Here is a 72,089-nt window from a genome sequence, read left to right on the forward strand (position 1 = left end):
TTCTTTGCTAGTGCTTTTTATCCCCGACCCAATTAGAGTTTAGATATGACATCAAACTGAGTTCATCAGATCCCTTTCTCTCTTAGTCACACATTTGAGTGTTCCAGATGGTGGTTTGACTGAAGTAGGCAGCGATTTGACTGTTATCCAATCAATTCAATCAAAACAATGTCTGAATAGTGCTAATTAAACTCTGGGATATCAAGAATGAGAAGAGCAATGTGAAAACAACTTGACAATTTTGTATTGTTTAATTTTTTTTAATTCCCTGTAATTAGACTACCCATGCTAATTAGACTACCCATCCTAACGGTCTTGTTTTCCTGTGAAAGATCATCTTGACCTAACCTAATGATTTTGCATGTGAATACTCCAGAAGGTAAATGTCAATCCAAAAAATATATATTGTATATACATATATACATATGTATACACACACACAAATAATATTAAACTTCAAACAAACACTAATTGTACTAATTAAATGCACTGGAGAAACTAAGACTACTAAAATAATGAGGTGTTCACCAGAATACTTAATAAAAAATAATTAAAATGGTGAATATATGAAGCTATTACACTAAAGGCTTATATCCAATACGCAGAGTCAAGACATCTGTTCAAGCAAAGCAAAGAAATAAAGGTATTATTCAAGACTACAATAAAGTCAATTAGTTCAAAAAATTATTTTGTTCACTTCAACAAAATTACAGAAAATTTAAGCTGGTTTCTTCAAACGCTTGATCCTTCCAATACTAAGATTAATTTCCATCTTAGCATTAAACTAGACTTAGAACAGGTAAAAAAAAAATTACACAAAGTTACAGGAAAGTTGAGAAATATTAACATTTAAAAATTAAAGTCTAGTCATTTAAAAATTTTAGAATATGCCAGTAAAGTTCTTGAGTAATTATTTATTATTGTTAACATTTATAGGCAAAGTTTTTTTATATTTTAGGTATTTGTAATTGTGTTTATACATTTAGAGTATTTTCCCTTCTGGGTATAAAGGAATAGCAGGAAAGTCAAGTACCATACTAGAGTTCAGGCTGTAAGAAAGCATTAATGAAGTACCTGTTTTCAGGACTGGACAACAGATAAGTTTGAGATCCCTCTGGGTAAGGACAAAGGTGAGCTCCAAGGTTACCTTGATTCTCTATTTGTATAAAATGTCCTGACCTTGCTATATCAAGCTGAAATCCAAAAGTGGAGCACAGTGATCCCACTGAGATGAGGAGGCAGAGATTAGAACTTAGGGCAGCTTAAACAGTGGAATTTGCAGAGTAGGGTACCAGAGGGGAAGAATCTGTGTGCAGGCAGGAAATATACTCAGGGGGCATAGCTTCCCCATAGGTCCCACACAGAAGTCTCAGCTGTGTGTGCACAGGACAAAGACATATGAGGCTTGCTAATGGGTAAGGTGTTTTTTTTAATAATATCTGCTTTATTGAAATAATTCACATATTATGTAATTCATCCATTTAAAGTGTTAGTATATTCACAGATACATAAAACCATCACCACTGTCAGTTTTAAAAAATTTTCATCGCCTCCAAAAGAAATGCTATAGCCTTTAGCTATCACCACATGGATCCCCCATTCCCCCAAAACTAGGCAACCACTAATCTACTTTGTCTCCATAGATTTGCCTATTCTGAATATGTCATATGAACAGAATCATGTGATGTGTGGTCTTTCATGACTTGCTTCTTTCACTTAGCATAATGGTCTCTAGGTTAATCCATGTTAAGCATGTATCCATATTTCAGTCCCAGTATTCTGTAAGGATATACCACATTTTGTTTACCCATTCATGGATTGATAGACAGTTGAGGTTTTTCCACCATTTGGCTAATGTGAATAGTGCTGCTATAAACATTTAAATTTTCATGTGGACATATGGCTTCATTTCTCTTGGGTAGAAATCTAGGAGTAGAATTGCTGGGCCATATGGTAAGTTTAACCATTTGAGGAACTTACAGATGATTTTTCAAAGTGGCTACACCATTTCACATCTCACAAGCAGTTTATGAGGGTCCAAATTTCTCTACATCCCCAAGAACACATTATTATCTGACTGAGAATATAGTCATTCTAGTGGGTATGAAGTGGTGCCTCATTGCCATTTTGGTTTGCATTTTCCTGATGACTAATGAGGTCAAGCATCTTTCATGTGCTTATTAGCCATTTGTATACCTCCCTTTGAGAAATGTCTATTCAGATCCTTTACCAGTTTTAATTGGATTGCTGTTGTTGAATTGTAAGAGTTCTTTATGTATTTTGGATACAAAGACTTTTTTCTTCCTTTTGGCTGCGCTGCACAGCTTGTGGGATCTTAGTTCCCCAACGAGGGATTGAACCCAGGCCCTCAGCAGTGAAAGTGCCAAGTCCTAACCACTGGACCACCAGGGAATTCCCTGGATACAAGACCCTTATCAGAAATGATTTGCGAATATTTTTTTTTCCTACTCTGTGGGTTGTCTTTTCACTTTCTTGATAAAAAAAAAATTTGCACTTCAAAAGGATACTAATTTTATCTATGTTTTCTTTTGTTGTTCATCCTTCTAGTATCATATATAAGAATCCATTGCCAAATTTAAGATCCTGAAAATTATCCCCATACCTTTTTCTAAGACATTAATAGTAAAGTAGAAAGTATAGAGTGTCAGCTGAGCTGAGCATTCAGCGGAGGGAACAGGCATCAACCCCAAATCTCCTTGGCTTGTCTCTCTTGTCCTGGGGCTGAAGCAAGGGCAATTAGTCATGCCAGGCCCAAGGTGGAGTCTACCTCCCACAAATGGGGCCTGGGAGGAAAAAGGGCACCACTTTTTAGGCCACACTCACCTGGAACTTAGCCCCAGCAACAGGTAGGTGAATGTATGAGGAGAAATGCTGGCATCCTGCCCCTCTATGGAAAATAGCCTTCTAACTGGGAGATGGGGTGAAAGGGAGCCCTGAGTACTTAGTTATACTTGTCTTGCTGAGCTGGAGCTAGGAGTGAGTGAGTAGGTCCTGGCTCAGATTCCACAGACTGTCGCTTTTCTTACCAAGTTTAGTCAATTTTCTTAATTAAGCTTTTCATTTGCTACATGCCCTTAGAATCATTTCCATAGATTTTCACCAGTTTCTTTGGGGAGCAAGTCTATGGAGCTCCTCATACTATCATGTCAAAAGGAGAACTATAGGGCTTCTCCTTGGGGTAATGATAATGTTCTAAAATTAGATAGGGTGCTGGTTGTCCTACTCTGAATATACCAAAGCCCACTCAATTTTATACCATAAATAGGTAAACATTATGGAATTTAAATTATAGCTCAGTAATTTTGCTTTAAGAAAATTATATATATAGTTTTATATAAAAAATTATGTAATTATATATAAAATTATATATATAATTACATATATGGTTTACCAAAAAGTGGCTAGTAAGGTGTTGAGAAAGGAAAAGAGACTAGAGGTCAAGCAGTGCTAGAAGACTTTGGAGGCCCCACCTTGATAGTGGGAAAACCCCTTTATCACCTTTTTAAACACCAAAGCACCCAGCTAAGACATTAGAAAGACTACACCTTGGAAATACAGACCTCACTGTAGAGTAAGGCCTACTCCAGACTCACCTGTACAGAGTCTAAAATCTACATCCTTACAAGAGTAATAGTGTTTAGAAGGGTTAAGCCCGTCCAAGTTACAGGGGCTTGGGAAACGCTTTGTGCTCTCCACACATCCACCCTAAGAAAAGACAATATTAAGCTCACACGAGTTTAAGATGATTGGTCAGTAACTGAAGTGCCAACTGAAACAAAATTCAAATCTTTACAGGAATAGAATGGAATACAGAGTTATTATAACATATCTTCAATAAAGTACAGCGTATAGTGAAAATATTTCTACACTTGAAGCAAATATCACTGATAATCCAGATTTTAAAAAAAAATCAGTAGAAACCAACTCTGAGATGGCCCAAACATAGTATTTAGTAGACAAAGACTACAAACAAAGCAGCTTTTATTAATATGGAGAAAGATTTAAAAGATAATATGTTTAAAGCATTTAAAGCAAATACGGTCTTGAGTAAACAGAAACTCAGCAGCAAAACAGAAACTAAGAAAATCAAATAGAAATTCAAAAACTGAAGAATGCTAAATTTATTGAATGAGATTGGAGATACAAGAGTAATGAACTTGAGACTAATGAACAGTAATTATCCAAACTGACGAGCAGAGAGAACAAAGGTTAAAGAAGCTGAGTAGAACCTCAGGGATGTGAGATAATATCAAATAGTCTAATACACCACTGGGACCATGTGTAATTATTATCCTGAAGAGGATGAGAATGAAGCAGAAAAATCCTTCAAAAATAATGTCTGAATCTTTCACAGATTTGATGAAAAACACTGACTTACAGAAACAAGAAGCTCTATGAACCCTTATCAAGATAGATAGGAAAAAAAACCACACCATGTACATCAGATAATAACTACTGAAAACCGAAGGTAAAGTGCTAATCTTGAAAGCAAATGGAGAAAAAAAAAGACATACCACATACAGAACAGCAATAATAACAATGACCACTAACTACTTGTCAGAAGTTAATAGGAAAACATGTTTAAAGGGCTAAATAAAATATAAGGCAAAAAGAATAGCTCTGAAAGAAAGGTTTATAAAACAAAAATACAAAGTATGACAAAGTACAAAGGATGGGATGGATAAATGGTATGCTGTTGTAAGCTTTTAAAATGCGTGAAATGGTAATGAAAATATGGAGTGGAAAGTAGGAAATAAAAACTATCAGATGTGAAATGAGAAGTGTGAAATAGAAAGTGCCAGATATAAAACCAATAAACTTTGATTAAAGATGAGTATTGTTAGTCCTAGAGCAACCACTGAAAAATAAAAACAAAGAAGCTGCAAAAAATTAATGAAACATTCAACAAGAAGAGGCAAGAAAAGAACAAAGGAACAAAATACAGAAGAGAAAAATGGAAAACATTCAAGTACATAAAACAACAAGATGATAGATTCAATTATATCAATAATAACATTAAACATAAATGAACTAATAAACACTCCAATCAAAAAGTGGAGATAAGTCTTAATAAAAATGATGCAATCATATTCCTTTTTCAGGAGAGTCACTTTACAGAGACACAAATAGCTTCAAAGTAAAAACATGGAAAAAGATATGCCATGTAAAAGTATAACAAAGCTGTCATGGCTATATTAATATTAGACAAAAGAGACCAAGACAAAGTATTACATAAAGGACATACCAATAAAAGGGTACATGTATCAGAAAGATAAGTTATAAGTCTGTATGTATATAATAACAGAGCTTCAAAATTCAAGACTCTACAACAGTAGAGGAATATAAGAAAAAATGGAAAAATCCTCAAGAGCTGGAAATTTTAACATCCCTGTTTTCCTGCCCTTTCCAACTTCTAGAGGCTGCCCACATTTCTTGCCTCATGGCCCCTTTCCATCTTCAAAGCCAGCAATCACATTACTCCAATCTCTGCTTTTCTCCTCACAGCTTTCTCTGACTCTTACTTTCTGCCTTATTCTTCCACATTTAAGGGACCCTTGTGATTATATTGGGACAAGGATAATCCAGGAAAAGTTCCATATTTTACAGCAATCCAATCAGCAACTTAATTCCCCCTTGCTATGTAGCATAACATTCACAAGTTCCAGGCATTAGGACGTGGGCATTTGAGGGGGGCGGGGGGGGATGGGCGCCAGAGAGGTCTGTGGGGAATTATTCTGCCTATCGCAATCAGTTTCATAAAATTTCCTATTTCTTAACTTTCCAGACCCACCTAAATAGAAATTCATGAAAACCAAGGTAATACATTTTCAACCAAGTAGAATTTATTAGATTATCTAATATTAACTAGTGTCACAATATGCTCCTGAAAACTTCAAACCCATATAATCCAATTTAAGTATCACTTTTTTTTTTTTTTTTTTTTTGCGATACGCAGGCCTCTCACTGTTGTGGCCTCTCCCGTTGCGGAGCACAGGCTCCAGACGCGCAGGCTCAGCGGCCATGGCTCACAGGCCCAGCCGCTCTGCGGCATGTGGGATCCTCCCGGACCGGGGCACGAACCCGCGTCCCCTGCATCGGCAGGTGGACTCTCAACCACTGCGCCACCAGGGAAGCCCCTAAGTATCACTTTTTATTCAAATTGCCAGACTTTCTTCTATAGAATCCGGCTTATTACAGAATATATAGGAAACAGCATTATTAGAAACTCTTAATGAAGTTTAACACAGGCTATGAATATTAACAGTCTATCTTTATAGACCCTATTCTGAGAAAGTATTTTAAAATTTGGAAGAGAAATATGTACATTTTGGGCACAACAATCTGTACTATTCACAGCAGATATTTTACCGTAAGTAGATGCATTTTCTCATTCTCATTTTCTTTCATCTTTTATTTTTCCCCATTCTCTCATTTTCTCTTTTATCAACCTCTGCCTCTTTCTCTATAAATGATACAAAAAATATACCACCATTGGCAATGCTCTAGAAAATAATTGCAGTTTTAATAGGCAGACCTGTTTTCACCAATTAGTTGGCTTCAGTGTTGGAAAATAGCTGAGCAAGAAATTGCTATAAAGTGATTTCTTTTCAACTGAACCTAGACATCTTTTTTCCCAATAGTACTAAGAATACTTAACTGACAGTTTACTAGTTATGACTATGCTTATAACAGTGGCGACTATGGAGTTCTTCATTCCATCAAACAGAGGCAGAAATATGTAGCTGTTTGTCCAAGGTTATTGAGGAAAGCTCAGATGAACCTTGTTCCTGGATTCCTTCCTTTTCTTTCTCTTTCTTTCTTTGTCTTTCCAGGCAGAATATAAAATTGTTTTCTAGTCTGAATAAGCATTTCTCTTAAATATCTATGATTCTCTTTAGCGATGTGTGTTTCTTTATGAAAGTGTTCTTGGGAAATTGATGATTTGCCAGTTTATCATATAAAACTTCTTAAACTACTGCAGTCTTGGTAGATGGAGCCATGGTAGAAGACAATTTTCTCTAATTTTAGTTCAAATTTTCCTTTTAAAATAAATGAAGCCATCTTGCTTAATAAATCATTTATGTTTGTGAGATTTTTCTAACTTCTGTCCTCTGTTGAAAATATTTATCTAATAGCCTTTTTTGTTTTAAATACAGAGGAATCATTCACAGATTTGCATAAAAATCCAAGTAAAATTATAAATGAATTAGCTTGTTCATCAAAACAGTGATTTGTTCTAATTTTACCTGGATTTCAATGAGCAAAATCAAATTATAGACTTCTATCATAGCCCTTCATTTTAAACAGAGGATTGACAAACTCACTAGATATTTAAATTCCTCCATTAAACTGATTGTTTCTCAGGATTTATCATGTTGAGTTTCTGTGCTAGCTTTTGGGAATACCTAGATGAATAAATTTTAGCTAGACTAAGAGCACTGTGGGAGAGCACAGCTCAGAGAAGGAAGACTCAGTGCAGCCTGGAAATTCAGATCTCTTCGGCACTCCAGGGTGGTAGTCAACCCTTGATCTCCTGGGGGGATTGCTTCCACAATCCCCACAGATATCGAAATCCAAGTATACTCAAGCCCCTTATATAAAATGGTGCAGTATTTGCATATAAGTTACACACATTCTCTGGTATACTTCAAATCATCTCTAGGTTACTTCTGTCTAACGCAATGTAAATGTTATGTAAATAGTTGTAAACACAATATAATCCTATGTAAATAGCTGTAAATACAACATAAATGCTATGTAAATAGTTGCCATGGTCAGCAAATTCAAGTTTTGCTTTCTGGAATTTTCTGGAATTTTTAAAGTATTTTCAATTCGAGATTGGTTGAATCCAAGGATATGGAACCTGCAGCTATAGAAAGCCAACTGTATATCCATGTACCTAATCAAAATTCTCCCTAACACATCCTCCCCCAAACTATGTGTCTCCTCCAGTTTGTTCTATCCCAGAAAATGGCACAGATGTCACTCACGTGCTTAGGCCAGAAACCTAGGGAATCACCTCTGACTCCTACTGCCTCCCAACATCTAGTCAATTATCACCCCCCTAATTCTGTCTTCTAAGTAGAGTCTCTTCATCCCATTGCCAGTACCTCAGGCTGAGCCACTGTCATCCCTTGCTTGGACTTCAAAGCAGCCTTCAGACTGGTCTCTCTGCATCTACTTTTACCGCCTCCACTTCCGTCCTCCACACACTCACCACTCAACACATTTGTTGTTTTCATTATCTGCTTTCCTAGCCGGATTAGAAGATCCACGAGGTAGTTATGTACACCGTTATAATACCAACTATTTGCGTGACAGCTGGCGTAAAGTGGTGTCAATTAAATATATGTCAAATGAATAAGTGAAAGCCTTCTTCTAGTAAAAGATAAGAGCAATCACGCAAAACAACAAAGGGGGTCTTTCAAAGAAAAGAGTGTGAACAAAGACCTTTGGAGGCCCAGCAGCACAATGTGCTCAGTGAACCACAAGCAGTTCAGCTGTACTAAATTTTAATATGCAAAGAGTACCCTACAGAGGTAGGTAGCATGAAGTCACAAACTTTGAGCGCAGGCATTTAACTGAAGGGTTATAAGTAGGGAAGCAATAACATGGTCCTGTTCACATTTCAGATAAATAATGACAGCAACAGAGGGAAGACTGGTCTAAAATACGTTAGTTAGGATGCTTTTAATTGCAAATAAATGCAGCTTGAATAGGCTTAAGTAAAAAGGGAGACTTATTAGGATATTGGAACTTCTCATGGGAGTCGAGAAAAGCAAAGTGATTGGGTTACGAGAGTTCCCTGCAGCCTAGACTGTCCTCCATTCCTGCTCTGCACATCAACTTTAAGGATATCACTTTATGCTATTGATATCCATTTCACCAGGTCATTTATCAGGGAAAGATGCTGAAAATGCACTTTAACAATATAATACAGAGAATCTGAATAAAAACTCTCTGGCAAATGAAATCGATTTGAAGGTCATTTCTACTGGACTACTATAATAGGAGAGTTTTAAGCAGCCTGTTGCAGCATAAAAATGTTAAAGATACTCCTCTAGTAAAGGGTGTAAGATCTAAGAGTTACTACAAGAAGAGAATGTGATAGCAAAAGAACAAAAGATGGGCTTTATCTCACAATTTTGCCTAGAACTAGCGCTGTTTAGGGAGAAACCTACATTTCTTCTGAAGCCAATGGCAAGATAAAGAGGTGGGAGATTACTTCAAATCAGCTTTTTAACTGGTTTATAATATTATATCAATTTCATGTGTACAACAACTTATTTCGACTTCTGTATATGCTATTTGATTCTTTATGGGCAAAAAATTCCTGTGAAATTCTACTGCTTATTTAATAAATAATTCTTCTAAAATAACTATTTCCATTATAAATTTCTGAGTTGCTGTAACTGTGGCAGAAGATTTCACTCGGTCTTTTTTATCTTCCCCCCGCCCCATTGGACTTACTAGAGTAGTCATGGCAAGATGAGATATCTCAATTAAGCCAATTATTTCTTTCCAACAGAATGACGGTGAGCTATCAACATGTAAAAGAATTAAAGGAGAGTTATATAAATAAGACTGAGAGATGGTTCATGTATTTAGCTATTAGCACATGAGTGCCGATTTTCAGTTGGAAAAAGGTAAACTCAGCCAAGAGAATGCATTTGGCAGCTTGTGTAGAGATTTCTCAGGAGGACCTAAATGAGATGTTGCAACTCTTGCTACATGTAGTTTATCATTAAACGAAAGTGGGAGATATTATTGCAAAATCAGAGATAAAGTTATAATTGTTTTTTAAACGAAAGAACGGGCTGATCTTAAACCGTAGCAAAATTAATGGGAAACAAAGCAGTATATCTTTGAATGAACTAATCATCAGAAGATGAAATACTGTTAAATACAAAACTCTATAAAAATGGATATGTGTATTATCTTAAAAATGGAAACTATAATGTGTTAATAATGTTTCTGAGTTCTGGGCTTCTTAGTTATTTTTAAGTGTTTTGGCACTTAAGATAACAGTTGATTATTAGTGCCACTTGATTATTTGGCACTTCCAAATAATCTATACTAAGATTAAAACACACTTTTAAATTAACTTGCAAAGTAAACTGAGAGTTTAGCCAAAGGAAAAGTTTAGAAGACTTGTAGTAGGAAGGAAGTTCATCTTTGAACAGCATATAGTTGGTCCTTGAACAGTAAGGCTATCTTCCCATACTGCCCCTAGCAATATTTAGAGTATCTTTTAGTCTCCTCTAGCACGTGAATTTCCGTTGGCTTTATAGAGATATCTCTGCTTTAATCTTGCTTAGTTATCCTTTTCCAACTACCTGGACTGTATTTTCTGAACTTAACACTCAACAATTTTCAATATAGATGGAGAATCTTACTAAATATGTAAGCTGCTTATGCAATTTGAGATTTTGATGGAATCTGACCATGCAGTTAACCCTTAGCTACTAAATTGATATCAGAATTCTTTACCACTTATCTGTGATGGTCCTAAACTCATAATACAGGCTGGCTTCAAGATCTTCCACTGAGTTCTAGGCCTCATTAGATTCAATAACCTTCTCAGATATTATAAATTTGGAGAGCCAGTGAAAAGAGCGGGCAATAACTAGAATGAGAGCAATAGTTAACATTAATGCATGCTACCATGTGTTTGTTATTATGGTAAACCTTGCACAGTATCTTAATTAAGCTCACAACACTTGTAACAAAAGTACTAGAAGTTATCATCATTTTGCATAGGAGAGAGATGAGGCTTAGAGAGATGATTTTCCAAGGTTATATAGCCGATAAGAGCTGAGTAGGGATTTGATTCCAGAGCTGGTGTACCCAACCCTTATCTGACCCTGTTTCCTGAAAAGATGACTACTGCAAGAACAAGATGCTGACCTGTTTCCAGTGATGGAATGAACGACAACTACCTGTGCCTTTCTGGGCAAGCCACAGGATCTCTGGGGTTTAGTTCCTTCTTCTGTAAAATGAAGATGGTGGATTCTGCATTCTACAAGGCCAACTGTGTACTCTCAAGTTATATTATCCTAAAATATACTAGTTGTGTAGTACTAGTAAAAAGAACTTTAAATGAGCTATGGGGAGTCCGAGATTTGCCACTAATTTTTGTGATTTCAAGGGTTATTGCTAATATGTATGTCAGTGCTTTAGAAATATATTTGTGTAATATAGCACATAAATATAAAGTACTATCCCAATCATCTTCAATAAAATATATAGCATTAAAATTATGGATTTGAGCAATTGCGATAAATTGGGTTCTCACTTTTTTTGCCCTTATTAAACATCTAGTCTGCGATATTTTAAGATAATCTTTATTTCTAGTAGGTTTAAACAAAGAGACACCTCCAAGTTTCCATTTATACACATGAGAAGGGTAGGGAATGTCCAAAGACAACACAGAAAGAGGGAGGGAAAATGTGCCCATAAATACATTAGATAAGCTTTAGCAAAAAGCAGAAGTGGGGGGAAAAAATCTATATATACCCTGACTCTTTTGCAGTTCGACAAAGTTAATGATTAAAATCTCCTAGATTTTCCACTACTTTTTCCCCAGGTTGTCTATTTGCCTTGATTGATGATATTTTATCTCTTGTGGCCCAAGGATGACTGCCCTTCCTTCCATGTAGAGATTAATAATTGATTAGCTCACAGTCAGGAATCTTATTAGTAAAAGGGAATTGGTTACTTTTGGATGCCATTTTTTTTTTTTTAACTGGGTAACATACAGGAGACAGGGGTGCTACAGGACTTGCCGGCAGGAAAATGAAGAGGATCCTGGTTTTCCTGCTTGCTGTAGCATTTGTGCATGCTCTAGAGAGAGGTAAGACTTCCAGTGCTGTGACCATTTACAAGAACTCTCAACTAGTCTAATTTTGTTACCATTTTAAAAATTATACACAAGGTGAAAAACAGAAGAATCAGTGAATATGTTGGGGAGAGAGGGAGGAATCAAAGGGGGGTTAATCTGAGCTCAAATGTCACATAGAGTGTTCAAATAGAATAGCCAAGAAGTCATGATAAGAATCTCATGAAAGAAAGAAAAACTATATAATTTGTCACTTATCTTTCCCTGTTTTCTTGATAACCAAGATCTTAAAAAAATGGCTCAAAATTAGAATTTTTTAATTTGTTAAAGGAGAACGCAAATGGAGGCTGTGATCCATCACTGAGCTTTGTTTTTCAGACTTCAAATATTCATTGCCAGTGAGAGTACAATATACCATATCAATGACGAAGTCAACAGATTTCTTTGATCTTCTTCAAGGAATCCTCTATGTGTAATATTTGAAAACGCATTATAGTTTCTAAAATATCTCACATAAAAGAATTCATTAGCTAAGAAATATGACTATCAAGGTCTCTGAGCTATATTTTTCATTAAGTTCATTCATCACATGGTGTCTTCGTCTTTGAGCAATATACAACTTTATAAGTTCCCAAGCTGCGAAATTCATAATCAGTTCCAAGTTACTTTCTGGCTGATTCTTTAATGCTTATAAAAGGAATCTGCATTCATCCGGCTTCAAAAAATCAAAATTTTCATGTAGTGCTTCCAGTTAACCGCTTTACCCAAGTCATATTAATAACATTTAACCAGTGGAATAAAATGCATGTATCCCAGGAATCAACAGTTATTAATTATGACAAGAATAACCTTATTCCTGACCTTATTTTTACATTTTTTTTAAAAAACCTCATTTTTGTCATTAAATTATTTTAAATTTTGTCTTATTCATGTCCCTTACAAGACCTCTGAATAGCCCAGGTCCCAAGGAACCCTAAAAGCTTACTCCTTCACCCATGGTTTCCCTGAGGCAGATCTGACCCTGAAAAATCCTCCTGAAGTAGGTTCAGATCTGGATTTTCAAAACACAGAAAGTCCAGTAATGGTTATGTCCTGGGATTATATGTGGATGCCATAATGTGCCATTTTGAACTACTGACTCAATAAATGTACATTGGCTTCACTTCAAAGAGTTACAGTGCTTTGGAGAATAACAGTATTCTGCAACCTCTATTTCAACATCCTTTAGTATTCACTCAGCCTCTGACGAAACAGATGCTGAAAACTTCAAGTAAGCTCCCTTGAAGGTCTGAACTTCACAATGAACTCGATTACCTATGTGCCATAGGTCAGATCATGACTCCTGAGACATAAAGTACAATTACCTACATAACAAATGTCCAATATTTGGGGACAGTAGTCCTGACCCATCAGTCCTCTGTTCTGTAATACCTGAGCATAACCCAAATACCAAGTCAGTGTTTTACCTGGAAGCTAGGTGTGCTCACTCCTGGCAAGAAGTGTACAGATTGAAGGAGTTGAGAGGAACTTTGGATGCTGGAGGATTGGTTTGGGTAGCAGTTCTCTGCCTAGTTCTACAGAGCTGACCAATCACCCACAGCATTTGTCTAGAACCTCTTTTCCAAGATGTATTTCCTTCAAGACTCATTTTGGAAATATGTTTCTATGGCCAAACATATTTAAGAAATAAGCCAGACATTAGTCTTTCTTGGTTGGTTCATAATCAATGTTTTTGTTGTCCTAAGAGCTCTGAGAAATCAAAACAAGATAATTTAACTTTATTCAAAACAATAAAGTTTCCCAAACGCATGGGCTCTTTCCTAAAATGCCTATATCCCATGGAAGCAGTCTTTGGAAAACCTCAGTTCTAAAGAGGATACAATATGAACATTAGCTCCAGTCAGGCTCATCCTCTTCTATCAAATGGCATTGGGGATTCAGTTCACAAGCCCTTGGGTACATCTTGAGAGAGAAGGGCTTACCAAATATACCAAATCTAAATGATATTATAATATCCACTTTAGCTACCCTGTGAGAGGCAAGAAATTTATGTTTGCCAATTGCCTCCACTTGGCCTCTTTACTCAAAACTGAAATGGATAAAGCACTAATCTAAATCATATCTTTCCTTCTTCCCAAGAAACAAGAAGGCTACACAATTACTACACAATTGCTACACAATTACCAAAGAAATAATGCTACAGGAAGCAAAGCACTGCTGTTCATAAGAGCTACTGGCAAGAACATTTTCCTTTTGCTTTAAGCATTTCATTCTCAGCATAATTTTAGTAAACATGGTATCAAATAGCAAGAAGAAAGTCAATTCCCCTTGAGGTGAGGGGGAAGCTGTATTTCTCCTTCTCCCACTTACCTGTCGAAACAGCCCTGAGACAATGTGTTTCATCCCAATCTTCCAAACCACCACTGAATCACTGTTTCTTTTTTCTACAAGTTGCCACCCCTTCATCAGGAGCCATGTGAAAAACAAAATTGCCCTCAGTTTGATTCAAGAACATAGCTGTACAGAATGCTAAAGAGAAGTAATTTAGAATAAGAAAATATTCTATTGATACTTTCCCAGATATGTCTGTATATGCTCTCTGCAAAATAAGCACAATTTTACGCTTATTTTGGTGCTTAGTCACCTCCTCAGGTGACTGAGGAGGCAACATAGGATTTGAGATCTACATGATGAAAAGACGACAGCCATGCAAATATCTAGAAGTATGTTTCAAGCTGACGAACTCAGGGGCAAATGTCCTGAGCTAGGAACAAATACGGCCTGATCCAAGTTCACAAAGCACCCAGAGTAAAAGCATTAAAGAGGCTTAGCTGAGAAGGGAAAGGAGGAAAGGAGGAAGAGCTGAAGTCAAAGAGGTAGCTAACCTCATCATCAAAAGCAATGTTAGGAATCATTAGAGAAATGCAAGTCAAAACTACAATGAGATATCATCTCACACCAGTCAGAATGGCCATCATGAAAAAATCTAGAAACAATAAATGCTGGAGAGGGTGTGGAGAAAAGGGAACACTCTTGCACTGCTGGTGGGAATGTGAATTGGTACAGCCACTACAGAGAACAGTATGGAGGTTCCTTAAAAAACTACAAATAGAACTACCATATGACCCAGCAATCCCACTACTGGGCATATACCCTGAGAAAACCATAATTCAAAAAGAGTCATGTACCAAGATGTTCATTGCAGCTCTATTTACAATAGCCCAGAGATGGAAACAACCTAAGTGCCCATCATCGGATGAATGGATAAAGAAGATGTGGCACATATATACAATGGAATATTACTCAGCCATAAAAAGAAACGAAATTGAGCTATTTGTAATGAGGTGGATAGACCTAGAGTCTGTCATACAGAGTGAAGTAAGTCAGAAAGAAAAAGACAAATACCGTATGCTAACACATATATATGGAATTTAAGAAGAAAAAAAAAATGTCATGAAGAACCTAGGGGTAAGACAGGAATAAAGACACAGACCTACTAGAGAACGGACTTGAGGATATGGGGAGGGGGAAGGGTGAGCTGTGACAGGGCGAGAGAGAGTCATGGACATATACACACTAACAAACGTAAGGTAGATAGCTAGTGGGAAGCAGCCGCATGGCACAGGGATATCGGCTCGGTGCTCTGTGACCGCCTGGAGGGGTGGGATAGGGAGGGTGGGTGGGAGGGAGGGAGACGCAAGAGGGAAGAGATATGGGAACATATGTATATGTATAACTGATTCACTTTGTTATAAAGCAGAAACTAACACACCATTGTAAAGCAATTATACCCCAATAACGATGTTAAAAAAAAAACAAAAACCAATGTTAGGGCTTCCCTGGTGGCGCAGTGGTTGAGAGTCCGCCCGCCGATGCAGGGGACACAGGTTCGTGCCCCGGTCCGGGAAGATCCTACATGCCATGGAGCGGCTAGGCCCGTGAGCCATGGCCGCCGAGCCTGCGTGTCCGGAGCCTGTGCTCCGCAGCGGGAGAGGCCACAACAGTGAGAGGCCCGTGTACCGCAAAAAAAAAAAAAAAAAAAGCAATGTTAACCTAATAGCAAAATTATGCTTCATTGCTATGAGGTGCAATGCCAGTATGAATTCACCATCATATATGGGGTATGGGGATGAGTAAGCATACTTTAACAGGCCACAAGGTTGATCTATACAGAAAGAAGATGAAGAAATCCTTAAAATGAACTGATTACCCTCCCCCTAGTGTCTATGGTCACTTAACTTCTTTATTCTGCCCACTGCTACCCCCTCTCTATTTCCCCCCAGTTCACTCTGTTTCAGCCACACTGGCCTCCACTAGCTCCCACTCTCTGTATTCTGCACCCCAGGGATCTGCCTTAGCACCTCACTCATCTTAGAACATGGATCCCCTCTGTCTGCTCCAAGTTCACATATAGAGAAGACTTCCCTGACCAATCTACCTCAAATAGCACCTACTACTCCATTTTTCTCTATTCTCTTACCCTGTTTTTGTTGTTTTATTTTGCTTTTATTTTTAGCACTCATCACCTTATTACCAGCTGTTCATTTGTTTATTGTAATGAAAGTAAGATGTAGAATGTAAGCTCCATAAAATCAAGGACTTTTTGTTCCTTGCTGGAATTCTCAGTTTTAGAACACTACTTGCCATATATTATGTGTAGCAGTTTTTTGTGTGTAAAATCACAAAACTAAGGTTATTAGAGTACCTACCTCATAAGGTAGTTTTGAGTATTTAAGGAAAATTAAATATCAACTAGGACACATAATATATATCCTAGAAGGAGTAAACTTTAAGTCTTTTGTTATTTTCATTATAAATTTTATATATAGTATCCACTGTGAAGCATTGGCACTAGATTTTATCCATTGAATAAAATAGCTAATAGTTTATTTACAATATGTTAACATGTTTAAAATCTTTCAGATAGATTTATTTCATCCTTTCAACACCATGATGAGCTCAGTACTATTATCCCCATTTTATAAATGGGGAAAACTGAGGAAGAGAGGGGTTAAGTAACTTATCCAAAGTAACTGAGCTAGTTAAGTGTCAGGATCATAATCTTACATCAATTCACTGGGTTTACAGTCACTCAAAATCACTGCTTTGCTGCCTCTCATGAGACACATACCTGAAATACTTTCACTAATCTTAGAATAAGTGTAAGAGAGAGCCAATCATTGACACCAATTTAGGGGGAAGTAAGTGAAATTCATTCTGTCCACCATGGTCATCCACAGCTGATCCAAATCCCAGTTCATCCCTATTCCATGAAACTAGCTCTGTCTTCTAACTTCCTGTTTTCCTGGCACTATCACCTCTAAATCATTTATGTTCAATCCTGTAGAGCACTGTTGGATTTTATTTTATACACTTGTTATCAGTATCCAATCATTTCTATATTCTATAAATTTCAGCCCTAAAATATGTCAGCCTTGTACCGAAACTCCTCAGTGGTCCTTTTGTCTGTCTCCTTTACCCCCTGCATAGACCTAGTTCTCAAAGCCTGGGAACACTGGCTCTTTTCTACTACATTTCCACTTTCTTATACTGTCCTTGTGCAGGCCCTTATTAACCTTCACCCAGCTATTGTAGTGGCTTCCCTAACAAAATCCCTACATCCCATCCCTTCCCCAATCAATTCATACTAAAACACAATGCAAAACCTGACATAACCTGGTAAGTAGAGGCCAAAAATGAAATACGTAAAAATTAGGATCACTGTTGGGAAGGTAAATGAAATGCTAGGGGTGAACATGTATAGCTGACTGGTGGGATTCTAGCTATCAGACTGTCTGATACAAACCCACCCCAATTCTGGTCTCTATTTGGAGTCATGTGACGGTGGGTACAACCTCAGGCTTAAATAGTAATGTGTATGTTAGGCAGAATGAGCATCCTCCAAAAATGTTGACATTCTAATGCCTGGAACGGGCTAAGAGGTTAGCTCACATCACAAAGGGGAATTAAGGTTTCAGACAGAATAAAGGTTGCTAGTCAACAGAACTTAAAGTAGAAAAACAATGCTGGATTATCTGAGTGAGGCCAAAGTAATCAAAAAAAGGGAGCAAAACAGAATCAGTCAGAGGATGATGTCACTAAAGAGAAAAGGCACAAAGAGACACAAAGTTGCCACCTTTGAAGATGGAGGAAGGAGTAGAATCCTAGGCCACCTCTAGAAGTTGGAGTAGGCAAGGAAGTGGATTCTCCCCTAGAGCATCCAGAGAGAACACAATCCTGCTGACACCTTGATTTTAGCCCAGTGAGACCTGTGTCAGTCTACCCAGTAGAAATGTAAAGCAGTAAGTTTAAGCCACTGAATTTGTGGTAATGCGTTACAGTAGCAATAGAAACCTAATACTGTAGGTTTCTGGGTTCTGTGACAGGCTGGGACTTCCCCAAGGAAAGGATCATTGAGTGAAAGCATCTCACTGTTGATAGACTATAATCTCATTGGTCAGATCCAGGGAGAATTGGCCAGGAGATAACTGGGGTACATGTTAACTCATTTCCATGCTTCCCGGGAGTTTTCTATTCTCTTCCATTTCCTTCTGACCAGAAAGTAATTTAGCCTACCATCTGAGAGAAGGACCGGAGCAAGCCACATGGGATCCTTATCACAAGGGCATGTAGGTATCATCACTGGATTTTACTATAAGAAGAGGTGCTAACATTCACTGTGTTTTTACCACGTTAGGCAGGAGATGTGCTAGGCATTTTTACATAGACTAACATATTTCACAGAACAGCCTTAATAACAAGGTACTATTTCGCTTAGATCCCAAGGTTACTCTTCCTTGAGTACAGCTCTGAGTTGGTCATTTCTCTCCATGAATGTATTTCAATAGATACCCCATTACCTTAAAAAGTAAGTAAAACTTTGGTGATCCAGTTTTCTAGTATTTAATTCCACTGCTTCAGTTTTATTGGATTACTCATTCTCCAGATATGACTGGAGATTTTCTAACTTCAGATATTTCTTCATGTTCTCTCCACTTAAAATTCCTCTCCCAATTCACTTATTCCTGTTAAAATCCTGCCCATCATTCATGGTCCACTTCAAGTAATAGTTCCTTTCATGAGGTTTTCTAAAAACTCTCTTCCATTCCATGGGTTCATATGCTTTGTTTCAATCTCTTCCATGGCAATGATCACTACTGCTGCTATTGGTGTTGTATTCTTATTCTTATCTCTAATATCAGATCTCAGTTCCTTAAGTATTGGTGGCTTTCAAGTTTCTTGTATGTGCTTTATCATGTTATTTGTTCTTATATTGTTTTAAAAACTAAGCCCTGTAATGCATTCTAAGTTTCCAATTCAGGATACCAAAGACACCACCCTCACTCATGCAAAAGGTTGGAGAGGGAAACTTGCTCCCTTATCTTCACCTCTGAAAAAGCACTTGTTGATGACAGGTGCTCAACTTGTGAAGGAAAAGCGAGGTGGAATGAGATGTGTGGAGGAAGAATGCCTCCTCTGGGACTTTGGTGAGTGTAGCACCTATATGGGCTACCACCCATGTTGAAACCAAAGGCATCAAATTTGAGTGAGTCTATGAGGCCATCCTCTATGGCAGTTTTAGTATTGGGGCAACTGACCCATTGCCCCTATATCTTCTACTGATTTTGAATTTTCAACATCTGAAATGTTCCACTGATGGCATCCTAAGAGGTACAGTTAATTTCCTCTAGATAGTTAATCTATAGATGTCATGCAGAACTCTAAGTTTACTTTCTATTGACTTAAGCTCAAAACTGCACCCCTGCTTGCAAACATCAATATGAAACCAGATCAATGCTTTATTTAATAGTGATTTAAAATGTCAACGGAAATGAGACCCAAAAAGCCTGAAAAATGAAATAAAAGTACTAATTTGAATACCACTTCTTCGTTGACAATGTTTTTAATGACATATCGGCAGTTTTCTTTAGTTCCAATTATCAGGGCAACTTCCTAAACCAGCCCAACAATATTTAATTTCTCAACTAAAACCACTACTCTGAATATGTAGCCCACCTAGTTTGAACGAATACTACAAACCATATTCTTTAAGTTAAAAAAAAAAACGCACTTATACACTGACCTTTTCTGACATAGATGAGTCTGTCAGTGCAGAATGGAAATAAAAATGTCAAAGGAATAAAATTTCAAAAATATAAATGCCCAACAGTTCTGAAAGCCCATGATTCTCCAGAACAGGAAAATAGCAACGTAAGACAGTTCCTAGCATCCTATATAAGCGTTTTTATTCAACACAACATATATAGGCTCCAACCATTGCTCCCGGTATACAAACAGCTTTTCTAGAGGACCAAACTCGTTTTAGAGAATGATTATAACAATAGTTAAAGCATTCAAAATACCATTTTTAGTAAAGTTTGTACTATAACAATGAGTATCATATTGTCTATCCCCACTAGATTAAAAGTTCCATAAGGGCAAGGATATGTCGATTTTGCTCTTTATTGTATATTCAATACTGAACCCAACGCCTGGCACAGAGTAAGTCTTCAAGACATGTCCGTTGCATGTATGAATGAGTATCGTCAGCTGTGTTGGGAGAGGAGAGATGCATGAAGCAGTGAAGATTTCCCGAAAGTAAACCAAATGTTTTCAAAAGTCCAGAGTTAGGCACAACTTACCAGAATGTTTCACAATACAGACAGAAAAGGGACATGCTATTGCAAAAAGCAACAATTCTGTTAACGACATTTGTAAACATTGAGTGTTTAGGGGTCACAATGTGAAAATGATTTCGCCAGTGTCACTAGGATTATGCCAATATTTACTAGTGCCGTATCAAAGTCCAGACTGCCCTCTTCATAACCACATGGCACATTAAAGAACAGAGTAAGTCATTTACAATTCATTTGATATAGGATTTAATTATATAAATGAAAGTGAGCTCAACTGGTGTGAAAACATTAAGCAATACTCCATGGAATAGGGATTTGATTTAGAACAATCTCATGGCAAATTAAGTTCAGTATTTGTTACGTTTGGAAGATGAGAAAGTGATTAACATACTCGCTTAACCAGTTCAGCTCCAGGTCTTCTCTTTGAATAAATGAATAGATGAATTTTTTTTAATCAGAAATATTTCAAGTAATCCACCTGAAAAATACATGGTGCAACGGCTTCCTCCACAGGTTACTTTTGTAAGAGCAGTTTTACCCTCATATTTTAATTCTGAATTTCTTCAATGCCTATTTGGGCTTTTCCCCTTGCTTCTGTTTTGCCCAAGACTGAATATTCCAGCAAAAATGGTTCCAAAACCATTTTAAGTCTTGTGTAGTTGATCTAGTTTCCCAGTTTTCTGTCACTGCATTCTAACTAAAGCAGTACATAACACCCATGGATTCCAATGTGTTTCTGTGCAATCTCAGTTGTTTAAATAGCTTTAATTAAATCAGGAGATAAACTGTAGTCTCCACTTATACTATATTCACATGCACTCACGTTCTCAGCACACTGAATGAAACTCTACTTTCTTAATGAAGTGAGAAATCTGGAAAGTTAGAAACAAAATATTTTTTTAAATGTTCAGAGGTGCCCCCATTGAATGCAGGCTCTCATTTTGCATGGTGACAATAAAACAAAAGTGACCTCTGCAGTTTTATAGGGAGAGTTTATTAAGCAAAGTTATTTCCTTTGCATTAAGAACAAAGGAGTTCTTATTTGAGTATTTTTTGTGGCTTGAAACCATAAGCTTTGGGAGAAAAAAGATTCTGTATAATTTCTTACTGTTTCTAAAAGGGGTGATTTTGTAAGCTTTTAGAAGTGATCTCAAAGATCATGACTGTGTACTAAATTCAGGAATCTAATACATACCGTTATTTAAACTCCATTTGAATATTTTAAGGACAAAACAAACTCACTTCAAAAAGCTGTTCAGGGCTTCCCTGGTGGCGCAGTGGTTGAGAGTCCGCCTGCCGATGCAGGGGACACGGGTTCGTTCCCCGGTCCGGGAAGATCCCACATGCCGCAGAGCGGCTGGGTCCGTGAGCCATGGCCGCTGAGCCTGCGCTCCGCAACGGGAGAGGCCACAGCAGTGAGAGGCCCGCGTACCGCAAAAAAAAAAAAAAAAGCTGTTCATCATTTCAGTTATTAATTAGCCACAGTTATAAAGTTCTTTCACACTGAACTAAAATCTACTGCCAGCCATTTTCCCCAGTTCTACCCAGGAGCAACATAAAACTCCACTGACATCCTAATACTACCTCTTCTCACTACAGGAAGACAGCTCTACCCTAAATTTTTTCCCTGTGCCCTAATCTTCAGTCCCACTGAATACCATTAATGATTAACAGAAACTTTCTGCCTTATTTTGACCTTCTGAAACTGTGACAATATCCAACCTTGTAAACAAGTCAATAAATTACAGAAAATGTACTAGATATGAAGGTTCTCAGTCAATAGAGTATAAAAAGCCACTATCAATCCTACTGTCTTGTCCTAGTTTCCAAGATAATGTGCGATTTGATCATGCAGGTTTATCCACCTTCTTTGTGATTTTGATGGTATTTGAGTTGGTCCCTTATTAGAAAATGCCACTTAAAAGGTCTTTGTCCCTCAATTCTGACTTCTCACCTTAGTTATATGCATTGAACAGTCCACCTGAAAGACGTAGGGTACAACAGCTTCCTCTACAGGCAATTTTCACTGAAATCAGGCATTTTTAACATGAATTCTAACAAATCCCAAAGAGAATCTTTTTATATTTTTAATTTTTTTTTGGCTGTGTTGGGTCTTCTTTGCTGCACACAGACTTTCTCTAGTTGCAGGAGGCTACGCTTCATTGCGGTGTGCGGGTTTCTCACTGTGGTGGCTTCTCTTGCTGCGGAGCACGGGCTCTAGGCCTGTGGGCTTCAGTAGTTGTGGCTCACGGGCACTCTAGAGCGCAGGCTCAGTAGTTGTGGCGCACAGGCTTTGTTGCTCCATGGCATGTGGGATCTTCCCGGACCAGGGATCGAACCCATGTCCCCTGCACTGGCAGGTGGATTCTTAACCACTGCGCCACAAGGGAAGTCCCGAGAATCTTTTTAAAAGGAAAAAAAAACCAAAACAAAATCTTCCCCAGCCAGTATCCAGCCACTACCACGTCCACTCCAAACCATAAAACAAGAATTTCTACATATAAGCAATATCATATGATATAAAATAGACGACTAATAAAGACCTACTGTATAGCACAGGAAACTCTACTCAGTACTCTGTAATGGCCTATATGGGAAAAGAATTTTAAAAAGAGTGGATATATGTATAACAGAATCACTTTGCTGTACACCTGAAACACAATATTTTAAGTCAATTATACTCCATTTAAAAAAAAAAAGAATTCCTACTCTGCCTTATGTATATTCATTCATCCATGGAGCTGAGGTGAACACATTTAGGGGGTAAAATGCATACCAGTAATTGCCATCATATCATCCAAGATGGATTTCCCAATATTTAAATCCAGGAGGATAAGTTACTAAATGTTAAAACCATTTAGAACAGGAACTGGGCCATTTCTATACTTCTTACATTTTTTTGGAAAGATACAGCATCAAAATGTTGGCAAATTTCCTAGACTTTCTTGCATAAATGATGAATCGGGGAAGAAAAACACTGGCTGCCTTCCATGCGTCCACCTATTGTATATGTAACAGGTGTGTTGAACAAGTGGGTCTCACCATCAATAAAGAACTCATCCCCTGTGCAAACTAGCTCTTCCCAACCACCCGAATGGACTTACGAGTAGGTTCTATGATTTTTCTGATCACTCATATAAGGTCCTCTGGTCCTTTTGAACATCAAAATAACCACCTGTTAACAGTCATGGGACTGTCTGGTTAAAGTCAAAAATTTGTAAATTCATTTAAAATTGAAGCTACTCCCCCAGATCAGGCATGTTTCAGTCCTATTGCATTTAGTGGCAAAGGGAGGCATACACTTTCCTCTGCCTGTTCTCTTCTCCTTCCTGCTACTCTCTAGGCTGCTTTTAGTTCCTCCAGGGTTAACAGAGGGAAAAGAAAAGCTAGTAGGAAAGGTAAGCAGCAGCAAACACTCATTCAAATGGGCAGCTTGGTGAGATAGTGGTGTTTTCTCTGGTTACAGGAGATGTTCAGAGTTGATATTTTCTCTTCATGGGTTCTTTAGAGATCTCTTTCCCCATCATCCCTGGGGATCTCTCCATCCAGCTGGCACCTTAAGACCTCCCTTTGATTTTCAAGTTATCTGCATCTGCACAGAGGCGTCCTACTTTTGGTAGCCTGCTGCCTTCTAGATAAATGTCTCCCTACCTTAAAAAAAAAAAAAAAAAAAGATAGGATGATTCCAGGACAGTTTGTTCTCCTGCTCGATCTATATCAGGTACACAGGCCACAGCAGAACTTCCCACTCACAACCCTCTCCTTTGTTGCCTCCGGCCACTTAACCAGCCTTTCTAACCTCGTAGATTTCTCCAGTCTGAATGAAGGACACCTGTCCATTGTACCCCACCTTCCAAGGGTCACCTATCAAGGTCTGAGTGTTTTCTTTGAAGCCCTTCTTACTATGCTTGAAGTAAGGAGATGCACTCTCACACCACTCTCCCAAACCCACCACATTGACAACTTTCTCCAAAACTTATTTTGCCTAATTTCCATCTTTTTCCTCAGCTGAATTCCTAAGCTTCCCTTAGAGAGTCTGGAGGTGGGTAATGAAGCAAGGGAGGCAACACCAGTGCTCACACCCCCCTTTTAAAGGCCCGCATTACTGGGCCTAGCTCTTCACTTCGGAAGGTAGATATATTCTCCATTTATTTTTTTATTTTTTTGTTCTTGGTTCTTTTGAGGCCTTGGGTGAAACTGAGGCAAAGAAAGGAAGGAGGAATAAAAAGCTTTATTTATTTGAGCATTATTATAAAGATGGGACCTAAGAATGATAGCTATATCAGTAGGTTCTGACTCACTAGTTGGCATACATATTTTGACTTAGTGCTTTCAGTATTAGTTCATTCTTTTTTTAAATTTATTGAAATATAGTTGACATACAATATTATGTTAGTTTCAGGTGTAGTACATAGTGATTTGACATTTGCATACATTATGAAATGATCACCACAGTAAGTTTAATAATCGTCTGTCCCCAAAGTTATGAAGTATTATTGACCATATTCCTTATGCTGTATATTACATCCTCATGGCTTATTTTATAACCGAAGGGCTCTATCTCTTAATCTCTTTCACCAATTTTACCCACACCCCCAGTACCAGCAAGGAACAACCCATTTGTATCTGAGTTTGTTTTCATTTTGTTGATTTTTAATTTTTTTTGATATAGACAATATTTTTTTAATTTTTAAATTGTATTTATTTTTTATACAGCAGGTTCTTCTTAGTTGTCTATTTCATAAATATTAGGGTACACATGTCAATCCCAATCTCCCAATTCATCACACCACCATCCCCCTACACTTTCCCCCCTTGGTGTCCATACGTTTGTTCTCTACATCTGTGTCTCTATTTCTGCCCTGCAAACCGGTTCATCTGTACCATTTTTCTAGGTTCCACATATATGTGTTAACACACAATATTTGTTTTTCTCTTTCTGACTTACTTCACTCTGTATGACAGACTCTAGGTCCATCCACCTCTCTACAAATAACTCAATTTCTTTTCTTTTTATGGCTGAGTAATATTCCATTGTATATATGTACCACAACTTCTTTATCCATTCATCTCTTGATGGGCACTTAGGTTGTTTCCATGACCTGGCTATTGTAAATACTGCTGCAATGAACATTGGGGTGCATGTGTCTTTTTGAATTATGGTTTTCTCAGCATATATGCCCATTAGTGGGATTGCTGGGTCATACGGTAATTCTATTTTTAGTTTTTTAAGGAACCTCCATACTGTTCTCCATAGTGGCTGTATCAATTTACATTCCCACCAACAGTGCAAGAGTGTTCTCTTTTCTCCACACCCTCTCCAGCATTTGTTTGTACATTTTCTGATGATGCCCATTCTAACTGGTGTGAGGTGATACCTCATTGTAGTTTTGATTCCCATTTCTCTAATAATTAGTGATGTTGAGCAGCTTTCCATGTGCTTCTTGGCCATCTGTATGTCTTCTTTGGAGAAATGTCTATTTAGGTCTTCTGCCCATTTTTGGATCAGGTTGTTTGTTTTTTAATATTGAGCTGCGTAAGCTGTTTATATATTTTGGAGATTAAACCTTTGTTCGTTGATTCATTTGCAAATATTTTCTCCCATTCAGAGGATTGTCTTCTCACCTTGTTTATGGTTTCCTCCGCTGTGCAAAAGCTTTTAAGTTTCATTAGGTCCCATTTGTTTATTTTTGTTTTTATTTCCATTACTCTAGGAGGTGGGTCAAAAAAGATATTGCTGTGATTTATGTCAAAGAGTGTTCTTCCTATGTTTCCAAGAGTTTTACAGTGTCCGATCTTACATTTAGGTCTCTAATCCATTTTGAGCTTATTTTTGGGTATCGTGTTAGGGAGTGTTCTAATTTCATTCTTTTATATGTAGCTGTCCAGTTTTGCCAGCACCACTTATTGAAGAGGCAGTCTTTTCTCCATTGTATATCCTTGCCTCCTTTGTCATAGATTAGTTGACCATAGGTGTGTGGGTTTATCTCTGGGCTTTCTATCCTGTTCCACTGATCTATATTTCTGTTTTTGTGCCAGTACCATACTTTCCTGATTACTGTAGATTTGTAGCATAGTCTGAAGTTAGGGAGTCTGATTCCTCCAGCTCCATTTTTTTCCTGCAAGACTGCTTTGGCTATTCGGGGTCTTTTGTGTCTCCACACAAATGTTAAGATTTTTTTTGTTCTAGTTCTGTAAAAATTGCCATTGGTAATTTGATAGGGATTGCATTAAATTTGTAGATTGCTTTGGTTAGTACAGTCATTTTCATAATGTTGATTCTTCCAATCCAAGAACATGGTATATCTCTCCATCTGTTGGTATCATCTTTAATTTCTTTCATTAGTGTCTTATAGTTTTCTGCATGCAGGTCTTTAGTCTCCTTAGGTAGGTTTATTCCTAGGTATTTTATTCTTTTTGTTGCAATGGTGAATGGGATTGTTTCCTTAATTTCTTTTTCTGATCTTTCATTATTAGTGTATAAGAAGGCAAGAGATTTCTGTGCATTACTTTTGTATCCTGCAACTTTACCAAATTCATTGATTAGCTGTAGTAGTTTTCTGGTGGCATCTTTAGGATGCTCTATGTATAGTATCATGTCATCTGTAAACAGTGACAATTTTACTTCTTCTTTTCCAATTTGTATTCCTTTTATTTCTTTTCCTTTTCTGATTGCTGTGGCTAGGACTTCCAAAACTTTGTTGAATAATAGTGGTGAGAGTGAACATCCTTGTCTTGTTCCTGATCTTAGAGGAAATGTTTTCAGTTTTTCACCATTGAGAATGTTTGCTGTGGGTTTTTCATATATGGCCTTTATTATGTTGAGGTAGGTTCCTTCTATGCCCACTTTCTGGAGAGTTATCATAAATGGGTGTTGAATTTTGTCAAAAGCTTTTTCTGCATCTATTGAGATGATCATATGGTTTTCCTTCAATTTGTTAATGAGGTGTATCACATTGATTGATTTGTGTATATTGAAGAATGCTTGGATCCCTGGGATAAATCCCACTTGATCATGGTGTATGATCCTTTTAATGTGTTGGTGGATTCTGTTTGCTAGTATTTTGTTGAGGATTTTTGCATTTATATTCATCAGTGATACTGGTCTATAATTTTCTTTTTTTGTAGTATCTTTGTCTGGTTTTGGTATCAGGGTGATGGTGGCCTCATAGATTGAGGGAGTGTTCCTCCCTCTGCTATATTTTGGAAGAGTTTGAGAAGGATAGGTGTTAGCTCTTCTCCACATGTTTGATAGAATTCACCTGTGAAGCCATCTGGTCCTGGACTTTTGTTTGTTGGAAGATTTTTTTTTTTTTTTTTTTTTCGGTATATGGGCATCTCTCTGTTGTGGCCTCTCCCGTTGCAGAGCACAGGCTCTGGACGTGCAGGCTCAGCGGCCATGGCTCACGGGCCCAGCCACTCTGTGGCATGTGGGATCTTCCCGGACCGGGGCACGAACCTGTGTCCCCTGCATCAGCAGGTGGACTCTCAACCACTGCACCACTAGGGAAGCCCGGAGGATTTTTAGTCACAGTTTCAATTTCATTACTTGTGATTGGTCTGTTCATATTTTCTATTTCTTCCTGGTTCAGTCTTGGAAGTTTATACCTTTTTAAGAATTTGTCCATTTCTTCCAGGTTGTCCATTTTATTGGCATAGAGTTGCATTTAGCAGTCTCTTACGATGCTTTGTATTTCTGCGGTATCCATTGTTACTTCTCCTTTTCATTTCTAACTTTTTTGATTTGAGTCTTCTCCCTCTTTTCCTTGATGAGTCTGGCTAAAGGTTTATCAATTTTGTTTACCTTCAAAGGATCAGCTTTTAGTTTTATTGATCTTTGCTACTGTTTTCTTTGTTTCTATTTCATTTATTTCTGCTCTGATCTTTTATTTCTTTCCTTCTGCTAATTTTGGGTTTTGTTTATTCTTCTCTAGTTCCTTGAGGTGTAACGTTAGATAGTTTGAGATTTTTCTTGTTTCTTGAGGTAGGCTTGTATTGCTATAAACTTCCCTCTTAGAACTGCTTTTGCTGCATCCCAAGGGTTTTGGATTGTTGTGTTTTCATTGTAATTTGTCTCTAGGTATTTTTTGATTTCCTCTTTGATTTCTTCAGGACCTCTTGGTTATTTAGTAACGTATTGTTTAGCCTCCGTGTATTTGTGTTTTTTATGGTTTTTTTCCCTGTAGTTGATTTCTAATCTCATAGCATTGTGGTCAGAAAAGATGCTTGATATGATATCAATTTTCTTAAACTTACTAAGGCTTGATTTGTGACCCAAGAAGTGATCCTGGAGAATGTTCCATGTGCACTTGAAAACTGTAATCTGTTTTTGGATGGAATGTCCTATAAATATTAACTCTATCCAGTCTATTGTGTCATTTAAAGCTTGTGTTTCCTTATTAATTTTCTGTCTGGATGATCTGTCCATTGTGGTAAGTGAGGTGTTAAAAGTCCCCCACTAATACTGTGTTACTGTCAGTTTCCTTTTATAGCTGTTAGCAGTTGCCTTATGTATTGAGGTGCTCCTATGTTGGGTGCATATATATTTATAATTCTTATAACTTCTTGGATTGATCCATTGATCATTATGTAGTGTCCTTCCTTGTCTCTTGTAATAGTCTTTATTTTAAAGCCTATTTTATCTGATATGAGTATTGCTACTCCAGCTTTCTTTTGATTTCCACTTGCATGGAATATCTTTTTCCAACCCCTCACTTTTAGTCTGTATGTGTCCCTAGGTATGAAGTGGGTCTCTTGTAGACAGCACCTGTATGGGTCTTGTTTTTGTATCCATTCAGCAAGCCTGTGTCTTTTGGTTGGAGCATCTAATCCATTCACATTTAAGGTAATTATCAATATGTATGTTCCTATTACCCTTTTCTTAATTGTTATGGGTTTGTTTTTGTAGGTCCTTTTCTTCTCTTGTGCTTCCCACTTAGAGAAGTTCCTTTAGCATTCGTTGTAGTGTTGGTTTGGTGGTGTTGAATTCTCTTAACTTTTGCTTGTGTGTAAAACTTTTGATTTCTCTGTCAAATTTGAATGAGATCCTTGCTGGATATTACATCCAGCAAGGTTGTAGGTTCTTCCCTTTCATCACTTTAAACATACCATGCCACTCCCTTCTGGCTTGTAGATTTTCTGCTGAGAAATCAGCTGTTAACCTTATGGGAGTTCCCTTGTATGTTGTCATATTTCCCTTGTTGCTTTCAATAATTTTTATTAATTTGATTACTATGTGTCTCGGCATGTTTCTCCTTGGGTTTATCCTGCCTGGGACTCTCTGCGCTTCCTGGACTTGGGTGGCTATTTCCTTTCCCATGTTAGGGAAGTTTGCAACTATAATCTCTTCATATATTTTCTTGGGTCCTTTCTCTCTCTCATCTCCTTCTGGGACCCCTATAATGTGAATGTTGGTGCATTTAATGTTGTCCCAGAGGTCTGTGAGACTGTCCTCAATTTTTTTCATTCTTTTTTCTTTATTCTGCTCTGCAGTAGTTATTTCCACTATTTTATCTTCCAGGTCACTTATCCATTCTTCTGCCTCAGTTATTCTACTATTGATTCCTTCTAGTGTATTTTTCATTTCAGTTATTGTTCATCTCTGTTTGTTCTCTAATTCTGCTAGGTGTTTGTTCCTTAATTCTTCTAGGTCTTTGTTAAACATTTCTCGCATCTTCTCGATCTTTGCCTCCATTCTTTTTCTGAGGTCCTGGATCATCTTCACTGTCATTATTCTGAATTCTTTTTCTGGAAGGTTGCCTATCTCCACTTCATTTAGTTGTTTTTTCTGGGGTTTTATCTTGTTCCTTCATCTGGTACAAAGTCTTCTGCCTTTCATTTTGTCTATCTTTCTGTGAATGTGGTTTTCCTTCCACAGGCTGCAGAATTGTAGTTCTTCTTGCTTCTGTTGTCTGCCCCCTACAGTTAATTCTTTTTCTTATTTTGTTTCTTTAATTTTCATTAAAGTTTATAGTATGCCATCAAATTTTGATCCATTGTCAAAAAGTGTAATTGCATATAGGTATTGAGAAAAATGCTACTTTCACCATTGATGAGTCATGTGGAAGATCCCTTTGTATATATACATTTAATGCAACATTCATTTAAAAGGAAAAAGATACTTTTTTAATATATACTTCTGGTTCCTAGGTCGAGATTATGAGAAAGATAAAGTCTGCAAGGAACTCGCCAGCCTGGGAAAAGATGACTTCACATCTTTGTAAGTATGAGGTACTTGCTCACTCTCCTAGTTACCTGACCTTGAATGAAGCTAAGTGTGAGGTATCTTCAGTTCTGTGTCAGGGACTGAACTGATCTCCATTAAGATTAAGAGGATAGAGCCCCAGGGTCAAAGTGGGCAGAGATGTCAGGCAAATGGAGGACATCCAAAGATTCCAGCTGAACTATTGTTAATATGGTCTAAGAATTTGTTACAAGTATACTAATGAGTTGAGAAAACAAGTAAGCATAGTTTTCTAAGGTGAATTAAAAGGCAAATAGTACATGCTATGACGCTGGCAAACAAAGGCAGCAAGGTAAAGGAAAGGTTCATTTGGGGAGGCTTGAGAGAGGAAAGAACATGAGGCTGGTTTGATGGAACTCCCAAACCCAAGTTCTACTGTTACAAGATGCATCTTTGTTCCAGATAAACTTATTTTTAAAGCCAATGTCATATTTTCATTAGTCAAGAACATGGGTGCAATATTCCACTAAAAAATTGAATAGATTTCATATTAAAATATGTGCAAATGTGAAAACTTTAAAAAATTCTGCATACATTGACTTCCATTTCTCCTCAGGTCAATGGTCCTATACAGCAGAAAATTTCCCAGTGCTACCTTTGAACAGATCAGTCATCTTGTGAATGAAGTTGTCTCCTTGACAGAAGCCTGCTGTGCTGAGGGGGCCGACCCTGACTGTTATGACAACAGGGTAGGATTGTGTGGTTGGCCGTGTCTATGCTGGCCCATAGAAGGGGGTCAAGACAGGCCTTTACATCATATCTTGGGGAAATTTTAGACAGCAACCCACCTACTCCAAGTTTGAGGGAGATACAAAGTCTATTATCCTAGAGCCCAAATTTATTCTGGTATAGTGAACCAATTCTGCCCATTAGTCCTACAAGGTTCAAATGAGAAAACTGGGGTGTGTATTATTAATTCATGGACCTCTTGAAATAATTCTAATATATTCTGTGTATCTTAGAAGCCTACCAATACCCATACCTGTATCATGCCAAGACTGGTACCAAGTGCCCTGGAAAAACTTAGTGTTGGTTTCAAGTTATTTGGGGGTTCAAAAATTGCCCTGTATATACACACACAGTTCTGCGTTTTCTACCTTAGAGTATACATGCAGAAATAAAAAATGCTGAAATGACAGTTTTCAAAATATAGACAACAGCTGAAAAATGTGAAACTACAGGCGTTTCTAGCAATTTACTGATACTGTCATCAGGAAGAATAAAAATGACATTTAGCTGCATCTTGATAAAGGCCTCTACAGACAAATGTCTCATTGCTCAAGACTTCAACAGTTAGCCAACAGACACAATGCTCCAAAGATCTAATTAGAATATATTCTATGACTCTTACCTATTAATTTCTTTACCTGGACCTTGTCTACATTCTAAGAACTTTATCGTTTTCTCCCACCAACAACTCCACAAATAATATGTCATTTCAACACAACCTTCTGCACTATCTTAAAATAAACAAGCAAACTACCAACTACAATCAAAAAAACAGAACACATTTTTATTTCCATTTTGTTTTACGTATTTGCTAACCCATCCCTTGACCAGAAATGTTTGGTCATAACCCATCCAAGATTGTTAGAGACAGATCATAAGAACAGAGATAGCATTGACATTTTTTGGATAACACCATTTTCCTGCTTTACAAAGCAATTTTTTTCTACAAACATTTTACTTTCTTTGTAAATTTTTTTATTTGAAAGGAGGTAATAAAAAAGGAAAAATAGGAAAGTTGCCAGGGAAAGAAATGGGAAAAGATTCACTGTTTACTTTTGGTTTACATAAATGATTCATCATGTTGCTTTGCTTTCCTTCATCGATAGGAAAGATCTTTAGAAGTTTTATCTTCAAAAGATATCTTATAAAATAACTGTAAAGATGTCAAAATCATTTTCCCATGTAAATCCCCAATTTTTTCCATGGACTTATTTCTATTTCCATGGGACTATTTCTATTCCACATTTTTATTCCAGGTATCAAATTCTTTCCAAAAAGAACATTTTGTTGCTACAACTGCTTTGGTGGTACTCTTACCATGGGCTTAGTCCGCCCACACGTATCTATGTACCACTGTTGAGGCAGTAAATTAAGTTGTACCAGTGCTTCAACCCATGATGCATAGGAGAATAAACTTTGGGACTTTGGGGAAAAAACAGGCCCTCAGGCCTCATCTTTGACCTACTGATCAGAATTTCTGTGTTATGTAGCCCAGGCATTTCTTTTTTTCTGTTCTTTTTTTTTTTTTTGGCATTTCTTATTTTTATACACTGATGCAAAAGCAGGCTAAAGAACCATTGAGTAGGAGAATGCAAATCAATGTTGAAGACAAAAGCAGTCAAGGATTAAGAGCCTGTTCATTTAACAAAGGGAGGAGAGGAGGGAAGAGGGAGGTCCCCACTCTTAGTGGTATTTAGAACAGAATACAGATGGGAGGTCACATCAGAATCAATGGAGCTTTTTCAAATGACCTCCCTCATCCTTAGAGATGTTAATATCCCTGTGGATAAACACTGTACTAGAGGATCAAACCTCTAACAGCTGCAATCCTGTACAGTTAACTTGTTAATGAAGGTTCTCTTTTGGTCCTACTCTGAATCTTAACGTAAGACCCTGTACTAGCCTATAACTAGAATAATGCAGCTTGTCATGGCCAGTTTGTTACTAATGAGAATTTTAAAATTTAAGACTAAGATGTTATACTAAATGGAGAACTATAAGCCTGGAAACTTGCACATATGTGAGTTTACTTTTCTTTTCTCATTCTAGACTTCAGCATTGTCTGCTAAGTCCTGTGAAAGTGACTCTCCATTCCCAGTGCACCCAGGAACTCCCGAGTGCTGCACCAAAGAGGGCCTTGAAAAGAAACTCTGTATGGCTGCCTTGAAGCACCAGCCACAAGAATTTCCTACCTATGTAGAGCCAACAAATGATGAGATCTGTGAGGCATTCAGGAAAGATCCCAAGGGGTTTGCTGATCAGTAAGCTGCTTTCATCATATGTAAAACTTCAGGGCATAAAATAACATACATGTCTAATCTAACCCCCTATTCTATATAAACACCTCTTGTACCGCAACCGGGACAATTACCAATAACGAAAACTTGACTATCACCCACAACATCCCATCTCTGTAAGTGCCTATTACAAATAGCTTTCGCAGATGGAGATGAAGTCAACTTTCCCAAACGTCTACCCTCTCTCATCCTAGTTCTAGTATCTGAAGCAGACTCACTTGGATCCCCTGTCCACATGACACGTTCAAATATTTGACAGCAGCTGTTGTGATTCCTCTTATGTTAAGGATCCTTGCATACTCCATCTGATAGAATTTTATTGCTGTGCACAAGTATTTAATTTCCAGTAGAGCACAAGAAATAAACAGTTTTTCACTCTTACAGTACATTCCCAGAAACACTTGTGAACATGACACTTGTTGTACCACATTAGTGGACATATTACTTTTACCTTCTTGTTTAACATTCACGAAGAGCCGATTATATATTGATTCTTTACTCTCAGAAGATCATAAAATTGGAAAAAAATTATGATAATAGAAAAAATATATATACACACACAGAAGTCAAAAGCAACATCATTCAAACTGGCTTAGGAGTATGAAATCTAGGTCGTGATTTCATAAAAGTTGGTTGGCTTGCCCATCCCTGTAAATTCAGGGAGGATTTTGCCTAAGATCTCAGTCTCTTTAGACACTTAGTGGCTTATGCTCACAAAAATTAAAATAATTTCAACAAACAAGCCTATACACAGCAATTGTCTAGAATAAACAGATAATGAAAGATAATTCCATTACCTTCATTTCAATTTTTTTCACCAACGTTAATAAGCAGCTACCGTAGGCCATGCATATGGCAGACGCTAAAGGAATAAAGGGATAAATGACCCCTTCCAAGTAATCTACGTGGAAATTTAGAAACGATTTTTTAAATGAAGATATTGATTAAAAGTGACTAGTATTATAACCCTTTCTCTAAATCCCTAGTGCTTTTTAGATATTATAACTATCAACTAACATGCACCCTTTTTCCATCAAAATACTTCTGAAAAAGACTGTTTCCCACAAATGTTTTGACCAATCCTATTTTTCCCCCCACAGATTTATGTATGAATATTCCATTAATTATGGACAAGCTCCTCTGACACTATTAGTCAGTTACACCAAGAGTTCTCTCTCCATGGTAGGGTTGTGCTGTACCTCACCAAACCCAACAGTATGCTTTTTGAAAGAGGTAAGTGTCATTTTGTTACATAGTTCTTTTTTCTTCTTCTTCTATTAATGCCGTTCCTTTCAAATAATGTTAGAAAGATTCCGATTCTGGAATCCATAAACGTTTTTAAAATGCCTCTTTCGTATTTTGTTAATTGGAAAAAACACACGATCACCTCTGGGGAAAAAGTTCCGTTGGTCAGGATTCAGTTTTCTAGTCATCAAAAGGAGTCCAAATGGTCTCTTTTTGGCCATTCTTGCACACTGCTTTCAATGGATCCTGACCATCTAATGACATTCTCTCATTTATTTTCTAGAGACTTCAGCTTAAACATTTATCACTTCTCACCACAATGTCAAATAGAATCTGTTCACAATACTCTGCTTATGGGAAGGAGAAATCAAGGCTCAGGTAAAGATTTAGCACCATCAGCATGTATAGCTGTTTGTTTCTGCACTATTGATCCATAATATTAGGATTCTCTAAGAAAATGTTTGTAATAGAAGATACAGACCATAGTGTTATGCTCCGATAATCCTCAAGTAGGGCCCAGTTATTTTTTCTTTTCTCTACACAAAATATGAATAAGGAACAAAATTTTCTAAACCATAATTTGATTTTAATCAACCTTTTCCATATGCTCATATGGGAAGACTGGTAGACCACTAGAAATTATCTCCTCAGTATTCATATTAGCATGTATTACAAACACATGAGCAAAAACAATCGTTTTTATTCATCACGTGTTACTTGCTTTGCCTATGTTTTCCTTGGGAAAAAACTTCCTGAATTCTTGTTATATGAAGCTTTGTGCTCTATAGTGTACATCTCTTAAGCTTCATGAATTTATTCTAATTACTTACTTTGTTTATAAGCTTCATTTTATTTTTGTATGGCTATTGTTAATTTCACAATTTTGACAGTTTCTATGTTTACACTTCCCTCAACTTCTCAGACATCTAGATTTGCCAGCTTTATATCTTCAGTATTTAGAGTCTCTTTAATTCCTTTTACTCTGATCCACAAGTGTTTTCCTCTAATGGTAATGAAAGAATTCATGCTGGGACCAGATCTTAAGGTTCCCCCAAAGGGCATAGAAACTACTTTCACAAGTCCTTTAAAAATAATCTTCCACTAGAACTACTGAAATACTAAATGGCATCTTCTCTAAAACTTCCCTTTAGTTTTCCTTGCATTTAGAGTATTTGGCATGCAGAGCATAGGAATTCATAGTATAAAACCCCCTATAACAATATACATATATGTCTTAATCATAAATTTATACTTGCATTAGTGTCTAGGAATTTACTCCAAGGAACTATCACTGAGTGTGGACAAAGATTTAGCTAAAAACATTGCTGCCACATTTTTTTTTTAATATGAAAAACTTAGATATTTCCTAATACAGCATATTTAAATCAATCATGATATATCCATTTATGAGAGAATGCCATACAGTTTGTTATAATTATATTTTAAAAGAATATTTATTGAAAACAAAGTATTGCTAAAAGAAATCAAAACTACAAATAGATATTTCATGCTTATGGATTGGAAGAATGTTGTAAAAATATCCATACTATCCAAAGCAATCTACAGATTCAATGTAATCTCTATCAATATCCCAATGGCATTTTTTTTTTTTTTTTTTTGCCGAAACAGAAAAAAAAAATCACCCTAAAATTCATATGGAATATCAAGGGACTCCTTATAGCCAAAACAATCTGGAAAAAGAACAACAAAGTTGGAGGTCTCACACTTTGATTTCAAAACATATTACAAAGCAACAGTAATAAAGACACTGTGGTATGGGCATAACAAGATACAGAGAGACCAGTGGAAAAGAATAGAGTGCTCATATAGAAACCCTAATATATATATGGCCAAATGATTTTCCACAAGGGTGCCAAAACTACATGATTGAGAAAAAAGTCTCTTCAACAAATTGTGCGGAAAAATTGGATTTGCACTTGCAAAAGAATGAAGTTGAACCCTTACCTTACACCATGCATTAAAATTAATTCAAAATGGATTAAAGATCTAAATCTATAAAACTCCTAGAAGAAAACACAGGGAATAAACTTCAGGCCATTGGATTTGGCAATTTCTTGGAAATGACAACAAAGCATAGGTCACAGCAAAACTAGATATACAGGACTACATCAAGCTTAAACTACTGCACTTTAAAGGAAAAAACCAAGTGAAAAGGCAATCTATGGGATGGAAGAAAATATTTGCAAGTCATCTATCTAATAAGGGTTTAATATCTAGAATGTGTAAGGAACTTCTACAGCTCAACAAAAAATAACTTGATTAAAAATAATTGAATAGATGATTCAACAAGAGATATGTAAGTGGAAAGATATTCAACATCACTAATCATAAGAGAAATACAAATCAAAGCCACAATGAGATATCATCTCACACCTATTAGGATGGCCACTACCAAAAGAACAGAAAATGAGTGTTGGCAAGGATATGGAGAAATTGGAATCCTTGTGCACTGCTGATGGGAATGCAAAATGGTACAGCCATTGTGAAAGATAGTATGAAGGTTTTTCAAAAATTTTAAAATAGAGTCACCATATGATCCAGCAATCTCACTTCTGCATATATATCCAGGGAAATTCAAAGCAGAACCTCAAGGAGATATTTGCACACCCATGTTAACTGTAGCGTTATTCACAATAGTCAAGAGGTAGAAGCAACCCAAATGTCCACTGACAGATGAATGGATAATGTGTGATACATACATACAATACATACCTATATTACATATTATATAGTCTTAAACTCCTGTTACATGCTACAACATGGATGAACATTGAGGACGTTAGGCTAAGCAAAATAAGCAGTCACAAAAGGACAAATACTGTATGATTTCACTCATATAGAATATCTAAAGTAATAAAAGTCATAGAAAAAGAAAGCAAAAAGGTAGAAGCTCACCAAAGGCTGAGGGTGGATCAGTGGGGAGGGGGCAGTATTTAAGGGTTTCGAGTTTTAATTTTGCAAGATAAATTTCTAGAGATCTGTTATATAAAAGTAAATATACTTAACATTGCTGAACTTAAAAATGGTTAAGATGGCCAATTTTATGTTTTTTGCTGCAATTTAAAAAGAATGATATAGAACCTATTCCTGATATATTAAGTGAAAAAGGAAAATAGGTGAATGGTATAGCAGAGCATAATCGCTTATAAGATACCTTGTAAGCCTTATAAAATACTTCAGGGTAATACATCAAAACATCAACATTTATTAACTCTGTGGTCTAGGGCTATAGGTCTTCATTATTTCTTTTATCTGTAGTTTCTAAATGAACTCATGAAAACTTTTAAACACGATGAGGGGTCACAAAAACACAGCGCTGGCCTTATGAATAGACATTAGTGCTTTATTTATTGCCATTTTAGATCTAACATTTTTTTATCACAACTATTTTTTAACATCTTTATTGGAGTATAATTGCTTTACAATGTTGTGTTAGTTTCTGCTGTATAACAAAGTGAATCAGCTATACGTTAGATCTAACATTTTAAAGGCGTTCTTCAACTACGTAGATCTGGCCACATAGAAGCTCTATATCAGTACTGAAAATATGAAAAGATTCATTGGGGATGACTGAATTCTGAATAGTGACTTCTGCACAAAGGATCCATCACATAGCAGTTGTGCTCTATGCAGCCGCTGAGGAATTAAAATTATGCTATTACTCCTCCCGACTCTGTGTTCATAATGAAACCAAAAAAACTGAGAATATGGGTAAGCTACTAATTCACTTTTAACTGTTTAGCCATCTCATAAAATTTGCCCAAAAAGTGCCTACTGCAAATCTGGAGGATGTTTTGCCACTGGCTGAAGGTATTACCACAATCCTCTCCAAGTGCTGTGAGTCTGCCTCCGAGGACTGCATGGCTAAGGAGGTAAGAAAATCATCATTAACATGAGCCACATACTGAGTGGCAGGCATTCTCCTAAGCTGCTTTTTATCTGCATCATCTCAATGAATCCTCATATGTATCCTATGAAATTTAAATATATTGTTAACTCAGTTTTACAGATGAGGAAACAGAAGATTAGCAAGGTTTAATAATTTGAAGTCATACAACTAGCAAGTGGCAAAGTCCACACACAAGGACAACATTCTGATTCCCAAGACCTTACTCTACCTACAGAGCCCAATGCAGATCTACTAGTCATGTATAGTTAAGTTTAAATTAAACAAGTTTAAACTTCAACTTTGGTAACACTAGCCACTTTTCAAATGCTCAGTATTGCACAGTACAGATAGAAATTATTTATTTCATCATTCATTATCTGTTCTATGAGACAACACTACAACCATTATTTAAAGTGTCTAATGTTTTTGTTATGTCTATTAAAATTTGATAGTCATCCAAATTTCTCACCTTCCATTTATATAATCCTTTCAAGTAGATACAAATTGGAACTGTTACTTAAATAAAAGTCACTACGTGTCTGTGGACCTCTTTAGAGATAGATACTTTGTTACCTGGCCTTTTTTCATTAAGGATACCTGTCTATGTCCATAGATGTTTTTCTATAACCTGACTTATAATGGCTAAGTGGGACTCTATGTATGTATTGCATATGCTGCATTAATCTACCTAGATATGCCATCTTTTTATTTAACCAGTCCCCTTTTATTGGATTTAGGTTGTTTCAGTTTAATATGTTAAGCAATGCTGCCCTTAATAGCCTTATAGCTAAATCTTCCCTTCACCCATAATTATTTTCTGAGAGTAAATTCGTGGAAATCAGATTGTATACTTTAAGGCTCTTAGTACACATTGACAAACTGCCCTCCGCAAATGTCCTACCAATGTACCTTGAAAGAGCATTCACACTGACTTTTGTAAGCCTTCCTTATTTTTAATTAGACTAACTAGGAAACTAACAATGCACAAACTCACAATTGCTTTTGTAGCTGCCTGAGTACACAGTAAAAATCTGTGACAACTTATCCACAAAGAATTCTAAGTTTAAGGACTGTTGTCAAGAAAGAACACCCATGGACATTTTTGTGTGCACTTACTTCATGCCAGCTGCCCAAAACCCTGACCTACCAGATGTCAAGTTGCCCACAAACAAAGATGTGTGTGATAAAGGAAACACCAAAGTCCTGGATCAGTAAGTAGGGTTGATCTAATTTGACAGTATTGATATTCACTAGCATTAAGTGACAAAGAAATTAAAATGGGAAGAAATAGTAAGCCTTTATCTGTTTTCCTCCAGCTAAGAACTAAAATAAACCATTGGTTGCGTATACTGAGTTGCATGAACTACGAGTACGTGCATACTTGAGGTGTAAAAATATTTCTTAATTAAGTCAACAGGCCCTAAAATCAATTACCAGTATTAGAGAGCAGGATTTAGACTGAATTTAGATTGAAACTAATTTACATTTGTCTAAGTACTCATTTTTTTTTTTTTTTTTTTTTTGCGGTACGCGGGCCTCTCACTGCTGTGGCCTCTCCCGTTGCGGAGCACAGGCTCCGGACGCGCAGGCTCAGCGGCCATGGCTCACGGGCCCAGCCGCTCCGCGGCATGTGGGATCTTCCCGGACCGGGGCACGAACCCGCGTCCCCTGCATAGGCAGGCGGACTCTCAACCACTGCGCCACCAGGGAAGCCCCTCTTTGTTTTTATAAATGCATAAACAATGGGAAGAGACAATGGAAGAATTTACACAAACTACTTTCACAGAAAAGCTACCCAAGTTACTCACTTGATGCTTTATATAGGGTTCATTGTATTATAGTTGCATAAAGGACAGTTCCATAGGCATGTGAAGTAGATCTGCTTATATATAAATATATAAACAAATTTATATGTAGTACATACAGCATTTTACTTAAGTTAAATTAACTAGTTACAATAGCTTCAAAGCAACTGTTAATAATTTGCATTCAAATGAGAATATTGATTTTAACTTCAAACCTGTTGATTTGGAGTCAATTTTAATTAAATCTTATTTTTAATTAAGAAGGCAGGTATTCTGCCTTAATAGATGTCAAATTTCAAAACATGACATGCCTACACAAATCTACCCATTGTTAAAGAGTGTTATCTCCTTTCTCTTTCATGCCAGGTATACGTTTGATCTAAGTAGGAAGACTCATGTTCCAGAAGTATTCCTCAGTAAAATACTTAAGCCAACCCTGAAAAGCCTTGATGAATGCTGCCACTCTGAAGACTCTACTGCCTGTTTCAATGCTAAGGTACAATGTGCTACATTTTCTTTATCAACTTTGCTATAGATCAAGGGTTGGTAAACTGCAGCTCATAGGGCAAATCTGGCCTGGTGTCTGTGATCTAAGAATGGTCTTACATTTTTAAATGCCCTAAAAATAGTAATATTATACATGAAAATTATATAAGACTCCCACATCAGTGTTCATAACGTTTCATTGGCATATAGCTCTACTTATTGTTTATGGCTGTTTTGCCATGGTGGTAGTTGAGTAGGTACAGCAGAGACTGTATAGGACTTACAAAGCTTAAAATATTTACAATCTGGTCTTACGTAGAAAATGTTAGCCAATATCTGATAATAGATAATAAACACTCATCTTGATACATTGCATGGAGTTCTGATTTAACATCTCCCTGGACAGTGTTTCAAGACAAATAACTGTTTTCTTACAGGGTCCTCAATTGACGAGAGAACTATCTTCTTTCATTGAAAAGGGACAAGAACTGTGTGCCGATTATTCAGAAAACACATTTACGGAGTACAAGAAAAAGTAAGGGACTTGTTCTGGCTGATTCCTCCAAATTTATCAATAATAGTAGCCCAGTACTGCTATTTGAAGAAGAGTTGAAGACTTTAGATGTGCTAAGTCAAAAAGGAAGGCATTTCTTTATAAATAAGTGTTAACACTAAAATAATAGGCCATAATAATAAAAAGTTTTACTGGCTTCCTGGAAAATCTCTGTTGAGAAGATCATATCATTCTCAACTTGATTAATTTCTTAGATTCATTTCAAATCATTTTGAACAACACAGATCAAGCAAGCACAAATACAACCCCACAAAAAGACCTTTATAAAGAATCCCAAAAGGATGACACCTTCTTCAGTGACCCCCATGAAGTCTACCTTAACAAAGCTCTAAAAGAAAAAAAGCTGTGAAATCCTTAAGTTCAAAATGGTTATTTCCCAGTTAACAGGAAATTACATAATTAATAGATTATGGAGGCGTTATAGAATGTTACAGATAATGCAAGATTAAGTTCTCTGCCAACAGTTTTGAACTCCAGGATTACACGGGGCAACTGAGTGATAATTTATATAATCTCAATACATTAAAAATGTTAATGCAGTAAAATTGACATTTTGAGTTTTGAAAGTAGAGAAGATGGAAACGATTGAGTCTAGGTATTTACAATCCCATACATGCCCTTTTTCTCCCTATCCTACCAGAGTTCCTTCTGGTCTGACTTGCTTTCCCTCCCAGCTGGAACCAACTCTTTTCAATAACGCTTTTATAAGCAGGCTAGTCACCCTCACCCTCTTGTCCTTTCCCTGTATCCATTTTACTAATCCCAACTCCAGATAAACTTGGGTCTCTACTACTTCCCAATCCCACTACTGAGTGGGCTGGCAAGTATTTCTTGGAGAAAGTCGTAAACCAGGCTGAGTCATAAACCATTATGAGGGTAGAGAGTTACCAAGATCATAGACCAATCAAACTGGGAGAGAATCAAGAGAATTCAGACCCTAGCACCGTCTTGAAAGGGAGATAGAGAGTTAGTTAATAGTAGAGCTAAAAACAAGAGCCAAAGTTTCTAACCTTTTTTGTGTTTTCTAGTACAGCTAGTTGAGAAGTAGGCAAGCTGAAGGGAAAATTACATAAAATGAGGGAGAATACATGAAGGTGACAAAGTCCTCTAAGGGAAGTATTCTTTGAGGAGTTTGAGATCTAGAACTTGAGAGAAGATGAAAGGTCAGGGAGGATAGAGGAGGAAGTCATCCATGCTGATTGATGCAAATGAGCGAATGAAAGGGGAAAGGCGGGAATTCAAATTCAGCAACAGTTTGTATGTTTACTTTCATGATCTAAAGAGACAGGTTTCACTTTCTAATCTCAAATTGAGGCACTAAAAATCATCCCACAGATATTAAGTTTTCTTAAGAAGGGCAACTATATTTTCCTTTTTTGTTGCTAAAGATCTGAAGTGGCTATCATTTTGCACTAGACGTGTTTATAAAACACATCTAGTAAAACTTCACATAAAATTGGCCTTTCAGACTGGCAGAGAGGCTAAGAGGAAAACTGCCTGATGCCACAGAGACAGAACTCGAAGAGCTGGTTGACAAGCGCTCAGACTTTGCCTCCAAGTGTTGTTCTATAAACTCACCTCCTCTCTACTGCAATTCAGAGGTAAGAAAATTTAACCCTCTACTTAACCACTGCATAGTATTAAGAACTTATATAGTAAGATTTACTCATTTGTTACTGATTGCCTGATGGAGAAATGTTTTGTTGGCCTTTTCAGATGCAGTAATCCATTTGTTTACATCCTCCATTTGACCCATTATTCTCCAGCAGTCATTTCAGAATGCTATATTAGAATAGTCAAAAAAGATAAAGAGAGCACTCCATTTCACTTTACAGCTAATTTGGAGGTATTAGTGACAATTCCAAGAATTTTGATGTCTCACCCATTCTATTTCTGCAGTATAGAGGCAGGGTTAAGAACAACTCTATGCCATACCAAAATAGTATCTTCCTTTGCTCACCTCTTTCTAAAGTTCATGATATTAAGTTGTATCCCTTTTGGCCGGATTTAACTATTGTTGGTTTTGTTGTCTATTGGGAAGGAAACATTTATGATCCATTTTGGACCCATCATGTTTGCTTTTACATAAAAGTAATTTAACTATAGTGTAAAAGTTAATACTACGGGGCTTCCCTGGTGGCGCAGTGGTTGAGAGTCTGCCTGCCGATGCAGGGGACACAGGTTCGTGCCCCGGTCCGGGAAGATCCCACATGCCGCAGAGAGGCTGGGCCCATGAGCCATGGCCGCTGGGCATGCGCGTCCGGAGCCTGTGCTCTGCAACGGGAGAGGCCACAACAGCGAGAGGCCCGCGTACCGCAAAAAAATTAATTAATTAAAAAAAAAAAAGTTAATACTACTTAGGCCAGTGATTTAATGCCAATTAGAAGTCCCTTTCTATAAGTTAAAGAATTTTTTCAAGAACTTACATGAATTTTTGTTCATCTAAACCATGAAAGCAACAAAGGCTGGTTTCATTTTATTATTCTATTATTTTTCTATTCTATTTCTATTACTATTCTATCAGAGCACATTTGATAATATCCTAAAACTTAATAAAAATCACAAAAGTTTGTGTGTCAGAAGAAAACCTTGAAGCTCATTTAGTGTACTTTTTTACTCAGTTAATCCCTTCCACAGGTCATTCAGCTTCCATTTAAATACAGTCAATTTATTTTCTCTTAGAGGTAGACTATTTTCACTGCCCAGTGGCTTCATTTATGAGAACATTTTTCTATAAACTAAACCATGATATTCTCCTCATAATTTCTACTGAGTCTAGTCTGGCTTTCTCTACCAACTAGAAAATGTCTTTCTCTCTTCTCAGTAGAGGCTCTTTTATATTTGAAGCGGTTTTTGGAAAGTCAGACTGTGAAAAGCTGTTTGTGCCTTTGTTTTTATTCTTTTAAGTTTGGGGTTATACGTACCCAATTCTCTTAACGTTTTAGTGAAGTTTCGTTTTTCACCGTATACTGCCAAACAAAGCCGTAAATTAACAAATCGAGCTACATCATATTGTTTGTCTTTCTTCTCTATACCCTTGAAGATTCTGATTTCTCCTCCAATTTCCATGTACACACTCCAATCCCAAACCTATTTGCCAACCTTGTTTGTAATAATTTGTAAAGTCAGAATTCCAGACGAAAAGGGTACAATAGAATAAAAGCCTGTTCTTTAAATTCTGCTGAGAAATATATCATGTTCACCTTTCATTGAAATTCAAAACAAGTAAGATTCTAAACAAAAACTGAAAGACTTGGAGTATTAGGATATTTTGGTCATTATCGGCATTAAAACATTTAGCATAAGGCAACTAAATAGAACAGTTCCTTCCTGGACTACCAACTGGCTTTGGGTAATATAAATAGCAGCTTAGGCTGCCTTTTCCAGAAGGGGGAAAAAAAAAAAAAGTCACCCTACCTAAAAGGTGTTTTCTATCAGCAGAATTTGCTCTGACGGTCTCATGCAGTCATCAAGAAAAAAAAAAAAAGCCTAAATCCTTTTCTTATATTCTGTCAAAATACCACTTTTGTAACCCATCTCTAGTCCCATCATCTGTTCATCCAGCTACAAATTTTTTGACCTCATACGAGACAAACTGAGCTTTATGCACGAAGCACATGCTTCCTTCAAGCCTCTTGCTTTTCATTTCTTTAATCTACTTTTCACTATATTTTTCGTTATAACACATTGCCGTTTTTAAACTTTATTTTCAACAACCATGATGAGAAGGCAGTTTGGTAGTGTTCTATTTTCTTGCTTTATAACCAGTAAATTTATAGCAGTGCTGCTGCTGAGCAGCCAGACTTTCCGTAATAGCTAAAGAACAGTGAGAGGAATGGAGTTGAGATACTCATGAACATTTGATTATTTAGAGCCCTCGGACGTTAGACCCTCTGGTGTTTGTTAGCCTTTTTGATTGTCTTTCTACGTTAATCTCATTGTGAGGTAGGTGTGCTCACCTCTGCTTTCTGACTTCAATCCGCTAGAACAGCATTCACTTTAATTCTCAATGCTGAGTGTAAATATTTGTCCCATTTACCCTATAATTTGGATGACTTCTCATTAAGTTTATCATTTAATCTCCTCATCCAAATGCTTGACAGTTTCTTTTCCTTATAAGTAGTGCCCATCTACCACATTCACTCCAAGTCATTTATATCCAGGGATCCATTTCTGTCTGCCATTCTAAATATACTTGGCACAGTTGCTAGAAGAGTGGCAGAAGGGGCCTCTGAACCATGCTAAATCAGTGTTTCATTACGTGGTCATCTACCCCTACCTACCCTCACCCTGATCTTGAAATCAACAGGAAACAGAACCATCAGTGTAATTTTCTTTCGGCTCTACCACGGCACTCAGAACTGGTCCATTTTTATATTCCGTAGAGGCCCACTGACTGTAGAAAAACTTACCGCTGCAAAATTAGACTTGATTTTTATTTCTCTCCATCATTCAGGCAAGGCATCCCTGTTCATTCTTCTGAAAACTCATTACTATGCTATCCCTAAGATGTCCCAACAGATTTCCCAAAGTTTTCAGAAAGCCACTGTTATGTGCTGGAGTTGATCATTAAAATTTCAAAGACAGTCAAATGCAAATAGCCAAGAGAAGCTGGGCAAAGAGGAGGCTGACTCTTCCTCTCTCATCCCCTTCACCTCCTGCTCTCCCCTTTTCTTCTCTCCCATACTTCAGGAAAAATTGTTACATCTCTCAGTATAAGTAGATTTTATAATCCTCAGTGTCATAGCTAGCAATTATTAAACCATTTCTATTTGTTAAGCAGAATATTAATAGCTTTACTAAGTGTATTTATAGAATGATCTAAAACAATTCTAAATGTTAGGTAACATTATAATTCCCCTTTACACATCGGTTGAGTGAGATATAGAGATTATATAAGGAAAATCATAAGTTTATTTCATGAGTCTGTTACTGTCACTCCATGTCATTGTCAGAATTCAGTGGGAATTCAGCTAATAATGACAAAGGCAAATTACCGATACCGGAAGACTATTAATTACTGACTGAAAATCCAAAATTATTGTTAAAATAGAAAAAATGATACCAGGTCAGTAGTATCACTCTGAATTCCATTCATCCCACTTCCTTGGAATCTTCTTTCATTAGTTACACTCTTTTGTTTCAACAATACCTTTTTAATGATTCTAAGTTACTTATCTCCTGATCTTAAAAAACTAAGATACTTTAGACGCTACTCCCTAGCTTTTTTTTCCTCCTTCTCTTACAGCCAAGATTCTTGAAAGAACGGTATATACTCTCATTCCTTACACCTCTTATTAATTCCTCTACCCTTTGCAGTACGGCTTCTGATGCTACCATACCACTGATGGCAAAGTCACACTGAAATCTTCTTGCTAAATCTAATAAACATTTTTCAGTCCTTATCTTACCAGCCTTCTCTGCAAAACACTTGATACCCACAATTATTTTTCTTCTTGAAACAATTGTCATCTGCATTATCATATTCTACCTTTTTCCTTCTGACTCTTCCCTTCTTACTCTCTTTAGTATTGTCTTCCTCTCTACCTATCCCTTAAGTTTCCATGTTTTCCAGAGTTTTTCCTTGATCTTCTTCACTCTTCATGACATGACATTTTCCCTGAGTGTTCTCATCCATGGACATGCCTCCAATCTTCAAATCTCTACCTCTAGCCAGAATCTCTCCCCTCAGCACCAACGTTTTTATCCAACTGTCCATGGGGGCTCTCTTGTCCCACAAGAAATTCAAACTCAACATGCCCTAAGTCTTTCCCCTAAAACCCCCTCTTATTTCCTAAATGTATAAATATTATCGTCATTCACATTGTCTAAAATGGAATCCTTGACTTCTATATACATTCAACTAAATTCCAAATCCTATCAATTCTAACTCTTCAATATCTCTCAGTAGATACCTTCTTCTACATTATCAGTACTCTTCGGCAATCTTTTGCCGGGATTACACCCTTGGTCTCCCATCTCCAGTCTTCCTCCAGTGCCTCACACCCAATTCCATCTCTATACTGAGGTCAAAATAAACTTTGCAAAGCACAAAATGGTTAATACATTCTAATTGCTCTCTGTTGCTTCTAAATTGAAGTCCAATTTTCTTTTTTAATCAAAGAATTTGGACCCTTGGTTTCCTCTCCAAACTGATCATTACTTCTTGCTCCTCTTGTGTTGGTTCTCCTGAACTACTTGCAATTTTTCAAGTACATTAAAGTTGCTCTTACCTCAAGGTTTTGCACCTAATGACTCCTCCTAGATTGCCCTATTCGCACCCTATAACGTGGCTCAATCTTTCATCAAGATTCTGGATTCAATTTAGACACCACCTCCTCTGGGAATCCTTCCCTGGCACCCAAGCTGTTATGCTTTAACATTCAGTGCACACCCAATAATTAGCACCTATTAACTATTGTCATTTGTTCCTTGTCTTTTTTCCTGGAATACTGTAAACTCTTCAAGAGCAGGGACACTGTAAAACTAAATAAGGATGTGAAGGATGGTCAATTAAAAGTTCAATATAAAACTGCATTTTGACAAGAATCCTTTCCTCTAAACAAGGTTCAAAAAAATTTATTATACCTTTTGAAATGACCTACTAGTCTACAAACAAAACACTCCATGATTTAAGTAATTTTTTTCATTTCAGATTGATGCTGAAATGAATACCCTACAGTCCTGATGCATGTGTACTGTCTTTGGTAAGTACAGTTTTAAAAGGCAGCAAAGAACCCAGCTTTGTACAATGTATCTTTAAAATCATAATGGGAAGGAGACTATTTGTCCAAATTATTCTAACAATTATTTAAAGTCATTTTATGAGACTATTTTATGAGATGAGAATATTAAGCATATGGAAAAGTCAAGGAGCTTACACAAGTATATACGACCAACTTCTGACAAATTTAGGACTAGAATTCAGATCCCCAGCCTGGTACTATATCCATCTTAACCTCATATCTAAAATAATGACAGTATAGAGATCATTTCAGGGATTTTAATGCATTCAATAGAAAAAACTGAGTTCAAAGACAGAGATCATCAAGTCTTAAAGATAACATGGCAGGGTTCTCAGAAGGCAAGCGGCATTCCTCAAATTAAAGCAACACTGGAAATAGTACCACTTTCTTCTTTCAGATATTACATTTTCACCCATTAAGAAACGCCTGATAAAGATATTAAAAGTATAAAATAATTTCGATAGAACTCCATACTTTAAACTGAAGGTGATCTCAACTGTGCACATTTCTACAAAAATATTTTCTCTCTAGATTTAATTGTATTCATTTTAAAGATATTGCTTCTGGGCTTCCCTGGTGGCGCAGTGGTTGAGAGTCCGCCTGCCGATGCAGAGGACACGGGTTCGTGCCCCGGTCCGGGAAGATCCCACATGCCGCGGACCGGCTGGGCCCGTGAGCCACGGCCGCTGAGCCTGCACGTCCGGAGCCTGTGCTCCGCATCGGGAGAGGCCACAACAGTGAGAGGCCCGCATACCGCAACAACAACAACAACAAAAGATATTGCTTCTGAAATTTAAAAAAATGATTTAAAAAAGTGGTTTTGGCTTATCTCAGATCTTAAACAGGCTTTTCAATGATGTAAAATTTTAACTGCCGATTTACTGGTATCTTTCCTAAAATGATATGAAAGCAAAAGCCTTTGACTAGTGAAATTCAAGCTTCCAACTATCAACAATATGAATCATTAGAAACAGCAAAAGAAAATTAACATTCTGAGAGGCACTGCAATGGAGATGATCAAGGAAACTCATTTTTGGAATCACCCAATCTGGATTAGAATCCCCTCTCCGTCTATCTTTATAAACTTAAATTATACTGCCTAGAGCTCAGTTCCCTTTCTGTAAGAAGAAAATTGTAATATCTACTTCTCACATTGTTGTAATGATTAAGTGAAATGATTATGCATATAAAATTCCTAGAAAATAGTAGCAGTAATACTAGCAAAGTTGTTACTACTGCCGCTTCTACTACTGATACAACTGTTGACTAAAGAAAAACATACAACCTGAAAGTTGTGAGTTATGTTTTATTTGGGAACCTTACTGAGGACTATAGCCCAGGAGACAGCCTCTCAGATAGCTCTGAGGAGGTAAGGGAGGAGCCAGGATATATAGGCGTTTTTTTGCTGAAAAAACAAACATGAAGTTGAACATCAAAGATGATTGCTAATCACAAAGAACAGACATCTCAAGTTAGTGATTTTAGTTCTTTTCTATTATATGGGAAGGTGCAAGAATCTGGGGTCATTGAAATTATTGCTTTAGATATGCATAGAGCCAGAATCCAGAGCACAGAAAGTTTTCTGTTTTTCTCCATCCTGAATTCCCCTCAGGGCACACTGTCAGGACAGCTGCAGTGTCTGACGGCAGGCAACGTTCTTTGTCTGCAATATGAATCTAAACTAAAACAAGTTTCCCTGCCTATATATTCTTGTGCTTTTGCACATGAATATTGTGTCTTAAAGGGAAAGTAAGTTCACTGAACTATTTCTGGAGAAAAAGACCACACCTGAAACTAATATGTCACTTATACCTCAATTAAAAAATTAAAAGCGAAGTTACTTTGAGTATAACTATTCTAGAGTTAAAAATAGTATCTGCTCTCTGTTGCTGCTAAACTAATCGTTTTCCCTCATTTAAATTAATTCAGTCTCCCTTCATCTCAATCCACATATAATCTATATAGAGTTAAAATCCCAATACACAAGTTACCTCACCTCCCACCCTTTGAGGTATCCCTAGCCTTAATAAGAATTCGGGTCGTTTGGAAAGCCATATAACTTCTCCTTTGAATTTGCTTTCACCGGATTATGTTATTCTCTAGGAACTCAGTGCATTTTTTGGTGTCTCATGTATATTCATATTCTTTCAGTCCCTGGGAGCACAAATTGAAAAAGAGGGTATTTTAAGGAGAGGAAACACTAATTTGGTAGAGTTTTTTTTTTTTTAACCTAACAACTTTCTGAAATATTTAATGCTGGCTAAATCAACAGGTAAACTGTTTTTTTCAGTGACAGATTAATGAAGGGTTCTAATATACTGATTCTTCTGGTTCTAGTCATTATCTTCTATAACTATTTTATCATTTCTCTCGCATTAGTCAATATTTTTCTATGGCCTTTAATTAGCCCTTCAATTTCTGCATCACCCAATTGTTTGGCCACCCAAACACATTTTGATGAGCTAGAAGGAAGCCCTAAAAATCACTCACATATTCCTTCCATAGGTTTCAAGCTCTATTTTACCCACTGCCTGTTTATTATAACCACAACCTGCAATTATAAAGGGTTGTTATACTTGGAGCGGTTATGTGGCTTTGAAAGAGCAAATTATACCTTGTTCACAAGGTTGTGGGACTGGGGCACTTGACATCTAGAAGTAATGATGCCATAACCTAACGGTTCTATTAGGTTTCTAGAACACAGCCAGCAGATTATGATTCTTGGGTTCCAGGTAGAATTCTGTAGCTCTGTAGGACAATCCTGGATTCATTTAATTATGAGCAGTCGTGAGCTGCTCTGAATCCAGCACTTGACTTTGATTCCAAACTAAGTCGTGAGCACTTGTCTTCCCTCCCCCCTCTCCCCCCAGACCAGCCTTTTCTTCATATCTTAAATTGCTGTAGAATATATCCAAGTTCTTCTATGGTTTTTCTTACTCTAACAATTACGCTCTTGATGACAGAAGTGGCACATTATTTAGCATGAAGCAGTTCCTAAATCCATTAAACTAACTTTGACTGGCTATGTGTTTTTCACTGAAAGCCCACCCCACTCTAGAGATTTGAACAGCTTGTAGAAGCTGAAGCCTTTGTCTCAAGGTGATCCCATCCTTAGGTACACCCACAATTCATGTCTTCCACTCAACAGCTTGATGCTATTTCATTCTTAACTAAAGTCTTTTTATAAAACGACTTGTCATCTTGACAGTTATTGGGCCCCTTGATCAATTTCTTCTAACCCCCAAGTTGATTGTGACCACATTTGCATGCCCCATTGGAGAAGGAATTACTGTCTTTTAATAAACCCCACAAAGCCAGTTATCTTTTGCCTTCAGCTTTGGAAACGATTAGTGTTCCTTGGGTTGCCAACAGATAAAGGAGCTAGCTCATGCTGCAGAATCGAGTCAGAGGGAAAATACTACTAGAATCACATTCAGCTCAACTAGGTGCTGACACCACAAGAGAAACATGAGGGAAGCATGGAGCTGTCTCCTTTCTCATCCCCGCTCCAAGGCATAAACTCATTGAGGTCAATGAAAGATGGAATTTCTTGCACTGTGCAAACACAATTATGATACAACTCTGCTGTCTTGGAAAAGAAAATAAACAAGGGGGAGACACATTTGCTTCATTACAAAGTAGAAGGTGATTTGATTAAAACCTCACACTCAGTGAGGTACTAAAATAACAACTGAACTATTATCTCAGTCCCATGACTGAGGGGCCTCATGTGCATTGGTTGTCTTTTTTCGCTCTGGCAGTGATTATTCATACTCATACATCAGAAACTTACATACACCATTAGTTCAAAGAAAAAAAAACTGTATGATGTACCTTAGCATAACAGTGATGGCTTTATATTCAGGCCTTGGGAATTTCTTACATTGACCCTGGACCCATCAGGTGGGCTGTAGTGGATACACGGGTCACGCTAGACAGGTTTATCTTTATGCGTAATAACCTGACCTTATATGCATCTGTTGAACTGCAGGATGATTGTCGCCCATTAGCTCTGGTTTTCTAACATTTATTTCCATTATCCCCACAGACCTAGAGCTGGAACCACTCTGGGAATGACATCTGACGGCCTAACCTAAGCAAAACCAGAGCTCCTAGGGAGACAGCTAGGATACTCCCTGCTTGTTATCAGCTGTAATAGCCTCGTGCTATTGTTAATGTTAAGTATGATGATCTGTTAACAAAATAAATGGAACTACAATGCAAGCCATAAATGCTACGAGCATGATGCTGCCATGTTGATCTCCAGCACTAGTCCTGTGACCTTCACCAAGACACTACAGGAGGCAGCCTCAGCCTCACAAGGCCCTGCTTTTTTCTAGATTTGCTGTGTCCTAAAAGATTCACAGCGTAAGCATCCACTTTACACTTCCCAGCACACTGAGCTCCATGCCTTGATCGCTTCTCAGGCTTAATACGTACCATTAAGAAAAAGTTAACAGCCTTCTACCATAAATAGCCCACTTCTTAAAGAAAAATTTTGTTTTTAATTAAAGAAAAAGCAGCCTCCCTGAGGATACCTTCTTGCTCCCAGCTGCAAGTTGTACGCCATTAATTAGGTAGTATCTGCCTGGCAAAAAGAAAATCTTTGGAGCCTGAACAAGTTTATTGTTGCTAAAGACGAGTCCTCAGAGCAATTTATTGGGTCAAAGTTCTAAATACAATGATTTCAGCTGAATTCGATTTACCGTATATACACTATATTATTTCTATGTGCTTGATTTGCCCATGGAAACTGAAGGTGTTCTAACTCAACAGATTTTGCTTTGAAAGAAAGATTATGTTTTCAGAATAAATGCTCCTCTGAAACCAATACAAGCCAAGGAAAGCCTTCTATATTTATAGTTAACTGCTTCAAGGAATTGAAATTCACCTCGTGGTAGATGTAGAGTTTTATGGTAGAGACGAAGCATGTTTTATAGCAAATAACTGGAGTCATATTAACCAAAATCATCCCTGGTCCCCTCCCAAGATTCTAAGCCCCAGCAGGTTGCATTTCATTAACTAAACCAAGATCAGGTGCTCAAGACTTCAGCTGCCAAGAACTGGGAAAGCCAATGCCTGCTCCTTGCAGCTTCTGCAGAATGTGCAGTTCTACCCTCCCACGAAGATTCCAAGAGGGAAAATTAACCTCAAACAGGGAAGTTCTTTAGGTGATTCCATGAAGTAAAAAAGCAACGACCTACCCATTTCACTTGTAGGCAGCATTTTAGACCTTTTAAAGTCTATTTTTTATTTCTAAAATTAACTTGCTGAAGCTTCAAAACCAACTCTGAGAAGTAAACAGCATTGATAAAAGATATGGGGAACGAGACTCCATAAAGGTGGGTGAAGGGCCCAAGGTAGCAGAGTTAGTAAAAAACAAAGACTTAGCTTTCATTTCTAGCACACCAGTCAAGACTCATAGGCATACTTGAAGAATGTACTCACTGATCAAATTAGTTTTGGAATCACAATGTAGTGTATGTTCCTTGAAGAGTTACAGCTTACGGTATACAACTTATTACTGTCTACATTTAACCAGTGATCTCATTTCCTTTCAATATGGCCCAGAATTATGGCTCTGTGAAAGTAATTTTGATAACTTCTGCTCTGCTCTTATCTGAAAGGTCACATTTACAAATTATTCATGAACTGCTTACAAACTGGTCCATTTTGGTCAAGTATTTTTACACCTGACTAGGCAGAACTGGGTGTTTTTTTTTTATCACTAAGTATTCAATAAATATTACATGATTGGTTGAAGTAGTGTTGTCATGGTTCCCCTGGATATATTTTCCAGCAAACTCTGAACACCTTTCACCATTTTTTAATATTGAGAATCACTGACCCAAATATTCCATCATTTTAGTACAAGAATCTTAATTTTAGACTTTATACCCATAATTATGCCTGCATTTCTTCCGTTTGGTAGGAAACAGAGATTTTTTGAGAAGATATTGCCAGAATTTATGCTTATTTCCTAAGCGCTTCCCAACATTAAAGAGACACTTCTGAATTTCCACCTACTACTGTCAACCATAGCTGACTTTACCGGTTAATGTCTATTATATAAGTTGTCCTCAATTTTTTATACCTTACATATCACCTTCCTCGAAAAACACTGGTCCTCATGAGAGAAACAAAGAAAACAATACTTTGTTTCTAAGAATGTAATCCACAAACTCCATCAGTCAGAGTTCCTCCAAGAAAATAATAGGAGATAGAGAGATTGATTTATTATTAAAACTGACTTACAGAAATGTGGAGCTGGGAAGTCCGAAGTCCGTAAGGCAGGCCAACAGCCTGGAGACTCACGCACGTTACAGTCTCGACATAGAATTCTCCTCTGGGAAACCTCAGTCTTTGCTTTTAAGACCTTTGCCTGATTGGCTGATGCCCACGCACATCATCAAGGATAATCTTTTTTACTTGAAATCAGCTGGTGGGAGAGTTAATCACATCTACAAAATACCTACAGAAACATCTAGACTAATGTATAACTAAACAAAAAGGCACCATAGCCTAGCCAAGTTGACACCTGAAATTTAACCATCACACAAGCCTTCTGTTATTTTTGCGCCCTTTGCAAGGCTCAAAGTCTTTCAAGTTGCAGTACTAACATCCTGTGTTTTTCTGGATGCCTAAGTCATCCCACAGGTGATTCTTAAACCATCACCTGGGAACCATCTCCTTAAATGGCCTACACAGGATTAGTGTATTAATACCTAACTGGAAACTCTTGCAAAACAAAGCTTCTTTTCGTGGAGATTTAAATTTTAAAACATAAGGGAGAAGCTGTTCTATTATGTCAGTATGTAATATGCTCTAATGAAGTGAGAATTTAATCAACTTAACTGTTTATTTCCATTTAGTGATAGATAGCTAAAAATAAACAAGAAGGCTCAGAAGGTTGTCTTTTTAGGCCTCTGGTCTCCCTTTTGTGTACCTCTCCCCACCACAGAAGTCTCATCCCCACCCATCCATAGACCAGTGATTCTCAAGCCTAGCTGCATATTAGAATCATCTGAAGAAGGGATCATCTGAAGGGAAACAAAACAGAACGGTGCCCAGGACCCCCCTCTCTAAGATTCAGATTTAATCAGTCTTGATGGAAGCTGCTAGCCAAGACTGCAAATCACTGCTCCAGAAGCGTGGCACCTCACTCCACTTAGAAAAAGGAAAGCTTCTGAGATCAACCCGTTAAGCACCAGTTGGCTAAATGACTGATTGTACCGGAGAAGGGAAATTTTCTAACACTGCCTTATCTCAATCTGCTGTTGCATTTTGAAACTTCTGTCAAGTATAGAATGAAATTTTTGTCTCTCATTACAGAAAGCCCAGTCATAGATAATCAAGTCAAAAGATGGCCTTTCCCAGAAGCTATTTCATCCTTGTCCATTTCTTCCAGGATCTAAAGTACTCTTTTTCCCATTTGTCCAAGAAAGTACCTAATTGTTCTTTCCACCACACCCACCGCCACAAGACTCTTAGTTTCATAACTTAAGCTTTTTTGGCAAATTCTGGTTTACATTTAATGATAGGACCTACTTACTCATCCATAGATCAGGGGTTGGAGGTTCCTATATTGCTTCTACCCCAGCAAGAAAGTTTCTAACAGTGAATCGTGTGTCTGTGTCCTCACTCTTCAATTATCAGAAGCACAGATCTTTTTTTTTTTTTAATTATTTATTTATTTTTGGTTGCGTTGTTCTGTCCCTTGTATGTTGCGCCATGAATAGCCTCAGGAGGGCATGGCCATTTCAAATCAGAATCTTTACTGCCACCTTGTGGATGACAGGTATAAATGCAGATGGCTGTGGAGAAATCTATTCTAAAATCAGATATTAATAAAATTGATAGTATGTAATCACCTTAAACAAGCTTACTTTGTGCTACAGCTCTATTTAGAACAACATGAAAATTGGAGGCAAGCTAACAACACACAGAATTTTCAGCTTTTATTCTCAGACATTTTAACCGTGTCAATTTGGCAACTTCGTGCATGCACACTAAATGATCCACCTAAGTTTTTCATTTAGCTCCTTAGAATGTTTAAAGTTTTGAGAAGAAAAAGACCCGTTTTATCTCTTAAAAGATAGCAGTAGTGATAAAGTATATCTTCTCAATATTAAACTCCTTCTAAGATTAGGTTAAAAGATGTTAAAAATGGTAAAATACTTCACTTTTTACATACTGTATTACTTTTCAAAGGACTTTCCTACATTTATTATCTCATCTAATCTTCATCACCATTACATGAAGCAGATAATCCAGGCCCTAATACATCTAATTTACAGATAAAATGGGCTCAGGGAGATGAGCACACTGATAACAAGCTAACAGCAAACACTGATCTAACAATAACGCACACTTACTAAGCACTTTCCTTAAATCAGGTAGGGCACATACTGCTCTGTAACTGTGCCACTTATCTATTGTTTGTAACGTGCCACCCTGAAAGAGCAGCTTAGAACAATAATTAAATCATTAAATATGGTTAAAAATCTGGGGATTGACTGGACTCAAAGTTTCTCATATAGTTACAGTCAGGCAATGGCTGGGGCTGGGACCGTCTTGAAAGATCGTTTATTCACATAAGCTGGCATGAGCTGGAAGGAATCAAACAGCTGGGGTCTGGAATAATGGGATTCCTTGGGCATCTGTCTCTAGTGGTCTATTTGGCATACAGCAGCTGATGGCCAGTGGTCTCCATACAGCAGCCTCAGGGCAGCCAGACTTTGCAAGTGGTGGCTGAAGATTCCCAGAGTGAGTTTCCCAAAATATGATGGCATATCTAATCCACCCTCAGAAATCAGGCAGCATCCTTTCTACCACATTCTATTCAACAGGCAGTGCAAAGATCCACCCAGTCTCAATGGGAGGTGAAATAGAGATGGTGGGAGGGAGACGCAAGAGGGAGGGGATATGGGGATATATGTATACGTATAGCTGATCCACTTTGTTATACAGCAGCAACTAACACAACAATGTAAAGCAATTATACTCCAATAAAGATGTTAAAAAAAAAGATGTGGCACATATATACAATGGAATACTACTCAGCCATAAAAAAGAATGAAATGATGCCATTTGCAGCAACATGGATGGAACTAGAGATGATCATACTAAGTGAAGTAAGTCAGAAAGAGAAGGAAAAAGATCATGATATCACTTATATGTGGAATCTAAAAATATGACATAAATGAACCTATCTATGAAACAGAATCAGAATCATGGACATAGAGAACAGACTGGTGGTTGCCAAGGGGGAGGGGGTTGCGGGAGGGATGGAGTGGGAAGTTAGGGTTAATAGATGTAAGCTTTTATATATAATGGATAAACAACAAGGTCCTACTGTATAGCACAGAGAACTATATTCAGTATCCTATGATAAACCATAATGGAAAAGAATATAAAAAAGAATGCATATATATATATATATATATATATACACACATACATATATATGCATTTATACATATATATGTATAACTGAATCACTTTGCTGTACAGCAGAAATTAACACAATATTATAAATCAGCTATACTTCAATTTAAAAAATATTAAAACTTAAAAGAGAAATAAGTCATGCTGTCACCTCTACAGTAAGGCTCTAGACAACCCACCTGGTTAAATAAAGAGGAGAGAGAATACGTCTTCCAAGTCCTTCAATATCCAGCTCTGGACTTTCTTTTTTACTTTTTACTTAATTCCCCTTTTTACTCAAACTCTCCTCAAGGTTTCCAGTGTCCTAATGACAGTGATAATAACATCTTATGTTTATATATTTTTGACTATTTTCAATGCATTTGTGTTTTTATTAGTACATTTGATATGTTTATCCAGTCTCCAAGTTGGGCTAAAAACCTTATGTTGATTTAATTTAGTGTTTTCTTTCCCAGAAACATTTGTTTTCTTAAAGAAATATACTGACTGAAATTAGAAGCCAAAGGACTCAATATATAACTCAAATTTTAGAAACACATGGATGGGAGAAAATATTTTAGAACAGTAGACTCTCCAGGAGACCAGATCGCAGCATGAGGACATGTCTTCTCTGTCCATTTTTGAGGCCAACAAACCCCATAGGGGTCTTACCCGTTCTTCCAAATTACCCCTGCCTTAAACAAAACCATCTCAGCTATGCTCCAGTGCAGTGCCCTGGAAAATGTAAGACACTGACCCAAATTCATAGAAATGTGTAAATAACTGAGACCACAGATACTTTGTTAAAAACAAATTCTGTTAGGAAAGGAATGAGGCCAAAGGCCATTAATGGGGGGTGAGATTCAAAATATTTAACAATTGATATGGCATAGGTCCTGACTAATCAGAACAGGACACTGAACAGTAAGAACAGATGATGGCCATGAACAACCAGCAACTGGCTCAGCCATATGGGGTTGGGGGGGTTTCTATCTATATATTCCCCAAGGGAATATTCAGATTGGACCCCCCCAATATGGCTGAGTTGTTTAGGAATGGAATAGCTGAAGGAGTTAGGAAAAACCTTGGAGAAGAAGGGGCACCAAAAGATAGAGTGAAAGAACCTAAGATAAATTTTACTCATTTGGAAAATTCTAAGATCGACATATCTGTCATTGGCAGTGGCCATGCAGAATAGAACAAAACACTCCTAAGGTTGGGGAAATAATGTAAATAGAAGCCTAAGTCAAATGTAGACTTGTTGAGCGGAAACAAAATTATCAACATTTAAAAAAATTAATTTCAATATCAATAATCTGAGAAGTCATTCATAGAATAAATTTAGATATTATAAAATTAGTCAGGTGAAAATAAGTTAATATAAACTCAGAGTAAGGCCAAAAGTGCTAGAAACTTAACATAACATAGAAGGAAAAAAAATGAGTTCTAATCTATAATAAGTTTTTCTCATCTGGTCTATCATATATACAGCTCATTGTCATTCATATGTTCCCGGTTATGATACCTAACATACTCAAGCTAAATCGACAATTATACTCAGCTGCTACTCTAATTCTAATGGATTGTTTCTATATAAAAAGCAGAGAATTAAATTGTGAAGGATCATCAGTTTATTAACTCAAAAGACAGCAATGATGAAACCTGTGATTAATTTTGATTCAAATAAAATCAATCCTCTCATCAGCTGGCAATTCTATAAAGTCAATTATATAATTTTTCATTAGCACAGCTGCATTTTAAAATTGCGATTGCTCTAAGCATTTCCATCGTTATATAATGCAAACATTGAGGAAATTTTTTCTGACACGTTAAAAAATTTTAAATAGCACCGTTGGGACTTCCTTGGTGGTGCAGTGGTCAAGAATCCACCTGCCAGTGCAGGGGACACGGGTTCGATCCCTGGTAGAGGAAGGCCCCACATGCCGCGGAACAACTAAGCTCGTGTGCCACAACTACTGAGCCTGTGCTCTAGAGCCCGCGAGTCACAACTACTGAGCCCATATGCCACAGCTACTGAAGACCGTGCGTCTAGAGTTTGCGCTCCACAACAAGAGAAGCCACCACAATGGGAAGCCCACGCACCGCGACGAAGAGTAGACCCTGCTCGTTGCAACTAGAGAAAGCTCGCATGCAGCAACGAAGACCCAACGCAGCCAAAAATAAATTAATTAATTAATTTTTAAAATTTTAAAAATAAATAAAACAGCACCGTTATTGCCAAAAATTTAGCATCGATCACTGTTCCTGAAAATAGATCTTCCAGAGCTTTCTTCTATTTCTTAGCTAATTTTGAAAAACAACCATGAAGCCAGGGTGTGCTATGGTTTAAATACTTAACTAAGAAAAAGAGACTGTTCTCTCAGGAGCACCTGTCCATGAAACCAGTCCCTGCCTCCACCCCTCTGCTTAGATTGATGGATTGTATACAGGAAACACCAGACAAAGGACCAGACTTCTACCCAGAAACTCAGGCTATCAGAGCACATTACCCACAAGACCTCCATGCCTTCGTTTGTGCTCCAAGTGCAATGAGGCCATCACTAGTCACCATTCATCTATTTCGCAAGCATTTGAGCACAGGAAGGATGATAAATGACCAGTCATTTGAACTCCACTCTGTCTGACTTGCGTACCTATGAGATTTGAGCCTTTTCTGCTACTTTATATGAAATACGGTACTGTTGACCCCTCCCAATCAGAGGTTGATTTGTGCAACTGCTGGTTCAGAGCATAATCTTTACAATATAGGAACAAGGTCTATACCTTGCCCTCTTCACCCTCCCCTCCTTAATGAAAGATTCATCTTACCCATGTAATAAAATGCTAAGAACATCAGTGATGTGGAATTTTCAGAATTGAGCACTTTTTTCCATACACAGATAAGTAAACACATCATTTGATTTTAAAACTGGTCATAACACAACTTCAAAACAACTGTACTATCCACACTTAGTGAGGTTTTGTTAAAAGGTGGCCTGTTTCCCCAGCCATCACCCACATACTTCCCAGCCTTGTTTTAAGTCATTCCATTCTCATTTAATAGCTGGGCTGAGAAAGAGGGAACTTGTGATTCTTATCTGCACTATCAAGTGGAACAGAAAGAAAAGGCATTTGCAGGGAGATGTCTTTCTTCTCAACATACACAGTTCATTTTACTCCTCAGACAGAAAGCTCTACCCTATACCGTGTGAAGCAACAACTATGCCTCTTTAGAATTTAAATGAAAGGAATTCTACTTTTTTCTTCAAAGCCTGAAAGCAACACTAGTTCTTGACCAGGACCTCCCTTAGACCTGGTATACAAAGCGCCAGCTCTGAGCATCACACCTTAAGGTGTCCTGTTCTAGCCTTCGTCCAGCCAGGACCCTCCCCATGGAGCCAGGCATCCAAGGGGCCAAAGGGATACGCCCACCCAATAATCCATTTCTCCTCCTTCCAGACCTCACTCTAGGACCCAGGATGCCAGAATTCCTTGCAGAATTCCAGCACCTGCACAGGTCTCCAGGCAGACCACACTGTCAGCAGGCCAAGAGGCAGCTGTTTGCAGAAGATGCGGACATGGTTTAGACACGTGGGCCAAGGTCTGCACGTGCGTGTAAATGAGATCATCAGAGAGCTGGACAGATTCGAACTGGGAAGGAAGCAGGGACAGGCCATGGGCTGGAGGCTGGCTTTCTGCATTCTGCCAAATTCTAGTACAGAGTTTGGAGGCATCTAAGGATTTTAAACTTAAACCTAGATTTTCAGGTTGTTATGAAGGTATATTTGCCAAGTGAGGAGGATAGAACATACTTTATTTATTTAACAGCTTGTCAGCTTGATTTCAAATTTTCAAATATTTCGACGTATGCAGTGTGGACCTCCATTTGGACTCTTACACCTGGGCCTGCAGTTTCAGGTCAGGTCTGTGTTTTGCAGGTACTAAAATGAATCAAGTAAGTGACTTCTTCTCTTTCTCCCCCCACACAAAAGCAATACTCAGCGGCCTCATCCAAACAGGCTTAACAACAACAAACTGCACCCAGGCTTATCACGATGGTGACTTAAAGCAACTGCTGGCCTTCTCTCCAGAATCAAGTCTGGAAACTGTGAAAGAAAACAAACACGATTTGAGGAACTAAGAACCATAATAATAATAATAATAATTATGAGAATCCTTGGAGAGTCTGAAGGCTGGAGGATCCCCTAAAGGCTATCTTGAACTTGGCAACATAGTGGAGAGGGGCATCGAATTGTAGTGGATTCATCCTTGGGCAGAGGAAGCTGGAGGAAAGCTTCTAAAATCTGCTCATGCACTCAGAAAAGTTTAAAACTCTAATAAAATCATAAAAGATAGCCTGAGTAAGTGAAAAGACAGTCTATGCTCCTGCAGTGAATGACTTGCTATCATAAAAATATCAATTCTCTCCAAATTTATCTATAAATTAAATGCAATCACCATTAAAATTCCAGATGAATTTTTTATCAGTCACTCAAAATCTTTATTTGAAAATGGGTGTAGAAATATAAAGTCTACAACAAAGAAGCCTAAAAAAGAAAGTGTAATGTGTGGGAATGTGCATAACCTGATATTAGGACATAATACAAATAATAAACAGTGTAATAACATACAAAGAGTTAAACAGAATAAAATAGAAATCCAGATATACATGGAAACTTAAAACACGATAGTAATGGCACCAGAAATCAATGTGAAAAGGTTGGATTATTTTGGATGGTGTAGAATTTTTTAATTATGTAGAAAAATTGAATTGAAACCCTATCAAACAGCACATGCAAAGTAGACTACATGCAAATGGACTAAAGACTTTAAAGTAAAAGATAACTCTCTACATAATACCTACATAATTACCTACATAAAAAATGTAGGTAAATATATTTGTAACATGGAATCAGGAGCTACCTAATAAAAATTCAAAAAAGACAAATCATAGGCAAAATGTTGATGTTACAGAGTTCTGTTCAACAAAGGATACCACGGTAAATTTCACAGCCATACGCAGATAAAGAATATATTTGCAAATCTAAAACCAGCGAGGCATTAAAATTTAGAAAATATGACAAAATCCACAAAGAAAAGAATAAATATGCATCAATCAAGTGAACAGGTGAAGCACAGGGAATCTTTAGGGTGGTGAAACTATTCTGTATTACTGTAGTGGTGAATAAATGACATACATTTTTCAAAACCCATAAAAATGTACAAAACACAAATAGTGAACCTTAATGTATGCAATTCTAAATCTTCACCTAGAAGGTCGAGGATCCCAGGAAAGAATACAGACTAAGACAAGAAAATCTAACCGTATTACACATGTATGAAACAACTTCACTGAAGGGATAGAGGGAGAAGATATCAACCTACATAACTTGAGAAATGAATGAAGTCTGTAGGACTAAAGGCAAAAGGAATTGCACATAAACACTGTACTCCAGTTGATAAAGTTATTTCCCATGGGGATACAAGTTAACAATTCTGATACTGCTATACATGTATTCTGGAAGTGAACAATTAAGTGGATGAAGGTTAGTAGGAGCCAGGTCTCTCACTGTTGGAGAGGAAGTTTACAAATAAGTGAGGGGGGAGGCAGAAATGATCAATGCGGTAATGGATTAGAGTTGAAGATACAAGTAAGACTCATGTTTAATTTAAGGCAGATACAGATGGCCACACACAGAAATAGTTATACATGTGTGTCTATACAGGGGTTAGTTTACACACATATATTTGCTTGCTCTGTCACCTGAGAAGTCCTAAAGGAAACAACAGTCCAGGAGCAATGAACACACCTAGCACCCAGATCTTTGTTTCTAATGCCATTCTCCAATAAAGGGATCTCAGAATTCTTGGAGAACTGGGCTATTCTAGGACTGGTGAGGAAATATTAAAAATCAGCCTGGAGACCCTTGTAGTGCTAGGAAGAATGAAAGTGCTCAAAAAAAGGAAAAAAGAAAAAACACAAAGGTTGGGGTAAGTCAAAGGGACACAGGAGCCAATGTAAAGAGTTTACAGTGGTGAAGTCTGGAACAAAATAGATATAATGGTATTGGATTATAACCCAAAGTGTAAAATAAGTGTCCATAAATTAGTCCATACTAATATAAATAAATGATTGCATAAATTAATAAATAAGAGAGAAGAATTAAAACTCCCCTGCAAAAGCATTTCAAATAAGTTATGTAGATGCTCCTTCCTTAAGTACGGACTTTGCATAGTGAATTCCTTCCAAAAAGTACAATGTGGAAAAAGAAGGGGAAAAATAAACTTCACAGTGGAGAAGTCTGAAAAACACTCTTCAGCCAGGAGATCAAAGTCAACATCAGCCATGATAAACTGTGTAGGTAGCGTGTACCCTTGATGTGATGGAATGAAAATGAAACTTTACCTCTGGTGTCTTCCTCTTAAAAATCCATAAACTCAATTTATTAATGAGAAAAACATCAAACAAGTCCCAATTAAGGGACATTCTACAAAATACCTGGACCAGTACTCCTCAGAATTTTCAAGGTCATCAAAAACAAGAAAAGTCTGAGAAACCATCACAGCCTATGGAGATACAAAGACGGAGTGTAACGTGGTGCCCTGTACGGGATCCTGGACCAGGAAAAGTATGTTAGGTGAAAACTAAGGAAGTCTGAATAAACTATGGTTCATTAATTGCAACAATTGTAACATACTAATGTAAGATGTTATTAGGGGAAACCTTATGGGGGTGGGGGAGGGAATACGGAAACTCTATACTATCGGCTCAATTTTTCTCTAAATCTAAAACTCTTCTAAAGAATAAAGCCTATTAATAAAAGTGTGGTTTATTGGTGAGGAAGCCCAAAAGGCTTACAAGCATGTAAAGAGATAGTCAAACTCATTAGTTATCAAAGAAATGCTAATTAAAACATTAGTGAGATATCACTTTACCTCTGTGAGACTGAATGAACTTGGAAAACTGGATAATGCAGGCTTTGGAGATTTGCAGATAAAGAAACCCTCAGTGCACTGCTGGTTGGAGCGCAGCCTGGTGTATGTGTTCTAAGAGGCCATTAGTCACTTACATATAGGTACAAACTCTGACTCCATATTCTGTTCCAGAAAATAGATAGATAGATTTCACATGGGTGCCTAAGAGAATATGTAGAAGGATACTGTTGTGGAAACAAAGTAAAAACAACTGGATATCCAGCCCTAGCCTAGAAGAATAAACAGGTAGAACATGAGGGATGCACACCATGGAATATTACACAGATGCTAGAAACATCAGAAGATGTACATACAGCAATGTGCGTGGATCTTAAAATCATAGTGCTGACAAAAAATACAAGAAATGCAATGACATTTTTACACATTACCATCTACATAAATTTAAAATGCATACATGCAAAACAAAATTTTGTATTTAACAAGAACAGACACAATGTAAGTATACATAGGAAGCACATAGAATGGTTACTTATAGGCAAAGGGACATGTGGTATGAGGAATGGGGATAAATTAAATAAGAGCTGGGCCTTACATGAACCAAAGAAGAGAACATGCATTAACTGAGGAGTATGATTATCATTAACTAACCTTCTGCACTTGAGATCCAACAAGAAAGAAAAAATATTCTAGCTCAGATATGGAAAAAAATATTCTAGCTCAGATATGGAAATGAGGTCTGAAATCTCAAAATCTTATACCAGGACTTTGTTACTCCTACACACGATGTATAGTTCAGGTCAACACTGTCTTTGGCTTTTTCCAAGGCCTCTCCCATGGTCTATAACAATAGTTGAGGGAGATGGGGAGGATATGATGTGGTATCCCAAGGAATTCTCCAATGTAAATCGTCCAGGACTTCTGGGCCAGGCCCAACCTGTCATTAAGACATCATTCCCAGGCACCAGTTGTGCCTGTAGTCTCCTGCCCAGGGACCAGTTAGCCAAGAATTAGGCCAGAACTTAGCATTGTCTGTATGCTGTTGAAGAGTAGCCTACATTGTCATTTACTCTTGTGATGTCAAGCAATTCAAACAATTACAGAGGAAAAAAAAGAAATAATCATTCCAGCATTAGACTAATTTGCCTCCTGCTGTGGTAGCCTAGCCCCCGCATAGTACAGAGCAGAGTCAAATTTAACACATTCACAGAAAACCCTGTTCTTTACAAGACACTGAAGAACTATTCTCCAAGGAACAGAATTAGTTCTAAATGGTTAGAATGGGGATTAGTTCAAGAGAAATGTTATGTGAGTCATGAGCCCACTGAGCTAAGCTAGACTTAGATTACTTCAAGATCTCTAACTAGAGCCCATTAATAAGAATTATTTTAATAGCTGAAAACTATTGTTTACTATATGCCAGGCATTGTTCAAAACACTTTAACTGTGCTATCTCATATTCACACACTCACACAAAACAAACACAGGAACCTCTATGAGATAGGTTCAATAATTATGCCAATTTTATAAATCAGAAAACTGACACATAGGGAGATTAAGTGACTAGGTGAAGGCTACCCATTAGTAAGTTGTGGTGGAGCTGGGATTCAAAGCTGGGTAATATGACTCAGAGCCCATGTACTCAACTTGTACACCCCTGTCTCTGCCCCCTGGGTCTGGTAGTTTAGGAAGACCAAATTCTCTAAATTATGCCCAAAGGTGTGATAGAAGAAGTTGTTCATGGTTTGGTCAGAAAGGCATTTTCTACCTATATATTCTAATAGCCAGGCTCATTTAATATATTTTTGTCTGGATCCAAAGGTTTTTGTTTTTCTTTCTTCTTTCTTTCCTTCCTTCCCTCCCTCTTTCCTCTCTCCCTCTTCCCCTCCCACCCTTCTCTCTCTCTCTCTCTTTCTTCTGTCATTATAAAATTGCTGAAAGTGCGGTGGAATTTTTATTAATGTGTCCAGCATACTGCAAAATTGAAGGTGATAACAAATAAGACCTTTGATAATGGCTTCCACCTATGAGAACGGCTTGGAGAAGTTAGAAGTAAAAATTTTTGTCAAATCTCCAATATTTCACATATAGACAAGATCATCCCCCAAAACACAAGAAATGCTTTTTCCTGGTAGAAGTCTGTGTTTCTCTCTCTCCTAGCTCCACGGTGTTTCAAAAGAACACCACTAAATAAACAGTTCTTAACTCCTCCAGATATTCAATACATTGTTTGAGGTAAAGGAATTGAAGAAACAAACTAGCAAATGTGAGGAAGAGAGAAGAATCCACCATTTTAAGTTACTGTCCATTTCAAACATAGAGACAACAAACCGGTTCTTAAATATTTAAGTTTATCACGGTAGATCTTGTATGCTATCTGACATGCAAAATTAAGTTATCAAAAGTAGAAATAAAAATCTGCTTTTGAAATAAGCATCATTGAAACTTGTTACATAACTCCTCTACTGCTATGACTACAATAGCATAAAGTGCATTTTATATAATGTATGCTGTATACTCTATTATGTGTACTTTACTAAACATTTTTTTATTTTAGTAACTTTTTAAAATACTGACCAGGCAGTCTACTGCCATCCAGCGTACTTCTAGGCTATTATAAGTTATCGAGGGCCCAAGAAATGGAAACTTATTCTAATGTTAACCTTAGAAAACAGATTATAGATACAGATGGAGGTACAGACATAGCCATAAAATATACAGATATGGAGATATAGATGAATATCCATATTACATACACCAGTTTTTCCTTCTATTAATATAACTAAGAACTGACTGCCAAAATGGGAAGTTGAATGACCTTATATGCACTTAAAGCCTCACAATACTTCAGGCAAGTACTTTCATTCTGTATTCTGTGAATTGAAAGGAATCCTTCTTTCCCATTGGTGGAGTACCAGAGAAAAAGAACACTAAATTGAAAGCGAAGAGACCAGAGCTTTATCCTAGTTTTGCCACCATCATATTGTGTGACCTTGAAGATTTCATTCAGTCTCCCGAAACTCCCATCTGTAAAATGTTGACAATGGACTATATAATCTCTATAATTCTTTATTCACCCCATATTCTCTGACAACAGTATACTGTGTGTGTGTTTGTTGCTGCTCTATGCCCAGCAACTGAAACTTTTTGAAAAAATTACTCAGTTGACCCACTAGATGGTAGCAGATTCCTGGTATGATTGTAGCAACCAATTCAACCTTCATAACACCGTGAATTCTAATATCAAAGAGTTAATGGGAGAACTTTGCCTTGGTCATCAAAAAACTGAGTTTTATTCAGCTCTGCCATTTATTACTATGATCTTGGCCAAATGGGCCTTTTGGGGTTTCTGACTACCTACCATTAAATCAAAGGGCATCTTCCAGATCTAAAACTGTGATGTGAATATCCTTACCATAGCAAGAACAAGATAATGTTAAACAGTGATGTCCTCTTTTTCTACCTTGAGCCATTCAAACAGTTTGCATTTGACACAAAGAAAAATTCCATTTTCTATCCATGAGACCTTGGGCAATTAACAATATTTTTGTTTGTTTGTCTGTAAAATAGAGAAAATAATAGTATCTCTAAGGGATATTGTAATGAGTAAACAGATATGACAAGTAAAGCAGATAATAAATGTCAGTCATTTTTAGCAATTATTGTTTATTAATTATTATGTTTTAAATTATTATGATTTTGTTCCATGGCATTTGGACTCCCTCAGACCATTATTCCTACCACCCCTCTCTCCTGATATTTGAAGGTATAAGCCAGTGACTTTAGGCTGACTCTTATTTATAGGTTCAGAGTCTACACAGAACAGCACATGGGTCCAGAGATACCTCATGGAATCCTCTTCAGTCTAAGTTGCTGCAAATAGTTCTAGGCCTTGGATCTGTAAGTCCTGAAGAAATCTAGGTGTTTTGCCTTAATCAATCCTCACTAAAACTCCTTGAAAGAGCCCTCAGGTCTGGAGTTGTAGCCTGTAGTCTTTTGGATTCCCCTTTAAAGAATGGGGACTCAACCTGAAGACCTCCAGGTAAACATGGTGGACTTCCAATCTTAGCAAAGCACTACAAAGACTAGTAACTCTGAAAGATGCCTAACCTAGATTGCAGAAGCCAGTGTATCTGGTTCCTTCTTGAACTGGCTCTGATGATTATTTACCACAATCATCAATTATATTGCTTCTAAATAAAAATGTTGTATTACATATTGTGTGACAAGAGTTACCATTTTCTCTTAGGTATTTGTTTAAATTCTTGAAGACATGAAATACATGAAAAGGCCAAAGGTATCGAGTCAATGGAAACAAATAAAATCCCTAGGAGCCACTGTGCTTCTTTGACCTCATTAGCTATCATCACTTTGAAAATATTGGATGTTATAACCTAGCAGAATTAAAGTGCAAAGCAGAGAAAAAACTAGCTTTAATTCCTAGTACGAACCATCCCTTTACCCACTCCACCTCTTTTTCCAAAGAAGCCTGCAACAGATTTCTCTGGTTTTCTTTCTTTCTTTCTTTCTTTTTTAATAATTCAGTGTTTAGCACATATTTTATTTAGCAGGAACATAGGTGTATGCTGATAACTTGTTCTGTGTAACAGGGTGAGTCCAGTCAAGATATCAGTGCCAACAAAGAGTGATGAACCAGAGAACACGGCCTAGCCGGGCAAATGCCATGGAGGATGTAGCACAGCCACTCAAGATCAGAACAGGTGATGAGAAAGCAGAACCAGAGATGAGCTGGGTCTAGAAATATCTAGCACACTTTAGATACTGGCAGGGATGAGACAAGAACGTAAGACTTAGGAGAACTCCAAGATCTGAGGCTGCCAGGGGTGATGAAGAAACCAGAAAAAAACACCCTGTGGTTACCCCTTAAATGAGGCAGTATTAAGAATCTATCTGCTTCCAACACTGGTTCTTTATTCACTGTAGACTCCTCAGGGCCTTCAAAAAAGGCAAGCAAGACTAAACATTTCTTAAATGCATATCTCACGTTTAGAAAGAGTAATGAATACAAAATAGAATAAGAGGCAAAGAAGAGAAAAGGCTGGCCTCCAATTATACTTTTTAGCTCAGGAAAAATTCTGCAGATGCAGACCACACTGCACTGAGCTCATTGAGGGTAGAGACTGAACCTGGCTTACCTGCTTTATCACTGGTGACTAATCTGGTGCTTGGCATACCTGTGCTCTCAGTGAATGTTTGCATTCATTACTGTTGTTGTGGATGATACAACCGAGTATATACTGAAAGCAAAAGCTTGTGATAGTGTCCTGTTGAGACACTAAAGTGCAGAGTCATAAACTCCCTGATCTTTAGCCCTTTCCTGACTTTTAAGCTGAGCGTACACATAAGAGTACAAAAGAATTCAACCACCCCAAACAAGAACTAAAGCCAGGATCTAGGCTTCCAAAGGATGTAAACTCCCTGCATGCCTAGTACAGTTGATGGCCTCTGGCACTCTGAATGCCATCCCCGCTAATAGTGAGTTCTTTAGAATTGCTTCATAAACATGGTACAATTGGCAGGAAGTCAGAAGATCTATAACCCATGCCTGGTCTTGGCATCTACCAGCTGTGTAACCTGGAGCAAGCCATTTAATTGGATTTTTTCATATGTTAAACTAACAGTCTAATTTCAGCAATAATAGTCCATTTCAGCAATATTATTCTGATTCTGAGCTGACCATGAAGAAGAGAAAATTGGATTCAGCAGGGTGAGCCAATGTTCCTGATCTTTATAAATTCCCACACAGTCTTTTACTCTCCCTAATCCACATACTTTTCAGTGTGTGAACAACTAAACTGCTTACAGGAGATTTACTGATGACATAAACACAAGGAGGATTCCAGCAAATTACATGTAATCATCTTTCTGTGTGCTTTAGAGCAGTGTGAACTCTCACCATTTCAATATGCTCCTGAACTTGTTAACTAACAACCTAAAACAATTGTTTTTGAATACCTTAAAGTGAAGCTATAAAAATATAGGCATCCTTATACTTTATCCTAGAACTGTTATAAGCAATGGTCTTCAAGGTTACTACAGATGTCACATGAAAATGATGACAAAATTAGCAAATGTGACAAATGAAGCCATCAGTGACTGGAAAAATAGGGCAATGGAGGTGGAATTCTATGATGCTCAGTTGGCACTCTTGTGACACTGAGTCTTATGGTAAACTGTGTCCCCGAGTTGAAAAGAACTCCAATCATTTAATATGTGGCCTTCAAGGCTGCCAGTGTAGGGGGTGGGGTACAGGGAAAGGGCAGAGGAAAATGAGTTCAGGAGCTGAGCCAGCTCTGGGTGAAGTTATGAAGAAGAAGCTGTTTAGCTTCAATCTTCATATAACCCTCTCATCATCATCACCATCCCAATAGGGAACTAGTGTCCAGTTGCAAAAGTTTATCAGTTCAAAGTGCATTACCTTCCAATCTAATAAAAATGTTCTATTCAGTTCCAGTATGGAGTAAGATAGAACAAACACATCCTATCCTGTCTCTCCCACTGAATGTAGCTAAGAACCTAGACAGATTGCATGAGCAGCTATCTGAAGACTCGGAGCAGGTGCAGCAGGAAAGAGGACGAGATTGGAGTACCTCTGAAACAGTAGTGCATTTACCTTCCTCTACCACTGGTATCCCCTGGCCTCAACTCCAAGCAGCCCAAAACCCAGAAGTAAGCCCCAGTGTAGACAGAAATAGTTCCAGGAAAAACTCTTTAGGCTTGAGAAGTGGGTAAGGGGTCACCTAAAACTCTGAAGGAGGGGATACTTCCTCTCCACTTGGAAGAGTTATGGTCCTAAGACCTAAGAGAGTGGGGTGAACCCTCACTGTTTTTCTCTCCATATATCTTTCAGCCACCAATCCACAAACACTGGTGGAGTCATGAAAAATGCCTGGCAGAGCAAAGTAAATCAACTTCCAGCTTTCTGGCAGCAGGACTGAAAAGGGGAGCCTCGGGGAACTGGAAAGAAATAGGGAAATCACAGATAGGAAGGAGTTCAGGAAAGCAATACTATAAAGTTGGCTGTGAACTCCTGGGCTCACCCCCAAGCTGTACATGCATGGATCTGACCCTAGTCAGCATAGGAAAGACTCTGAGAACTAAGCTAAGAGTTAGATCATTGCTTATGTCTCAGGCCTGCAACTGAATAATACACACACAGGTCAGATCAAAACAGGGCT

General features: G+C 37.4%; 1 protein-coding gene across 2 annotated transcripts; it reads left to right on the forward strand.

The window, feature by feature from the left end:
- Positions 1-11,665: 11,665 nt before the first annotated feature.
- GC (GC vitamin D binding protein) lies at positions 11,666-54,271 on the forward strand. 2 transcript variants are annotated; one of them, XM_029234840.1, is made up of 13 exons: positions 11,666-11,875; positions 30,646-30,715; positions 31,296-31,428; positions 33,518-33,729; positions 34,866-34,998; positions 35,294-35,388; positions 38,774-38,903; positions 39,929-40,131; positions 41,092-41,221; positions 41,649-41,746; positions 43,254-43,386; positions 48,441-48,492; positions 52,580-52,763. In XM_029234840.1, exons 1-12 carry the CDS (start codon positions 11,818-11,820, stop codon positions 48,471-48,473), a joined length of 1,428 nt encoding a protein of 475 aa, XP_029090673.1. In that variant the 5' UTR covers positions 11,666-11,817; the 3' UTR covers positions 48,474-48,492; positions 52,580-52,763. The 2 variants fall into 2 exon arrangements, with proteins under 2 accessions (XP_029090673.1, XP_029090674.1); XM_029234841.1 differs by lacking the exon at positions 11,666-11,875 and adding an exon at positions 19,158-19,347 and having other exon boundaries at positions 52,580-54,271.
- Positions 54,272-72,089: the final 17,818 nt, after the last annotated feature.

The sequence above is a fragment of the Monodon monoceros genome, unplaced genomic scaffold, assembly GCF_005190385.1.
Source record: "Monodon monoceros isolate NGI ecotype Baffin Bay Population unplaced genomic scaffold, NGI_Narwhal_1 Super_Scaffold_20, whole genome shotgun sequence".
Lineage (NCBI taxonomy): Eukaryota > Metazoa > Chordata > Mammalia > Artiodactyla > Monodontidae > Monodon > Monodon monoceros.

Coding starts and splice junctions, on each gene's coding strand:
- GC (XM_029234841.1), top strand. CDS start 19,158: ATGCATTCTAAGTTTCCAATTCAGGATACCAAAGACACCACCCTCACT. Junction 38,904..39,928: donor AGGACTGCATGGCTAAGGAG/GTAAGAAAATCA, acceptor TTGCTTTTGTAG/CTGCCTGAGTACACAGTAAA. Junction 40,132..41,091: donor AACACCAAAGTCCTGGATCA/GTAAGTAGGGTT, acceptor CTTTCATGCCAG/GTATACGTTTGATCTAAGTA.